At 40.3% G+C, this 72,089-nt stretch overlaps 2 protein-coding genes, 1 non-coding gene and 1 pseudogene across 3 annotated transcripts; all 4 read right to left on the bottom strand.

Annotated features, from left to right (window-relative positions):
* Positions 1-7,793: 7,793 nt before the first annotated feature.
* LOC145104612 (fasciclin-like arabinogalactan protein 10 pseudogene) lies at positions 7,794-15,808 on the bottom strand (annotated as a pseudogene).
* Positions 15,809-17,319: 1,511 nt separating this feature from the next.
* LOC145105339 (fasciclin-like arabinogalactan protein 10) lies at positions 17,320-18,901 on the bottom strand. Its single transcript, XM_079042459.1, has one exon. The coding sequence runs from the start codon at positions 18,797-18,799 to the stop codon at positions 17,528-17,530; it is 1,272 nt and encodes a 423-aa protein (XP_078898585.1). The 5' UTR covers positions 18,800-18,901; the 3' UTR covers positions 17,320-17,527.
* An 8,067-nt stretch (positions 18,902-26,968) lies between these two features.
* Positions 26,969-27,075, bottom strand: LOC145110162 (small nucleolar RNA R71). Its single transcript, XR_013709542.1, has one exon. It is a non-coding gene; the product is annotated as a small nucleolar RNA R71 (small nucleolar RNA).
* A 35,212-nt stretch (positions 27,076-62,287) lies between these two features.
* LOC145104610 (uncharacterized) lies at positions 62,288-64,797 on the bottom strand. Its single transcript, XM_079041828.1, has 6 exons — positions 64,715-64,797; positions 63,840-64,619; positions 63,369-63,498; positions 63,059-63,212; positions 62,857-62,952; positions 62,288-62,391 (listed from the first exon to the last, which is right to left on the bottom strand). Exons 1-6 carry the CDS (start codon positions 64,795-64,797, stop codon positions 62,288-62,290), a joined length of 1,347 nt encoding a protein of 448 aa, XP_078897954.1.
* Positions 64,798-72,089: the final 7,292 nt, after the last annotated feature.

Below are 72,089 nucleotides of genomic sequence, written 5' to 3'. Positions count from 1 at the left end.
GTCCAAGTTGGTGGACAAAGTGGTGCTACAACACTCATGAGTGCTCATAAGTTCTGAGTATTGGATTCAACCCGCGCTCATTTGAATCACTTCATGGATTTTATCACGAGTGATCATGAGACGATAATATCTTATATTCTTCAAACCTAGAGATATGAGTTGTTACTATGAGTTGGTTATACATTGATTGCACGAAAACACATTTGGTAACTCGATGTTATAAAACGTGCATTTGTGTATGATTCAACAAGTAGTAGAACAAGTCATATGAGTCGAAGTTTATCCATTCCTTTTACCTTCGGGATAAAAGCGATATCTGTGGGCCCCTCGATGATTTAGCGATGACACATGTGAGTGCTTGGCCAAGCCAGGACTGATTTGATTTGTTCAATCAGTCAGTCATCACAAATCGAAAATCGGGAAACAACAAATGGATAGAGATAATGATTATAATCCATGTCTCAGTCCATATGATATCTAGAATGGAGGAATATATGATCCCTTATCTAATGGACAAGTCATTGACAAAGGTCAGAGTTCATTGACAAGATCAGAGTTCGACAGCGGCTTTAAGAGCTATGATTGCCAGTTGGTTTTTGAAGTCATACTCAATAATAGTTTTAGACTTATCCAAGTGGGAGACTGTTGGATTAATGTCTAAATCCATAACTATATTTGGTATGTACTTGACCCGACCCGGCATGGTCCATTTGGGTTGCACTTCACCGACACAATTTATATGGATAGTCTTTTGAGAATAGTATATTTATGATTTATATTAATATATTATAAGTTCTAATATATTAATATATAATCATATTATTTAATTAGTATTGATCAAGAATTAATTTATAATTAATTAAGTGATCAAAAAGAACTAATTAAATATGGACTCTTAGATATATATATGTGTAGTGGGCCAAGTTCATTTAGGTTGGGCTAAGTCTTCATGGATAGTCCATGGAGCTTTAACCCATGGATCCTGTGAAATGAAAGGTCATGGGTATTAGGTTTTAACCCTAATCCTCCACACTATATAAAGGGTCTTATGGTTCATGAAATTATGCTAGTGGCTAGTGTGGATACACTAAAGAGGGCAATAACCGATTTCATAGTGTGAGCCAAGTATCCATATTCTCTAAAGGTTTTCCAAGGTGTTTTGGTGATTTGTGATTCCACTTGAGGCTTCCACACTATTGGGGCTAAGCTCTTAAAGCTTGAAGACATCAAGCTACATCAAAAGGTATGTCATCTAACTATAACTTTGTAGTATAGGTGCTTCATAATATGCTAATTATGATGAAACCTTGGAATATTTAATATTTGCATGTATAATAGAGAAAACATATATCCAAGGTTTATAGGGTTGCATGTACACCATAGGGGTGTTAGAATGCTCAAAACCCAACACTTCAGTGGTTCCTTCATTGCTTGTGTAACATCCGGAATCTAGAAGGTCAATTATGGAAATAAAACCTCATTTCTAAAGGCAACTCGTCGAGTTTGGGGGGAAGAAACTCGACGTGTTGGAAGTGTTGGTCGCGCGTGTTTTTGAAGACCAACTTGACGAGTTGGAGAGGACCAACTCGACGAGTTGGACGTGGTTTGGGAAACCCTAATTTCAAGGTTTTTCACCCTATTTAAACAACTTAAACCCCATATGTTGGCCTCATTTCCAGCCACCATTCGAGGAATATGGGATTAGGATAAGACCCATATGGGATTGGGCCCAATTTGGAAAATTGGGTCATTAGTGGGCTTTTATGGATCTTATAGTTTTGGGTTTGGGCCTTGGTTGTGAGTCTTAATGGGCCAGGGGTAAAACGATCATTTTACCCCAAGTTTGGATTATGGATCATGGTTTGGATTTCAGTTGCTAATCGGATGTTGTTTGGGTATTGCTAGTTTGGGAAGTCGTCAGGTCAGCAGCTAGGGTTTTGTACAGTGAGCTTCAGCATTCGAGGTGAGTCTCATCACTGTTCGTATGGGTCGAAGGTACCAATTCTGACCTATTTGGTTTATGTATTATAGGAAGACCCGGGGTTAGCCCTTGGCACACTGTATGAAAGACCAGAGTCTGCACTCTGGTAATTATTAGTTAAGTAGTTGTAGATTGTATGCTAGTTGTCTGTGTGATGCTTGCATGGAAGACCAGGAGGTGGCTCTTGGAACTTGTCTGTAAGACCTAGGGTTGTTGCCCCCGGCCTGGCAAGAAAGACCACGAAGTGGCTCGTGGCATAATGGCAAGACTATGCACGGCACATAGCACCTTTATTGATTATGATATATGAATGGTATGTATGGCTCGCAATTATGTATGTCATGTATGGATCGTTTGATATGTATGGTATGTGGTATTTAGGGAACTCACTAAGCTTTGTACTTACGGTTTTCAGTTTTTGTTTCAGGTACTCCAGTTTTCAAATGAAAGAGTTCGGGACAATCGCAGCGCATACACCCGTGTTTTCCGCAATATGTGATCTTTGGGATTAGACTCTGATATTTGTTTAATTGAAATATATTTCAATGTCTCAAACAAAGTTACAATAGTGTTTTTATTATAACAAAAATGAAATTTTTACCTTGGATTTTTGGGTCGTTATAGCTTGATTCTTGAATTTCTTCAAGGTCAATGGTACTCCCATTGTCCTCTTTGCATATGAGATCTCTCTCGAAAAAGATTCCTCTCCGTGCTACAAAGACCACATTTTTACTAGGTCTGTAAAACAAATATCCAAAGGACTTATGTGGGTAGCCGATGAAAATACATCTCTAACTTCGAGGTTCAAGCTTGTCGTGAGTCTCTCGTCTAACGAAAGCTTCACAAGCTCAAACCTTGACATGTGCCAACAAAGGAACCTTCCAAAAACCTAAAACTCCTAAAACACTCCAAAAAAACCATCCAAGCCATAGGGAGGTTCTAGAAGGCCTTTTGTTCAACTATTGAACAATTACACTTTAGTCCCCGTACTTTCAATTAATTCCAATTAATTTCTGATTAGTTATTAATCAAATATTACTATTTCTAATTAATATATTATTCTCATAATATATTAACAAATTATTTATTCTAATTTATTAATCAAATAATAAATCAAACTCTCTCTCTAAACTCATCATGTCCAATTGCTAGGTTTGAGGGCAACCCAAAAGGATTGTGCTACTATCAATTCAATTTTATACCAATTATAGTTATGGGCTTAGACACCTAATCCAACAGTCTCCCACTCGGATAAGTATGTAACTATGATTTCCAGTATAACTTCTAAACTTATCAGCAAATTGTAGCTTCTAAAATTCGTTGTCAAACTCTGACCCAGCCAGTTACGTGTCCTAAGATAAGTGATCATATAATCCTCCATTCTACAAGATATCATTCGGACATGAGACATGGAACATAATCAATCTCATTACCATCTACTCACCAAATCATGTACAACAATATGTTTTATAACATCAGGTAACTGATGTGTTTACATATTATCAATGCACAACTGATTTGAAAACCACAACTCATATATCTCCGTTTAAAGATTATAAGATATTATCATCTCAGAATTACTCGTGATAAATTGCATGAAGTAATTTTTTGAGTGTGGGTTAATCCAATACTTAAATCTTCATTTCTAAGTACTCATGAATATTGTAGCAACACCATTGCTATGTCTAAAACTCTTTAGACAATCTACAATTCAATTCATGACAGTCTTAATTCACTACTTACTTCCAAAGTATGAGCGACTATGGGCTTTTGAATAATCGAATTATTCTGGAAGTAAAACATGAAAAAATGAAACACAATAATAAACAATTAACAAAAGGTAGTAAACATACTCTTAAATAATTCTCTTTTATTTAATCACCAAAAGTCAATTACATTTACTTTGTTACAAGTTTCACAATAACTATCTAACTACTAAAACTAATATCATCTCTCATACCAATACTCCTGACATGCTGAATGTGTTTAGCCCTACTCAGACCCTTTGTGAGTGGATTTGCATGATTCTCTTCAGATGATATTCTCTTCACAAAGAGGTTACCTTCTTCTACTCTATGTCTGGTGAAATGGTACTTTTTGTCGATATGTCTTGATCTTCCATGATCTCTTGGTTCCTTTGTCAAGGCAACCGCTCCTTCATTCTCACAGAAAAGTTCTATTGACTCATTAATGGTTGGAACAACTCCAAGATCTCCGATGAAGTTCTTCAACCAAATTGCTTCCTTCGATGCTTTGCTTTTCGCTATGTACTCTGATTCACAAGTAGAATTAGCCACTGTCTCTTGCTTGGAACTTTTCCAAGTAACTGCTCCTCCATTTAGGGTAAACACCCATCCAGATTGAGAATGAAAATTGTCCCTATCTGTTTGAAAGTTGGCGTCACTATACCCAGTTAGTCTCAACGTATCACTGCCACAAAGCACTAGGACCCAATTCTTAGTTCTTCGCAGATACTTGAGAATATTCTTAACTGCTATCCAATGAGCTCTACCTGGATTTCCCTGATAACGATTAACTATGCTCAAAGCAAAGGACACATCAGGGTGAGTACATGTCAAAGCAAACATGATAGATCCAAGGGCAAAGCATATGGAACTCTACTCATTTTTGTTATCTCTGCATCTGTACTCGGACACTGAGTCTTACTCAGTTTGGTATTACTCTGAATGGGTAGTTCTTCCTTCTTGGAATTTTCCATACTAAAACGCTTTAGCGCCTTTTCCAAATATGTACTTTGACAAAGTCCACTTAGTCTTTTACTCATGTCTCTCATAATCCTTATCCCCATAATATAGGCAGCCTCTCCTAGATCCTTCATAGCGAAACACTTTCCAATCCAAGACTTCACCTCTTGCAAAGTTGGAATGTCATTTCCTATAAGTAGTATGTCATCAACATACAATACTAGGAAGGTTACTATACTCCCACTAGCTTTGACATATACACAAGACTCATCTTCAATTCTTGAGAAGCCAAATTCCTTGACCTTCTCGTCAAAGCAAAGATTCCATCTGCGAGAAGCTAGCTTCAATCAATAGATTGATTTCTCAAGCTTACACATTCTATTCGGATACTTTGCATCTACAAAACCCTCTGGCTGACTCATGTAAACATCTTCAGCCAACTTTCCATTAAGGAAAGCGGTTTTGACATCCATCTGCCAGATTTCATAGTCATGAAACGCAGTTATGGCTAGCATTACCCTAATAGATTTTATCTTAGCCATTGGTGAGAAGGTCTCATCATAGTCAACCCTTGGGGTTTGAGTAAAACCATTTGCAACCAATCGAGCCTTGAAAGTGTGTACCTTTCCATCCATATTAGTCTTCTTCTTGAATATCCATTTACACCCAACTGTTTTTCGACCTGGTACATTGTCAACCAAATACCAAACCAGGTTGTCATATATGGACTTGATCTCGTTGTCTATTGCCTCTTTCCATTTGGCTGCCTCGGGGCCTGCCATTGCTTCCTTGTAGTTAACAGGATCATCCAAATTTACCAGTGTACTATCACTAATAAATGTATCACCATCTGAAGTTATATGGAAACCATAGAACTCAAGTGGCATGTTAACCCTATTGGAACGCCTAAGAGGCAATGAGTTGTCAACTGGTTCAACTGGAATCTCTTCCTCTGGTTGAACCCTAGCGTCTTCAGAGGTTCCTTCATCGCTTGATTCTTGAATTTCTTCAAGGTCAATGATACTCACATTGTCCTCTTTGTATATGAGCTCTCTCGCGCGAAAGACTCCTCTCCGTGCTATAAAGACCACGTTCTCACTAGGTTTGTCGAACAAATATCCAAAGGAATTTGGGAATCACGAACCGACTCGTCGAGTCCTATGAACGACTCGCCGAGTCTCATGCATGCTAATACTATACAACCGATTTCAGTCGATTTCAGTGCATCCAATCCATAGATCTGGGTCCCTAGGGTTGGTTTTACACGTAAAGTTTCCAACTTTACGTGCATACAAGATCCAATAGAGCTTAAATACCCAAAATAAGTTAAAAGTGGAGTTCTAGGTTTGGAATGGGAACTTGGCTCAATAAAAGTGGCAACCTTGAGCTCATGGAACTCTGAAATGCCTAGATCTGAAGCCCATTCATCTCAACTACTTCTCAAATCGACCTCAAAGTCAAGAAATGGCTCAAATTAACAATAGCAAGCTTTTAAGGAGATCTACATGCTAGGAAGTAAAGATTCGAGTTTCATACCTCAATGGGGACTGAAATATGAACAGAATACCGGATCCTCTTTGCTTTCTTTGAATACCCATTTTCTCTCTTCTTCTTCTAACCCCCAAAATGTACCAAAATCCTTTACAAGGTGAAAAATACTTCAAAAATGCTAAAGGAAATGCTAAGGTTTGACAAGGGACGTTCTGAAGGTGATGGAGGCTGGTTAAGGGCTCATAAGGTTGTTTAAATAGGGTGCAAACCCTTAAAATTAGGGTTTCATCCAGACTGGCAGACTCGCCGTGTCCAAGAATATAGACTCGTCGAGTCGCCGGCTAAACCCGCGTGCCAAACCCGTCTCTACTCGACGAGTCGAGCTTCTGACTTGTCGAGTACAACTTAAGAAAAGGGAAAAATGCTATGTTAGAATACATACCAGAAATGGGGCATTACAAAAAGTCACATAGAATCGATTAGCATCCCTTGTGGATGATTTGAAGGGTCCACACACATCTTTGTGTATGAGATCCAACAAACCTTCACCTCTTTCACAAGATCAAGTGAAAAGTAATTTTGTCATCTTACCCAATAGACAAGATTCGCACGTATCATCTGACCTTAAGTCAAATGATTCCAACACTCCATCCTTTTGGAGTTGGGCGATGCGCTTCTTGTTAACGTGTTCAAAACGACAATACCACAAGCATGTTTTGTCTATACCATCAGACGAAGCAATTTGAAAAACACTATTACCTAAATTGTCTACGCATATCACAATTTCATACACATCATCACAACGTAAAGCTTCAAAATAAAAAACACAATTTTTATAAACAGAAATTGAATTATTCAAATCATTAAAACCATATCTAAAACCTTGTCTGGACAATACATCAAAAGAAATAATGTTTCGTGTTATTTCTGGCGAGTATCAACAATTTATCAAATCTAAACTAAACAATTTATCAAATCTAAACTAAACTCACTACAAAGCACTAGACTATAAACTCCAACATTAGACTATAAACTCCAACATTTGTGACATGTGAAGATTGCCTATTGCCATGATCAAGTTCTCTATCTCTAAATCTGTGGGTTAAGATAACTCACTCTTGTCTCTTCTATACACAACATTCATTAACGGTTATTTGATGAAATATATGTATTTTTGCGAAATTTTAAAAAATGCTTAACAATTTTGCTTGATTTTGATTCTCTTTAAAAAACCTTAGTTTTTTTGGTGAGATTGGTGACATTTTTTTTTCATCTGCAAATGTAATCAAACGAAAGGGAAACTTATATAACTATACAGTAAACTATATTCATTGAATTAACTCGACTTAGAAAAAAACAATAAAATATATTTAGTTTTAATTAATAAATTTATATCAAAAATAAAGATTTCTAACAGTTCAATTACGATTAAATTCAATATGACATCCAACTAGGTTGATTTTACGATTGTCTAATTTTAATCTATTGAACAAGTAGGCATTCCACTCCCAAATAATACGTACAAAAACTTAAATTTATTAATTTATGATGTGTATTTGGCTATTTTCAAATAATAACACCTGGAAACAAAAGAAAAAGATAACAGAAAGAGAACAAAACGAAAGCTTGTATCGAACAATGCATTCCTCGGTAATCAGTATCACTCAAAGACACACACTCGTAGATATCAAGGTAATACCACCACCTGCTGCTAAAATGCGCATCTACGTTTAAACTGAACAAACCCTAATAATAATCTAAACATAAAATCCAAAATTAAATGATAAATTAAACAAAAAAAGCGCAAACAATCGAAAATCAGATTCAAAGCATAACGTATGACATAATCAAGACCAACACGGTAAATGTGGCATGGACAACCGACGGGGCTTTGACGCTGTCAACGGCGTTGCTAGCATTGCTATTTTGGGAGTCGGCGGTGGGGCCATCTGATGGAGCAGGACCGGCGGTGGGAGATGAAGTTGGAGGAGCAGGAGGAGAAAGGAATGGGGAAGGTGTTGCTGCAGGTTCCGGAGATAGAGCAGCAGGTGCAGGAGACGATGCTGGAGAACTTTCCGGTGAAAGAGATGGAGTTGGAGATGGAGATTTACCGAATAATTCAGTTGGGAGAAGTACATTGTCGACGGTGAAAATACAGAGCGGCGTCGAATCGAGAACCGTGCTAGCAACACGCGAAGTGGAAAATCCAGAATCAAGTGTGACGGAGTCTCCGGCGGTCTCAACGGTCAGATCGTACTTTCCGGCGCCGTTCGTCGCCAGTGTGCTAATCGGATCCTTGGTCGTCTTCAACGAGCCTTTCGGAGTGTAAGTAGCTAGAGCATGGTATTGTAACAGCGCAACAAGCTCAGCATTCGACAACTTGCTCAGATTCGGGGTCGTCTTCAACGAGCCTTCCGGTGCTGCCACTGCACCTTTACTAACTGAAACACCTTGTTCCTCAGGGTTTTCGTCCTCCGATCTAAGATCGCAACTGGTCTCTCGATATAATTCAGGCTGCTATCAACCTGAATATCCTCCAATGGTACTACTGCTGACTCATCGACCAAACACTTCCGCAACTGGGAAACGTGGAAAGTGTTGTGGATCTGGCTAAGCTCTGCTCGGAGATCCAAACGGTAAGCAACCCGACCCACCCGGGCCAAAACCCTAAAAGGGCCAATGAACCTGGGGCCCAGCTTGCCCCTCTTCCGGAACCTGATAACACCCTTCCAGGGTGATACCTTCAGGAGGACCATATCGCCCACCTGAAACTCCAAGTCCGAACGCCTCCTGTCGGCGTAACTCTTCTGCCAACTCTGCGCAGTCTGCATTCTGCTACGGACCTGCTGGAGCAACTTTGTGGTCTTGAGTACCACCTTCGTACTCCCGATGACTCTCTGACCGACCTCACCCCAACAAATCGGGGTCCTATACTTCCTTCCGTAAAGCATCTCGAAAGGAGGGCGGTCAATGGTGGCGTGGTAACTGTTGTTATACGAAAATTCCGCTAATGGAAGATACGTATCCCAACTTCCACCAATGTCTAGAACACATGCCCGCAACATGTCCTCGAGAGTCTGAATCGTCCTCTCGCTCTGCCCGTCCGTCTTAGGGTGGAAGGCGGTGCTGAAGTGAAGGTGAGTCCCCATCTCGTCGTGAAACCGCTTCCAGAACCTGGAAGTGAACCGGACGTCTCGATCTGATACTACCGATACAGGCACTCCATGCCGTGCCACTACCTCGCGCACATAAATATCGGCTAGCTTCTCGGCCGATATACTCTCCTGAATCGGTATGAAATGTGCGCTCTTGGTCAGCCGATCCACTATGACCCAAATCGAATCAACTCCACGTGCGGTCCTGGGAAGCTTAGTGATGAAATCCATAGTGATATCTTCCCATTTCCACACAGGAATGTCTAACGGCTGCATCTTGCCATGGGGTCTCTGGTGTTCTGCCTTGACCTTCCTGCAGGTCAGGCACCTCTCCACATACCAAGCTATGTCCCGCTTCATGCAGGGCCACCAATAATCGGGTCGAAGATCTCTGTACATCTTCGTCGCCCCTGGGTGGATGGAGAAACGAGACTTATGAGGGGTCAACAATCCTCGACTGTCATAGTCAAAGGAGGCTACTCGGCCCACAATCCTCTCACACTTCTGCCTCTCCTCCTTCAGGCCCTCAACCTGTGCCTCTCTAATCTGCTCCAACAAGGGAGTAATCATTGTTATCCTCAAACAAATGTCCCTGATCGGGGCTGCTACCGCCTTGCGGCTCAAGGCGTATGCCACAACGTTGGCCTTGCCCGGATGATAAAGGATCTCACAGTCATAATCCTTTACCACGTCTAACCATCGGCGCTGCCTCATGTTCAGATTCAGCTGATCCATGAGGTACATCAAACTCTTGTGATCCGTGTAAATGGTACAATGGACCCCATAGAGGTAATGTCGCCAAATCTTGAGGGCAAACACTACTGCTCCCAACTCTAAGTCATGTGTTGGATAGTTAGCCTCGTGAGGCTTCAACTGTGTAGAGGCATAAGCTATCACATGCCCTCGTTGCATCAGGACTGCTCCCATACATGTGATCGAAGCATCACAGTAGACTACAAAATCCTCTACTCCCTATGGCAGGGTAAGAATCGGCGCCTCGCACAATCTCTGCCTGAGGGTCTCAAATGCTACCTGCTGCTCAGGCCCCCATCGAAACACCACCAACTTCTTGGTCAGTCTGGTGAGCGGAACTGCTATCTTGGAGAAATCCTGGATGAATCTCCTGTAGTACCCTGCCAGTCCTAGGAAGCTCCGAATCTCAGATGGAGATCTCGGGACCTCCCACTGCATCACGGCCTCTATCTTGGCCGGATCGACTAGTATACCCTTCTGGTTGACGAGGTCTCCAAGGAACTGCACCTCGCGCAACCAGAACTCGCACTTGGAGAACTCCGCGAACAGTCTCTCCCTCCTCAGCGTCTCTAGCACCTCTCTCAGGTGCTCCTCATGTTGCTCCTGAGTCTTGGAATAAACCAAGATGTCATCAATGAACACTATCACTGACCGATCCGGCATCGGTCTGCATACGCGGTTCATGAGATCCATGAATGGGGCTGGAGCGTTGGTGAGCCCGAACGGCATCACCACAAACTCATAATGACCATAGCGGGTCCTAAAAGCGGTCTTCTGCACATCCTCATCCCTGACCCGCATCTGGTGATATCCTGACCGTAGATCAATCTTGGAGAACCAAGATGCTCCCTGAAGCTGGTCAAACAAGTCATCTATCCTCGGGAGTGGGTAACGGTTCTTCACCGTTACCTTATTCAGCTCCCGGTAATCTATGCACATACGGTGCGACCCATCCTTCTTCCTTACGAATAGGATCGGGGCTCCCCATGGTGAACTACTTGGCCTGATGAAACCCTTGTCTAGCAGCTCCTACAGCTGTGTAGACAACTCCTGCATCTCTGGAGGAGCCAACCGATACGGTTCCTTGGCTATCGGAGCCGCACCAGAAACCAGGTCAATCCTGAACTCGACCTGTCTCTCCGGAGGTATCCCAGGCAAATCCTCTGGAAATACGTCTGGGTACTCTCGTACCACCGGTACGTCATCAACTGTCGCCTTACCCTTCTCCCGGACATCCATAACATAGGCGATGTACCCTGCGCAACCCTGCTGAACGTAGCGCCTTGCTCTTGCTGCTGAACAAAGAATCGGTCCGCGTTGTGGCCTCTCGCCCTGAATCACTAACTCTCCCCTACCAGGAGTGCGGACCCTCACTAACTGTAGCTCACAATCAATCACTGCCCCATTAGGGCTCAGCCAATCCATACCCACTATAACCTTATTCCCTCGCAGGGGAATGGGGACCAAGTCCACTGAAAATTGCTCATCAAATAACTGCAGCGAACACGCCCTATGTACTCTCATGACCCTGACGGTCCCGTCATCAGCTATCTCAACTTCAAGTGGGCAATCCAGCTCCCCCGGAGCTCTGTTAAACCTCTTGCTAAGTGCAAGCGAAACAAATGATCGGGTAGCCCCCGAATCAAACAATACCGTAGCTGAAATGCCGTTCACTAAGAACGACCCTATATAAAAACATATAATCATGAGAAACAATCAATATCAATACAGAGATAAGATAAAGATACATACCCGCCACCACGTCAGGAGTCGCTCGCGCCTCCTCTGCTGTCATCTGAAAAGCTCTACTCTTCGCCACTGGCGTCTCACTCCGGCCCTGACGGCCGTCTGTAATCCTCAATGTTGCAGGGGCAGGTGCTACCACCTTCCTTGCTGCTGCTAAACTTGGACACTGGGACTTTTTATGTCCCCTCTAATTGCAATGGAAGCAAATCAGATCAGATGCTGTGGTGGTGCTAGTAGCTGTACAATCTCTACTCATATGCCTGGTACGGCCGCACTTGTAGCAACCGGTACTACCTGCCTTGCACGCCCCATCGTGCAATCTTCCACACTCGCCGCACCGACTGTGGCTTTGCTGTCCTCTAGATCTGTGATCTGATACCTTGGGCTTTTTGCCCGAACTCCCTGTGCCAGATGCCGCCTCTGGCTTCCTCTTCTTCTCCATCTCCAAATCTATCTCTCTCTCTCACGAGCCCTTGCAATCATATCATCCAGCGTTTTACAGCTGGACCGGCTCACAAACTGGCGGATATCACTCCGCAACATCTCATGATAACGGGCCTTCTTCATTTCCTCATTAGCTGCGTACTGAGGAACGAGAAGATCCCTCTCCCTGAACTTGGCGGTAATCTCTGCCACTGTCTCTGTAGTCTGGGTGAGATCCTGAAACTCCCTGGCTATCTGCTGCACCTTAATAACCGGTGCAAACTCGGCTCTGAACCTGGTAGTAATATCAGCCCAAGTCATCGCATCAAGCGCTGCGTCATCCCCGATGACATGCCCGATCTCCTCCCACCAATCTCGTGCCTTGTCCTTCAGAAGACAGGATGCTAGTCTGACCTTGTCCCCCTCGGGACATCTGCTGGTGCGGAATGCATTGGCGACATCCGCCAACCACCTGGTACTAGCGATGGGATCCTGTGCCCCATGATAGTCTGGAGCTCCACAAGCCCGGAACTCCCTGAAGGTGAGTGTGCGCGACCCCATCATGGCCGCCACCTCAGCACGGAATGTGCTCAACCTCTCGTCCATCAGCTCTAAAATACCCTCCTTGATCGAACCGAAGATCACATGAGTCTGCTCAAGTATGGTGCGAGTAACCTCTGAAGAGAGGAACTCCCTGGTCTGCTCATCTAGATGCTCTGCCCCCGGGCCTGATCCTGATCCCTCACTGGCTCCTGAACTGCCAACTGCTGGCCTAGGGCGTAAAACCACCATTCTGAAAATACATCATGATAAATGTCAGAAACACTGATACATCTCGAGGGATCGCTATTACTACAAGTTTCCTGGTCTCATTTCAGCCTTCCTTGATTCAAGTACTGATCCTCTGCTTTCAGTAGTACGGGCCCATACTACCTTCCACATCTATCCGTACTTTCCTCAAGAACTGCCTTGACTCCACCAAGTCACTTCTACTGCTACTAATCTCTGCTACTCTCATCATAGGCTTGCCCTAGGGAAATCTCTGACTCCACCCAAACCAGTCCTCAGCTGCTGAAGGCCTCATTGTAATGCCAATTAGCCATCACCTGAATACCATCACATGTGACGAGGCTCAGATAATCCTTCGAGTAAAATACTCGTCCCTACAACGGTTAGACTCAAACGAGAGCTGCGCAATAGGGCCAAATCCAACACTCTGAGATTATTCAACCCTGATCACATGTAACGTGACGTATTCACCTAATGGCTAACTCCCATCACTCAGAGTCCCACAAAGCACAAAGCAAGCAGCATTCAGACACAGGAAACTATTCAAGCAAATCTATCCTCATAACAAGAAATTGTACTAGCATACAATGCTAAGCTCATACTATCAGGCATAACCTAAACAGGCTATCCTACTACTGTCTACTCAATACTAGCATGCAATTCTCATAAAGCTGAAACACATATAGCAGGCACATAAGGCATCCTCGAAGATCCTTAGTCCTATTCTAACATGCTGTTCTACTGAAACTGAAACTGATAATGATAACATAAACTTGTATGGGTAATTTGGGAGTACTTACTTGAGCTCGGCTGATCACATGCACCACACCCTTTTCTCTTTTCAAAGTTCTTTTCTTTCTAAAAAAATTTCTTTTCACTTTTTCTAAAACTCTTTTCTACAAAAATTGATTTTCCCTTTTGAAAATTTCTATACCAATTCCTTAGTTTGAGTTCAGACACACCCGAAAGTGTGCCTGAATCCCTCAAACCAAGGCTCTGATACCAACTTGTAACATCCCAAAATACAACCAATTTTTTTTTTGTTTTAACATTACCAAAAACCCAACATCAAATGTTATATAATAAAACCATATATCGTATGTCTCGAAATGCCATAGTAAATGTATCAAATCAAAACTGAAGTCAATATCATATCAAAATATCTGAACAAAACTCCCAGCATAAAACTGTAACTGTGGTGTGTACCATGCCATCATCCCGAGCTCTTTCCCTTGCTAGCAGAAGTACCTGAAACCAAAACTAAAACTGTAAGCACAAAGCTTAGTGAGCTCCCCCAAACTACCACATACCATACAATAACATATAGAGCACATACTGGGCCTTGCCCACTGCATCGAACCGAAATCCAGAAACTGCATCGGACCGAAGTCTGGAAACTGCATCGGACCGAAGTCCGGAAACTAACCAGGGCCTTGCCCTCTGCATCGGAACGAAGTCCGGAAAATGCATCAGACCGAAGTCCGGAACTAACCAGGGCCTTGCCCTCTGCATCGGACCGAAGTCCGGAAACTGACTGAACATAGCATAGCATAATTATAACTACTAGCATAAACACATATACTGCATACTGCATCGGACCGAAGTCCGGAACACATAACACAAAGACATGCTTGAATCACAAAGACATCAAGCACACTGAACTACTGCATCGGACCGAAGTCCGGAACTACTGCTAACTAAACGGGTCGGCATTGTGGCCGTAGACCCGTTCCTACTGGAAGGAAAACTCACCTCGTAACGCTGGCTGCTGAGATGCTAAATCTGGAACTGTCTGACTGCTGCTCCGGAACTCCCCGACTACAAATCCCATAAACACTAAATCAAATACTAATAACTAATCTCAGGGTAAAATGACTATTTACCCCTGGTCAAAGCCACATCCTGGTCAAAGTCAACTATCAGTTGACCGGACTCGCCGAGTTGGGCCGCCAACTCGCCGAGTCCCTATCATTCTTTCTAATCCTCTACTCGCTTCTACTCGTCGAGTTTGGCAAAGACTCGATGAGTTCTCCTTCGATACTAACATCGAGTCTAACTTCATCCGACTCGCCGAGTTGTATGAACAACTCGTCGAGTGCTCCTTCATCATATGAACACGTCTGACTGTGACTCGCCGAGTTGTATGAACAACTCATCGAGTCTGTTCTTGAGGCAAGAAGATTGTCGTGGACTCGCCGCGTCATGGCGTCGACTCGCCGAGTCCCTCCATTTCTAATTCTGCTTCCTAACTCACCGAGTCTAATCTTTACTCATCCAACTCGCAGCACAAAAAGGGGAAAGTAATTTGGGGATCACGAACCGACTCGTCGAGTCCTATGAACGACTCGCCGAGTCTCATGCATGCTAATACTATACAACCGATTTCAGTCGATTTCAGTGCATCCAATCCATAGATCTGGGTCCCTAGGGTTGGTTTTACACGTAAAGTTTCCAACTTTACGTGCATGCAAGATCCAAAATACCCAAAATAAGCTAAAAGTGGAGTTCTAGGTTTGGAATGGGAACTTGGCTCAATAAATGTGGCAACCTTGAGCTCATGGAACTCTGAAATGCCTAGATCTGAAGCCCATTCATCTCAACTACTTCTCAAATCGACCTCAAAGTCAAGAAATGGCTCAAATTAACAATAGCAAGCTTTTAAGGAGATCTACATGCTAGGAAGTAAAGATTCGAGTTTCATACCTCAATGGGTACTGAAATGTGACCAGAAACTCGGATCCTCTTTGCTTTCTTTGAATACCCATTTTCTCTCTTCTTCTTCTAACCCCCAAAATGCACCAAAATCCTTCACAAGGTGAAAAATACTTCAAAAATGCTAAGGTTTGACAAGGGACGTTCTGAAGGTGATGGAGGCTGGTTAAGGGCTCATAAGGTTGTTTAAATAGGGTGCAAACCCTTGAAATTAGGGTTTCATCCAGACTGGCAGACTCGCCGAGTCCAAGAATATAGACTCGTCGAGTCGCCGGCTAAACCCGCGTGCCAAACCCGTCTCTACTCGACGAGTCGAGCTTCTGACTCGTCGAGTATAGCTTAAGAAAAGGGAAAAATGCTATGTTAGAATACATACCAGAAATGGGGCATTACAAAAAGTCACATAGAATCGATTAGCATCCCTTGTGGATGATTTGAAAGGTCCACACACATCTTTGTGTATGAGATCCAACAAACATTCACCTCTTTCACAAGATCAAGTGAAAGGTAATTTTGTCATCTTACCCAATAGACAAGATTCGCACGTATCATTTGACCTTAAGTCAAATGATTCCAACACTCCATCCTTTTGGAGTTGGGTGATGCGCTTCTTGTTAACGTGTTCAAGACGACAATGTCACAAGCATGTTTTGTCTATACCATCAGACGAAGTAATTTGAAAAACACTATTACCTAAATTGTCTACGCATATCACAGTTTCATACACATCATCACAACGTAAAGCTTCAAAATAAAAAACACAATTTTTATAAACAGAAATTGAATTATTCAAATCATTAAAACCATATCTAAAACCTTGTCTGGACAATACATCAAAAGAAATAATGTTTCGTGTTATTTCTGACGAGTATCAACAATTTATCAAATCTAAACTAAACTCACTAAAAGCACTAGACTATAAGCTCCAACATTAGACTATAAACTCCAACATGTGAAGATTGCCTATTGCCATGATCAAGTTCTCTATCTCTAAATCTGTGGGTTAAGATAACTCACTCTTGTCTCTTCTATACACAACATTCATTAACGTTAAGATAACTCACTCTTGTCTCTTCTATACACAACATTCATTAACGGTTATTTGATGAAATATATGTATTTTTGCGAAATTTTAAATAATGCTTAACAATTTTGCTTGATTTTGATTCTCTTTAAAAAAATCTTAGTTTTTTTGGTGAGATTGGTGACATTTTTATTTCATCTGCAAATGTAATCAAACGAAAGGGAAACTTATATAACTATACAGTAAACTATATTCATTGAATTAACTCGACTTAGAAAAAACAATAAAATATATTTATTTTTAATTAATAAATTTATATCAAAAATAACGATTTCTAACAGTTCAATTACGATTAAATTCAATATGACATCCAACTAGGTTGATTTTACGATTGTCTAATTTTAATCTATTGAACAAGTAGGCATTCCACTCCCAAATAATACGTACAAAAACTTAAATTTATTAATTTATGATGTGTATTTGGCTATTTTCAAATAATAACACCTGGAAACAAAAGAAAAAGATAACAGAAAGAGAACAAAACGAAAGCTTGTATCGAACAATGCATTCCTCGGTAATCAGTATCACTCAAAGACACACACTCGTAGATATCAAGGTAATACCACCACCTGCTGCTAAAATGCGCATCTACGTTTAAACTGAACAAACCCTAATAATAATCTAAACATAAAATCCAAAATTAAATGATAAATTAAACAAAAAAAGCGCAAACAATCGAAAATCAGATTCAAAGCATAACGTATGACATAATCAAGACCAACACCGTAAATGTGGCATGGACAACCAACGGAGCTTTGACGCTGTCAACGGCGTTGCTAGCATTGCTATTTTGGGAGTCGGCGGTGGGGCCATCTGACGGAGCAGGACCGGCGGTGGGAGATGAAGTCGGAGGAGCAGGAGGAGAAAGGAATGGGGAAGGTGCTGCTGCAGGTTCCGGAGATAGAGCAGCAGGTGCAGGAGACGACGCCGGAGAAGTTTCCGGTGAAAGAGATGGAGCTGGAGATGGAGATTTACCGAATAATTCAGTTGGGAGAAGTACATTGTCGACGGTAAAAATACAGAGCGGCGTCGAATCGAGAACCGTGCTAGCAACACGCGAAGTGGAAAATCCAGAATCAAGTGTAACGGAGTCTCCGGCGGTCTCAACGGTAAGATCGTACTTTCCGGCGCCGTTGGTCGCGAGTGTGCTAATCGGATCCTTGGTCGTCTTCAACGAGCCTTTCGGAGTGTAAGTAGCCAGAGCGTGGTATTGTAACAGTGCAACAAGCTCAGCATTCGACAACTTGCTCAGATCCGGTACACCGGCGCCCTTAAACGCTTCATCATTCGGAGCAAACACCGTCAATCCCTTCTCCGCCGCCGTCTGGAAAACCTTCAACACTCCGGTATCAGTAATCAGCTTCACAAACGTCTTGCAACCTGCTTTCTCCAACAACCCAGTAATATTAACATCAGCCGACGGAGCAGGCGCTGTTAGAATCCCCGGTGCGATTATAGGCGCGTTGATCTCCAAAACCGAAATGTTATACGGAATCTGTTTAACAGACTTGGTGTACGACGAATCGAGCTTCGAACCGGAGACGGCGGAGCCGAATCCGACCTTACCACCTTTCAAATCTGTAATATTAACAAATCCGACGTTTCCTGGGGAATTTCCGGTGGTTTGGTACAAGGTGGTGGAGAGCGTGGTGCCGTCGGAGATGGCGTGAAGCTTCTTGTTGTCGTAGTAGTCCAAAAGGATATGGAGGCTCAAGACGCTTTTGACGACGGAGAGTGGATGTTTCGCGGCAAGTGACGAAACGACGCCATTGTTCAACACCAGAACGGTGATCGTTTCACGGCTATTGATCTCGTCGCTGAGCTTTGTCTGTGAGAGGTAGCTGTTGAACTCGCTGTACTCAGGAAACTGCGACAAGATAGCGGTAATGTTGTGGGCGGAGACGACGGTGCCGGCGGCGAGAAGAGAGACAACGAGGAAGATGATGCGTAATGCGCCCATGGTGGCGCACTTTAGCAAAAAGCAGTGGAACCTGAAACTGAGTGTATACTATCGAGTGTATCGAGTGAGTGGGGAGGTTATGAACTTATGGAGTTACAACACCGAGAAGAGAGTTTAATAGGGATTTAACTTAACCATGGTTAATTTGAAATTTCAACTAGGGTTAGTTTTTAAACCTGTGGATGTGGTAGGGAGTGACTAGTGAGCTGGAAATCAAATGCCCATATTTGGTCAAAAAGACAAAAGAGTCCTTATGTTTAAACCATTGTACTGTTTTTTTTTTGGCATTTAATAACGTATACCCCTTTATCCATGTCCAGATTTGACAATTGTCATATCCACATGTATACAGCTTTAAAGACATGTACTCCACCCATTACAAGTTGTGTTATGTTATCATTATGGAAATTATTACTTTTCTCGACAAAAAAGAAACCAACGTTATTGTTTTTTTTTCTTTTGTTTTTATAGAAGATACTATCCAAATTACATAATGACCTTTTTAACTTCGAAAATCGTAAAATAACCACTGTATATGAAAATGTTACCTATCTCAAAGTACAAATTTGAACTACATGACTTTTGCAAGAATTATATAATTGATTTACAAGAACATGCCTATATATGTAGGCAGTGCAATGCACATTTTTACTTCGTGATCATACAATCATAACTTGTATTTTTTCTGGAAAATTGTATTGGCACACTTCAATTACGTCATAGTTCTCCATGGAGAGGTATAATTAATGCATATAGTGTGAGAGTTAATCCTTTACCACACCCTAGAACCCGACGAAGAAACAATCGTTAATACCCCGCTTATGAACAAAAGACAAGCTAGCCGCCCTAAAGAGCACTCCTACATACATTCACAAGACAAGGGTCCAATATTAAAACGACAAACTATATACCAACAATTAGGTCATACTCGCCTAAACTGTCCGGCTCTTATACCGACCAAATCATCAAAGTCGAGGGTTTCAAGCAGTAAGGGTAGGTATAAGGCTAAAGCTAACGCTGCACATATCCATTCACAAACCCTAAGTGACAACACCTATCATCCGATGTTAATTTGAATGAATGCATTAATAATAGCGTACAGTCCCTATGACATCCTTCTACGAAAGATAGCCAAAACTAGTGGGCTGGTATTTGTGCCTTCGACCCACGGGTGCAATGAGGCGAAACTCACCTGAAATGAAGAAACCTGAGAACATTGTGATACGCTCCCTGCTACACTGCTTGCTCCCACGGATCCACTGACATCAGAATCATATAGAATCTTAATCACCAATCAAAACCCTCATGTTTGACCTAAAGTCAAACTTAGTCAAAAAGTCAACGGTCAACGAAGTCAACAAAAGTCAAAGTCCAAGGTTGGTTGAGTACGCCCTGCGTACTCAACTTACCCCCACGTACATGGGATGGCTTAGTACGCCCAACGTACAAAAATTTCGCCCATGATACTCGAGTTGATTCCATCATTTCCATTAAGCACTTAATCCCTTAAGGATTTTTCACCCAAACTCAGATTTAGCCTCAAAACATTGTCTTAATTCATAAAGTTTCCACCTTTATGACTTTCCATGGCTAGGGAAGGTCCAAAAGCTAAATCCCTAACTTATTAATCCATTAAGACATCACAACTCTTGCATGGATGGGGTGGAAGGACCAAGATCACATTTTTATGGTTCCTAATAGCTTCATAATGGATAAAGTTTCCAACTTTATCCATTAGAATGGTTCCAACAAACAAGATCTAGTGTTTAATTCATAAAGGGACCAAAAATGCATCTTTTTCAACTTAATCCATTAAGTCCAAGTCTCCAACCTTCCGATCTGAATTAATATGATGTTTAGATGGATAAAGTTTCCAACTTCATCTATAACAAGGTCACAAACTTTCAAGATCTAAACTTTATGCACTAAAGTGACCAAAAGCTCAAAACATCCTAAATTAGATAGATCTAACAATTTCGTCATCAAGATTCAAACTTTATACCTCCAGAAGAAAGATCGAGGTGAACAAGGTATGGATCTACAAGCTCCAATGCAACCAACGCTTCTTCAATGAGATCCTTTTTCTCCAAGGTGCACCAAAAACACGTAAAAACACCTTCTTTTTTCCCACAAGGCTCAAACTAGGGTTAAGGTTTCAAGAGAGGGTGTTGGAGAGGTCGAGGCTGGGAATGGAATGGGTTTGGGGAAGTTAAAGAGCTTAAATATGTCTCAAACCATGAAAATAGGGTTTGGGCACTAATCGCGTACACCCAACGTACGAGGGATGCCCTAGTACGCCCAGTGTACGCAGCTAACATAAAAATTGTCCTAACTTCATATGGTCGTAACTTCTTCGTTCCGACTCCGTTTTCGACATTCTTTATATCCACGGAAAGGTATTGAAGAGATCTACAATATTATCTAAATATCTTGGACTAAAAATTTATTGAATAAAAATCCATATTTCATGCAAGAACCCAGCCTATGAGTTTTTCCGTTCTACCCTTTGGCCCAAACCACAATTCAAGGTTTAGATCTCATAACCATCGTTGCCTCCTTCCAAAATGTCTAAAAATTACCTCCTTAAGGCCCAAATCCTTTACATGATCGACTTCCGACTCACGACCTTGAATAAGAAATGACGAGGAAATAGGATGTTACAATTCTCCCTCACTTAAATTAGATTTCGTCCTCGAAATTAGCTATCTCTTCCACTTCATGATGCAACCCCTCACATTAAACAAACTAACCAAAAACCCGCATATTTGATCGGCTCTGAACCTCCTCGGCCAAACGCCATCATGATAATCCTGCACATAAGTGCATCATCGCGACGAGAACCAACTGGTCATATACCAAACTAGGACACACTCCTACTTGGCTTCGACAACCCTGCTTAGCTATCTAGTGACAACACTCAGGCTTATCCTTAACTTAACTAATCCTACTAGGTCTTCGGGTCGTGACTCACACCTCTAAGCCCTAATCAAACAAGAACAGACAAGGAAGCCCTCATCACATCCCTCAACCTAGACTCCTAAAACCCTAGAGTCTAAAGCACAAGAACGCCCTACATATGATGCCACAACTAAAACTAATACGAATTGAAGGGAAATCCAACAGTTGGTGATGATCTTGATGCGAAACCGAAAGATTCAACAGTTGCGCGAATGTCTTGAACTTGGAGAAATCTAATTGAGAACCGAACCTTGGCACAAGGTCTTCCTGATACGAGTTCCACTCTCCCCTACTTGAATTATACTGGAATTTGACAACTTCACAGTCCTTTGGTTCCCTACTGCTTGATCCCAACCATTGATATCCATATACACAGGATAATCTAAATCCACACAACATTCACAAATTCCATCACGCATACAATTGAGGATTAGATAATTCAATTCATAATAATAATTCAATTAAAATAGAGCAAACAAGGAAATTTAATCCAATTTATCATCCAAGGTTACAACTGAACTTCCAAACATAAACATGAATTACAGATAAATACCAATATTATAGCAATTGCTAGATAGAAGAACTGCTAACTCAAATCTCGGTCTCTGGGACTTCCACCTCCCATGACGATCGTCGAGTAACTACCAAGCTAGGGGTGAGGGATCCAACACCTCACCAAAAATGAGAAAATGACAACGAGCTTTGATGTGGCCTTCCTGGACACAATGGAAACAAACTCACACACTTCGCCTGCAATATCTACCAAAATGGCCCTCCTCGCCATACCTGTGGCATACAAAAGATTTTTCACCTCCCTTCAGTTGATCCCGAACTCCGACTGGCGGACTGGAACCGCTTTGTTTTAGGCTGCAACTGAACTAAAGCCTATCGTTGCTCCCTTTCCTGGGTCTCTATCTCAATTTTCTCCTCCTCGCGGCATCCTGAAGCTCAGCGAGGGTACTGTATCGTTGGGTAGACACAAATTTCTAAATATCCGTCTTGAGCATACTCAAGTACCGAGTCATTTGAGCATGCTCAGAGGCAGCAAACTCAGGGTAGAAGAGAGCCCTTTCCATAAACATCTTGGTAACCTCCATCACCGTCTCAGTAGTCTGCCTCAAATCCAAATACTCGTGAGCCAACCTCTCCTTCTCCACCATGGGAACATACCTTGCACGGAACATCTCCGAGAACTACTCCTAGGTAACAGCAGCTCTCTGTTCAGAAGTGTAAGCACTAGTCACCAATCTCTACTAACCCTTCGCCCCCAACCTGAGAAGGTTTAGGGCGTACTTGACCTTCTACTCAGCAGGGCAAGAGCATTTGAAGAAACAACCCTCCACATCAGACATCCATCTTATTGTTACAATCGGGTCCCCGACCCCTTCAAACTCCTGGGGCTTCGTATTGTCGAAGTCATGCTACTGGAAAGATCTCTCCCCTCGAATCCCTGTCGCAGAAACTGCCACGGTGGCTACAGCAACAACATCATCCGAAAGAAAAGCATACCGATCATCAAAAAGCTCAATCATGGCAGTCATGATAGACCCAAACATCTTCGTCGTAGACATCTGAACCGCAGCAGCCACCTTAGTGGCGATGACCTCCCGAATCTGATCATCAGTCAACCCTACCCTATCATGGCCACTCGCTCTAGACCCAGAACCAGATCCTCTCGTAAACACCATACTAAAAATAAACTAGAATATATCAGAATGTCACATTACACATTGCTACAATCACGATACTAGACTCGATTCCTCGGGGCTTATGACTTCCTTGCTTCGCGTACGGGTCCTATGCTTTTAGTAGTACGGGCCCACACTACTTTCCACACCTACCCGTATTTTTCTCAAGGATCATCACAATCGCCCAACACAAATACCACAAGGAGGATACGCATACACCCTATCCTCATTATCTCATGAGTGGCTAAACACTCCGCATCTGGCCGGCTATTCATGCGCATAGTCAACCATGAAACTTCCACCAACCGTACAACACTCGTGTATGCTAATCATACATAACAATGGATCCTATAGATAATTGAATACTTGATTCTACCCTAAGAAAACAACCAAAAAAAGAACAAGAAATAAGGTAAAACCAAACATTCTCAGGCTATAAAATCTTAGCTATGCATGACTATGATGCATACACTATGAAAATACAGTAATGATGTCAATTTCATATAAGAGGCACTCCTAGGCTTTCAGGCATCCTACATCAGGAAATTCTATCATGCAATTCTTGAATATCCTTAGAATATCACTAGCATGTTGTTCTATTGGTATTGCCATATATATACATATTTTTAGGCAATATTTATTTACATTTTTATTAATATTTTGGTTATTTGCATAGAATAATGGTACTTATAAGGATAAATTGTTATTTGCAGCAAAAATAGAGGCATTCTCGAAGATAGGGACTGAAACTGACAACATTTGGAACTTTGGAGGCTTGAAGGGAAGAAGGATGAAAAACTCAAAAAAAAAAAAACGTACTCACGACGTGAATAGTCCATAATTCACGAAGTGAGCAGAGTATTCCAGAAGATATGCATCCGGGTGAAAGAGTCCTTGTCGAATACGAAAAGATCACATTCACGACGTGAATCCTTATGGTTCACGACGTGAACTAGGGAAATCAGAAAACTATAAATTCCCTTGCCAATTACGACTTGGGAAGTTTTTGGCTGATTGGAAGGTTACCTGAAGACGATTTTGAGCAGAAGAAGAGTTCTGGAAAAGGCTTCCAACACCAAAAGGAGTAAAGGTTCACAATTAATTAATTAGTTTGATAGTTATGAACATGTTTGATAATTTGATTTGTTTTTGCTTACTTGTTATCATGAGTAGCTAAATCTAGCAGCTCTTGTCTAGCTAGATGAAGCTTCTGAATTATGTTTTAGCTCAATGACTATTGAATTTGATTAGTTGGTAAATTGCTTGTGTTTGATTATCATTACCTAGAATGTTATTTAGTTTCTTAGTTGCTTAAATTCATGTTCTGTGTAGTTAGTGAACATTAAATTACATGAACTTGAAACCTAGTCATTTAGTGAACATTTAATTGCTAGAGCTAGGATCGACCAAAATCTTAGATAAGTGATAAAAGTAACTAATTTAACTGTGCTAGAGGACATAATTTATGACCATAATTTTGTTTGCTTAGATAAATCTTACATAGCTCACTTATAATCAATAACTAATTTTGTGTTTTGCTTATGTATGACCATACAAGGTAGTTCATGAATTGGTAAAAAGATTAGTAAATTTGGATTTGAATTGCTAATTACATAATAATTGGTAACCAACTTTGATAATCCATAATTATTAGCTAAACATAAATAAAGAAGTGGATTCAAACTAGACAGGAGTGTTTTTAATTAATTGATTGAATTATGTGAATTAAGTTCGCCTGGTCTTGCAAAATCAGAGAAAACCCTTTTAACTGTTAATAACTAGGTTAATTTAGTAGTAAGTAGATTAATTAGTTAACACTCTTCCCTGTGATCGACACCCAACTTACCCAACTATTCTATAATCCGACTAGGTACACTGCCTAGGTGCATTTTAGTTAGTTAAGTTAGTTAGGTTATAAATATAAAATTAGTGGGTACTTTTGTGCACATCATCTATCATAAACATTATATCAACAAAATCAAGAACTCAATGCATATAACAAGTATGAGTATTTTGGGAACCACTATCCTGTTCAGGCTCTAGCTGACTGTACACATAACATCTTCCTGTAAAACCAAAGTTAGATCAAGGTCCATGTTCCCAATCCCAAGCCAAAAATCAAAGAAGAATATGACAAGAGACCGATCCCATGTCCTTAATCCAACCCTCTTATTATTAATTATTTATCAAAAACGTTCTGCAAAAACTCTCGGATCCTAGTTTGAGACTGGATTCACACAAGTGTTCCTCCAATTCGCTCAAACCAGGGCTCCGATACCAACTTGTAACTTCCCATTTTCACAACCAAAAATTTTCATTTTACTTAAGTAAATCTTCCCATTTATAAATCCATTTTGAAGAAAATCGTTTATTCCAAATACATTTATTGAAAATCAGAGTAATATTAAATCCGCGAAATCTTCATTGTTGCTGATGAATGTGTGCAGTCACGCCTTCGCCATCTCATGATGATTGATGATACATGAAACAATAAACAACTGGTTAAGCACAAACCTTAGTGAGTTTCTCCCAAAATACCCCATATGATAAAACATACAAGCATGCATAACGACCACTCTTCGGGCCTTCGGCATGAACGGCTTAGTAATTTCTAATTTATTTGCTTTAAATTAATCAATCCTTTTTGTGGGGTAAAACCTGCAAAGAGTTATTTTTAGTTTATTTTTAGTTTTGTTTTTTTGTATTATAGAACTCACGACGTGAGCCTTAAATACTCACGACATGAATCCTGTGATCCTAGTTTTCTTTGTTTTTAGTTTGCTTTTCTATTTTAGTTCAGTTTTACATTTTTATTTTGTTTATTTTTCAGGAGTACATGACCAGAGGGTCCAATACACCTTTGGTGCCACCACTTGAAGATCCAGAGTCAGCCCTTCACAAAAAGAAAGATAAGAACGTAAGGGAAGATCAAACACCAAAGAAGACACCCTTGCAAGAACTCAAGTCAGTGTTCTCAAAGAAGTCAGGGAAGAAAACGGGAGAGTCAAGTTCATCTTCAAAGGACAAGAGCAAAGTTGAGAGCATCGATCAAATACCAATCCCAAACGAATCCGAATACGAATCTGAAATCGAGTTCAGATTGTATACGAGTGAACCCGAGAACGAGCCAAGAAACGAGATGGAAAACATTGAAGAAATGTTCATGGGAGCTTATAAGAAGCGAATCCGAGAAGATGTTGGTCCAGGTTTAGTGCAACCAGCGATACCTGCCACTGCCACATTTGAGCTGAAGGGACATATCCTCACTGCGCTAAAGGATATCCCATTTTATGGGAAGGATCATGAGGATGCATTTAAGCATGTAGATGAAGTCAACGACATTGCTGACTATTTCAATGTCCCGAATGTTAACTGAGACACCATCTTACTAAGGATGCTACCAGTCACTTTTAAGGGAGCTGCAAAAGACTGGCTGAAAGCACTTCCTCCTGGTACAATCACTACTTGGGCTCAAATGCGTGAGCAATTCCTAGATCAGTTTTTCCCACCTTCCAAGATAGCTAAACTCAAGAAGGCAATAGCCAACTTTGAGCAACAACCGGGGGAGTCATTATACGAAGCTTGGGAGCGCTACAAGGGGTTGTTAAGGAATTGTCCTCAACATGACCTAAACATCCAACAAGAGATGTCTATTTTCTATGATGGAGTCAATGTTATGACAAGGCAACTCCTTGACTCTCAAGGGCCATTGACAAAGAAGAATCCAAGGGAGGTCAAGGAGTTAATTGAAGAATTCGCAAGACACTCTCGAGAGTACCACAACCCAAGACAAGATGGAGTAAAAGGCAGTGGAGGTGCACAATCTGAAGAGATAGCTGCTACGATGGCGATGTTGAATACTATGGACCGGAGATTGACCCAAATGGAGCAATCAATTCATGCAATAAGGGTTGGATGTGAAAGGTGTAGTGGGCCACACTTAACTAAGGATTGTCATTTGGATGAACATGGGAACAAGAAGGCTCAAGTATGCTACTCAAGTGGGGACAAGTATAATGAAGACTGGAGAAAACCAAAGAAATAGTGGCTGCCTTATGATGAGTACAAGAGGCAAAAAGAAGAAAAATATAAGCAGACAGGGCGAGGCTTCTACCAAAAAGAGCAACCACCAGCCGACAAGAAAGTAGATTTGGAAAACATGTTGACCCGATTTATGGAAGCATCCGAGAGAAGACATGATGATACTGATGCAGTGCTAAAGGAGCACATGAATATGATGAAAGAACAACACAAAATGATGATTGACCAGCAAGCTTCATTAAACAATCATCAAGCATCAATCAATAATCTAGAAGTCCAAGTCGGTCAACTCACTACTTTGGTGACTAATAAATTATTTTCACAACTTCCCGAACAGAAGGCTCAACCTCATGTTATGGCTATTGATACTGAAGAAGAGGCAATCTCTGAATTTTTGGAGGCATTAGAAGTGGAACCAACACAGCCCGATCCAAAGCCGAAGAAGCCAAAACTCGAAAGTGAAGACATTGCTGAAACACCAGACTCACGTCGTGAGTTCTCTTTGCTCACGTCGTGGGCCCGGTCTGAACAGAAGAAGTCAGAATCCGTTACAGCTTATGAACCACCTTTGCCATTCCCATCTCGAGCACATCTTAGTCCACTAGAAAGGGAACATCTGGAGTTTATTCAACAAATAAAGGGTATTCCTATTAACACTCCTTTAATTGATTCACTTTCAAAAATTCCAGAATACGAGAAGTTCCTACAAGATTTAATAGACACTCGACATGAATTAAAGAAGAATTCTCAGGTGATTCTTAGTGAACAAAGCTCAAGAGCGGTATTGGGAGAGTTACCTAAGAAGATGGGAGATCCCGGACGCCTCACTCTTCCATGTGAGTTTGGTAACAATTTGAAGACTTATGCTTTAGCCGATTCCGGGGCTAGCATAAATTTGATGCCTTTTCGTTTTACCAAAAACTAAATATTCAGAAAATGAAGGCAACAAAAATGACCATCCACATGGCCAATCGTTCGGTGACGCATCCAAGAGGAATTATAGAAGACATCCTTGTTAAAATTGGAAAGTTTGTTTTTCCAGTTGATTTTGTAATTATGGATATGAAAGAGGATGCAAATATCCCAATCATTCTTGGTCACCCGTTGCTAAATACTGCTAGAGCTCTAGTTGATGTTCGTGAATCTAAGCTTACACTAAGGGTTGGTGATGATAAGGAAGATTTTGGAATACAAGATGGATTTCAAGGATATGATGTTAAAGGTGAAATGTTCAATATTGATGAAGATGATGATGAGCTTGCAGAATTAGAGAAGCTTATGGAAGAAGAAATCAAGACAATTCAACAAGACAAGCGCACTAAACCAAGAGCATCCGTTCCGTTTTTCGTTGAAGTCATTGCCTATACAAAACCAACATCTTTGATAAGTGAGGAAAGTGATGAAATGTCGAGTGATGAAGAAGAAGTTACACCAAGGGTGACTAGTCCAGTAGTGAAGAAAGAGAAGGATACTATGGAACTTAAGTGTGGAGACAAATTAGAGACTAAAGGGACAAAACGCAAGCTCGAGGGAGACGAATCCAAGGCTAAAAAGGAGAATTCTAAAAAGGCGTACATTCTTCGAGTACAAGCTTACAATAGGCGTTTCAAGGAGCAAAAGATCCAGTTGGTGGACTCTTCTGATGATTCAACGTAGGAGGCACGGAGTCCAGCTCACGACTCCTCAAAAAGAAGCGCTTCTCGGGAGGCAACCCGAGTTTGGTTTGTGTTTTCTTTCTTTTTCTTTTTGCATTTTTAGTTTTTAGGAAATCGATCATATCGTCTGAATCACTATATTCATAAATAAACGTTGAGTGGGAGGTCCCTAAAAATTAAGTGGCAATAATTCAGAATCTAGCTAATAGACAAATTTGGAATTAATAACAATTTTACAGTATTCACGACGTGAATTATTACGATTCACGACGTGAGTTCAGGATGTAACGGACAATATATCATTAATCCATAATTAGCCCATTTTCTATTAAATTAATGGCCCATTATTTTTAGTCCAGTCCAATTTTGGTATAGATTGAATGGCCCAATTTTTAAGCCCAGACTGAATTCACGACGTGAACCTTTTAGGATTCACGACGTGAATCATGAAACACACAGGACCACAGATTTAAGAACACAGAATCCTTTTTGACCAAAACACTTCTTTATTTCCACGAAGTGAAAGAGGCGACTGGTCCCCCCTTGTTCGATTTCGGCCGACACCCGTTCTTTAATCCTCTTTTGCTTACGTAATCCTCCAAAATAGAAATGGCTCCTAGAAGGGAAGTACCGATTGGAGTGGCGAGTTTACACCCGTTCTACAATTTCCCAACAACGATGTCCCGAGAAGTCTTGACCCGATGGAACAATCGGTTGGGGTGGATTTACAACCGGGAGATTGCATTCGCACCCACCATCAATTGGACACGGTTGAGGGAAGTTGGACTCATGGATAGGTTGTCCCCGTTCTTGACCAAAATATTTATTGGAGATGGTTATTCGTTTACATGCTCGGGATGGCTCAACCTTTTTCGCATCCAAGAGTGGGTATATAAGGAGTTTTGTGTTGAGTTTTTCTCAACAGTTACATTCCACGAGAATGTCCAAGACCCCCATTATGAACAAGCTTTGGTATTCCGTCTCGGGGATGAGTATCGGGAATGCATCCTCGTGGAATTTTCTTGGAGGATGGGGATATATAATCCCCAAGAGGGTATATATCACTCCCGAATTTGGCATGTTTTTGAGGGATGCAACTAGAGGGTATGCGGATGATGTCACTGGGTTTGGTTTCTGGCACAATATTGCATCCGGGATATTCAACTCCGGGGTATCACCGGAGAGCAGCATTCGATCTCCTATCCACCGATTACTCCACCGATTTATCACGTTTTCCATCAACCACAGGAGGCATGGGGATAAAGTAACAAAACAGAATCTGTTTTTCTTATGGTGTATCTTACAACCGTGAGTGTGTTGCAACATTCCTTACTTTTTGGCACGCTTCCTGGGTGATTCTGCTGCTAGTTCTCGTCCTGGGAGCCCTATCTGTGGAGGGCAATTCATTACACGTTTGGCCCGAACGTATGGGTTGCTTGTTCCCGGCATTACCCGTTCCATGACTTGCATGGATGGCCATGAGTTTAGCATGGGTTATTTGGAGACGATGCGGGTTGTTTAGAACTTTGGATCTCACTGGGGTATTTTGGCATCCGATGATGAGGGTGGTGACCAGTCGGGTGAACAACCCGAGCAGCAGCCACAACCACGACCAAGACGAAGGAATGTGAGAGGGAGAGGTGAACGAGGGCAACCGGTGCACCAACAAGCACCCATTGGAGGACCATATTTTGGGGGTGATATGACAGGTTATTTTGATCAACTTTCGTTAAGCGTGAATTGGATTGGGGGTACGATGGAGCATTTGGTGCGGCATTTACATGTGGAGCAGCCTCCTCATTTAGGGTATCATTACCCAATTTGCCCTAGGATGAGCGAGTATCGAGGCCAAGGAAGAGATGGGGCAGACACTAGTGGAGCTCGGGATGAAGAGGAAGATGATTGATCGCTAGTTTGGTTTTATTTATTTTAGTTTTTTGAGTTTTTAGTTTATTTGGTTTTAGTTGTTTGGTTCGAACACTTTGTACGGATTGTTGAACAATTGTTGGTTTATTATTATGTTACTTTTATTTTCTTTTGGTTGTTTGATTACAGCTTGCTAAGGAGTGTTGGGAAGGGAGTAAGGTCGAGTCAAGAGTCGTGATCGTCTAGTTAAGGGTCGTTACAAGTCTAGAGTTAAGCATCGAGACCCACAATTAAACATAAGTGTAGGGTGAGTCGAGAGAGAGGATGACATTAGCAAGGAAGCATAGAAATTTTGCATTTAGAAGTGTCTTTATCAATTTTGAAAGTGGAATGGGATGCCAAAAGTAATAAGAAGAATGGGCAGTTTCATTTTTCAGTCGCCCAGTTTTCACGACGTTAGCATACACTATTCACGTCGTGAGTTGAGTTATTATAGATTTCAGACTCTGCATTCCTGCGACCTTACGTTGTGAGTTCCCATTTTCACTATATTTGTTTTTTTTATGACGAGCATGCTGGCTGTTTCCTCTACTATACAAAGTGGCCTCACTTACATCTTTCGCGAGTTCAAGTCCAAGTTTCCATTTAGATGAAGTTCCATATTCAAGATGCACATGTCAACTACACGTTTGGAGTTCGATCTTGCCACTTCTATCCCAGAGGAGTCTGTTCCTTTTTCCTCCCTTTTCATTGCTTTTAATTTAGTTTATGCATACAATGAGGGCATTGTATGTAATAAATGTAGGGTAGGAGGTCGAGAACAGTAAATTAGTAAATTTGCTAGAAATCCTAAGGTATTTAAAAATTTTCATGGGTTTGCAATAATAATCTAATAAAATTTCTAGTAATAATAATAATTTAAACTTAAGTTGCTAGTGTTGCATTGGGATGATCTGATAAGAGCTCAAATGTTTAGTTGAGCCGATACACGTTATAGTGCATTTGTGGCCTCCTTTATTCTAGTGAAATCATGGGACAAAAACATAACCTCGCTTAGTTTGAGGGATGCAATATGTTTAGAAGCCTAAACCTGAAATGTATCCAGGAGAATTAATATCCTTAACCAATAAGGGTTGAGGTAAAGCGCCCCTGCTTAAGCATGTAGGTTTTTGAGTAATATAAAAGAGTGAGTACATGTAAAAAAAAGAGAGAAATTACCAAAAAGTGAAAAGTTGAAGAATTTTTGGAGCTATAGAAGTATTAAAGTTTGAAGATCAAAGATCAAAAATTCTGAAGTATCAAAAGTTGAAGATACCAAAAATTACACAAAGATGGTGAATTCAAAGAAATTGAAGATCAAATATCAAAGAAGTGAAGAATTCAAGAGCTTCATATTGTGGTATCTAAAAAAGTTGTAATTCTCTAGTTTATGTATGCTTGGGTAGCTTTACAAAAATACCTTGAAGTTAGAAAGTTTTTTGCGGATGAATTCGGAGGGTTACATAAAATGAGCATTGTTCGAAAGAAGTGGGCGAGTGTTTATGAGGATTGTGAGTATTTAGAATTGAGGGGGGTTACTTAGAAAAAAATTTAGACACAAATGCATTCGTTGAGGTCTTGGCATAATGGCTGAGTTTGAGTTGGATCGTTCTATGTGATATTGGTGATGAAGGTTTAAGTTTAAAGATAATTAGATTTGCTTGAGGGCAAGCAAAGAACACGTGTGGGGTATTTTGATATTGCCATATTTATACATATTTTTAGGCAATATTTATTTACATTTTTATTAATATTTTGGTTATTTGCATAGAATAATGGTACTTATAAGGATAAATTGTTATTTGCAGCCAAAATAGAAGCATTCTCGAAGTTTGGAACTTTGGAGGCTTGAAGGGAAGAAGGATGAAAAACTCAAAAAAAAAACGTACTCACGACGTGAATAGTCCATAATTCACGAAGTGAGCAGAGTATTCCAGAAGATATGCATCCGGGTGAAAGAGTCCTTGTCGAATACGAAAAGATCACATTCACGACGTGAATCCTTATGGTTCACGACGTGAACTAGGGAAATCAGAAAACTATAAATTCCCTTGCCCATTACGACTTGGGAAGTTTTTGGCTGATTGGAAGGTTACCTGAAGACGATTTTGAGCAGAAGAAGAGTTCTGGAAAAGGCTTCCAACACCAAAAGGAGTAAAGGTTCACAATTAATTAATTAGTTTGATAGTTATGAACATGTTTGATAATTTGATTTGTTTTTGCTTACTTGTTATCATGAGTAGCTAAATCTAGCAGCTCTTGTCTAGCTAGATGAAGCTTCTGAATTATGTTTTAGCTCAATGACTATTGAATTTGATTAGTTGGTAAATTGCTTGTGTTTGATTATCATTACCTAGAATGTTATTTAGTTTCTTAGTTGCTTAAATTCATGTTCTGTGTAGTTAGTGAACATTAAATTACATGAACTTGAAACCTAGTCATTTAGTGAACATTTAATTGCTAGAGCTAGGATCGACCAAAATCTTAGATAAGTGATAAAAGTAACTAATTTAACTGTGCTAGAGGACATAATTTATGACCATAATTTTGTTTGCTTAGATAAATCTTACATAGCTCACTTATAATCAATAACTAATTTTGTGTTTTGCTTATGTATGACCATACAAGGTAGTTCAAGAATCGGTAAAAAGATTAGTAAATTTGGATTTGAATTGCTAATTACATAATAATTGGTAACCAACTTTGATAATCCATAATTATTAGCTAAACATAAATAAAGAAGTGGATTCAAACTAGACAGGAGTGTTTTTAATTAATTGATTGAATTCTGTGAATTAAGTTCGCCTGGTCTTGCAAAATCAGAGAAAACCCTTTTAACTGTTAATAACTAGGTTAATTTAGTAGTAAGTAGATTAATTAGTTAACACTCTTCCCTGTGATCGACACCCAACTTACCCAACTATTCTATAATCCGACTAGGTACACTGCCTAGGTGCATTTTAGTTAGTTAAGTTAGTTAGGTTATAAATATAAAATTAGTGGGTACTTTTGTGCACATCATCTATCATAAACATTATATCAACAAAATCAAGAACTCAATGCATATAACAAGTATGAGTATTTTGGGAACCACTATCCTGTTCAGGCTCTAGCTGACTGTACACATAGCATCTTCCTGTAAAACCAAAGTTAGATCAAGGTCCATGTTCCCAATCCCAAGCCAAAAATCAAAGAAGAATATGACAAGAGACCGATCCCATGTCCTTAATCCAACCCTCTTATTATTAATTATTTATCAAAAACGTTCTGCAAAAACTCTCGGATCCTAGTTTGAGACTGGATTCACACAAGTGTTCCTCCAATTCGCTCAAACCAGGGCTCCGATACCAACTTGTAACTTCCCATTTTCACAACCAAAAATTTTCATTTTACTTAAGTAAATCTTCCCATTTATAAATCCATTTTGAAGAAAATCGTTTATTCCAAATACATTTATTGAAAATCAGAGTAATATTAAAGCGCGAAATCTTCATTATTGCTGATGAATGTGTACAGTCACGCTTTCGCCATCCCATGATGATTGATGATACATGAAACAATAAACAACTGGGTAAGCACAAACCTTAGTGAGTTTCTCCCAAAATACCCCATAGGATAAAACATACAAGCATGCATAACGACCACTCTTTGGGCCTTCGGCCTGAATGGACCGCGTCGCAGGCCTTCATTCTATCTAGGCCGGAATACTAGGATTTTTTGGCCTACCACTTCAACCCAACCTCTCCTCCTAAGCCTCCATGCATTCGGCTTATAGCCGGCCCGCACCGGGTATTTTAGCCTACAATACAAAGCAGGACTGCCTCAACCCACTACTACCATATGTCGACATATAATCAAGTAGGCACATACTACAGGAAAATATCAATCATACAGCTCATTACCGCCTACTAGTCCTCTCACATCGTATAGTCCCACTACCAGCTAACCTCCATGAAATGCGTAACCATAAGTAACTAGAGGTGAGATAGCCATTCGAACAGATGATCCTACTCTAGAGCCACAACCAAACAAGGAACATGCAAGAAAGCCTAGATCAAGAGTTCTCAGGCTATCCTACATGACCACAGACAGTCTCTAACGCACCTCACTAAATGATAACCAACAAGTACAAGTAGATATACAGATCTACAGAGCACTACCGCATAGCAATATCCTAAATACTAGGATATAGATCTAACAGATCACTATAGCGTAACAACATACCAACTACCAGGATACAGATCTAACATATCACTACAACATAACAACACACCAACTACCAGGATATAGATCTAACAAGTCACTACAGCATAGCACCATACTAAATATCACCAATCCAAGGAATGCATAACTGTATATACTCACTGTAACATCCTTAAAAATACCGTCCGAAAATTTCATTTTAAATCATTAATAAAAGGCATAATTATCAACCATTTCATTCATAAACAAAAGTGTTATATCCAGTCAGAGTATAATCCCAAAACATATTCTTTTTATATTAAAGTAAAACATCCCAGGCTAAACAAATAATGGTGTGTGCCATACGATCACCCCGAGCTCCTCCCTCCGCTACCGGAAGTACCTGAAACCAAAACTGAAAACCGTAAGCACAAAGCTTAGTAAGTTCCCCAACCTACCACATACCACATACGCATAACCACATACTGGGCCTCGCTCACTGCATCGGGACTTGCCCGACATCGGACTAACTCCCGCATCGGGCCCCGCCCGGCATCAGGCCCCGCCTGGCATCGAGCCCCGCTCGGTATACAGAGCTGTTTCTCTTAGGCCCCGCCTGTCTCTAGGCCTCGCCCGCTAAACACACATAACCAATAGTTAAACATACTCTACTAAAATCTTGTTCCAAGGCCTCGCCTAACTTGGGCTTCGCCCCTATCCTGTTACTGATGAGTCATGGAACCCCGTCCACGCTCCTGCTGATAGTGAGATATAGGCCCCTTCCCACACTCACCTCCCTCCTAACTCGGGCCTCGCCCCTGCTCTGCTACTAATGAGATACGGAACCCCGTCCATACTCGGATAGTGATGAGATACGGGACCTCTCCCACACTCACCTCCCTACCAGGCACATACAAGTATCACATAGACAACAAGTAAAACTAGCATACTAACATTCCTCGGGCCTCGCCTGGCATCAGATCATAATCCGGAACATATATCATAATAATGCCTAGGGCTAACCCCTGGCTCTTCCTACTATACACAAACATAAAGGGCCGGCATTATGGCCGTAGACCCATACACACAGTGAGGAGACTCACCTTGCACTGCTGTAGTCCTGCTAAAATTCCTTGGCTGCTAGCTGGCAAACCCCCGGCCTGTTGATCCTTCGGCTCCCCGAGCTACCAATACCACAATACACTTAGTCCAATACAATAACCCTTCTGGGGGTAATATGACCATTCTACCCCTAAACCAACTTGGTCCATATCTAAGGCCCAAAACTAAGGCCCAACACTATGTAAGCTTCCCAAGCCCACTAGTGGCCCACTAATGGCCCAATTTGCTAAATTGGGCCCAATCCCTCTATTGGGCCTTACTCTAAGCCCAACTAATTCCTTGGCCCATATTATTTGACTACTAATGGCCCACTAAGGCCCAAGAACCCAAAGCATGGCCCAAACCGAGGCCCAATAACACATGGCCATACAGACAGATTATGCAGGGCATACATCCGCGCACGCTAAGTGTACACGCACAATGGTGAGTACGATGGGCGTACCTGCACGTACGCTCATCGTAATCCTCCTGTTAAGTTCTTTTTCCATTAAGTGCTTATTCCTCCACTCCAGAGGCTACAAACTCAGATCCAGGTCCTTTTCCATGTCTTAATCCATAAAGTCATTGACTTGATAACTTTACTTGGTCCAAACCAACCCAAACTCCAAAAATGATATTCTACTTCCATAAGAGAGCTAGATCTCATGAATGAACACAAATGGACCATCAAGATGACAACTTTACTACTTATGAGACACTTTTAACTCTAAGGGTGGCAATCCCAAGCTCAAGGACGAAGTTTTACTATAAAGGCCCAATCTTTGGACCTAAAAAGGTCCAAAGCTCCATAAACCTAGATCTAAGCTTCTATGAGGAAAGTTGGAAGATTTTTACCTTCAGAGTGTCTCAAATGATGATGCTATCCCAGATCTATAAGCTCCAGCCACCCAGATCCTTCCTTACCAACTTCTTCTTTCTTCTTCCAAGCTCATCTTTGCCAAAATAAGCTTCACAAGGTCAAACACCCATAACAATGGAGGAAGGACGGCTATCTAGGGTTTCTTTGGGGTTGAGGGACACATAAGGAGGCTAGGGTTTGGGCCATTATGTTCCTTATATAGTGGCATGCCCTAAAATTAGGGTTTTGAGACTCTGAGCGTACGTTGGGCGTAAATCTCGTACACTGGGCGTACACCTCTCCGCATCCGCGACCAATCCTCCTTATACGCTGGGCATACCCAGCCAAACACGTGCATGCATCCCTTGCATGCATGGGACTTACTTGCCAAATATTTCCTTTAGGGACCATTTATGTCAATAACTTCAAAGTGCTATAACTCCTTCATTCTAAGTCCATTTCCGACGAACTTTATATCCACAAAAAGGTGGCGATAAGACCTACGCTTCTACCAACACATCTCGGCCCGAAACCTTCTCGCCTAAAACTCAAAGCCCATAAAAGACCGAAGCGCCCCTAACCTCAGGCTCTGAAATCCATAAACGAATACTTTCAGAACAGGGCGTTACAACTCGCCCCCACTTAAACTAGACTTCGTCCTCGAAGTCCGCTACGGCCAACTATCCTGCACTCTACTCACCAATTCCTTCTCGAAGCATGCATCACTTGCTGGGTCCGATCCCCGAAGGACAACTTCCATTGACCTTCCACCCGGTCATCCTGACAGAACTAATCCTTGCCGATAACACCTCGAGAGCACTCTAATCACCAACCATCCTGAGAACATGGCTCTTATCCAACTGACCTTCCTTTCGGTACTCCCCGAGTACCCATGCTGGACATCGTAGGGGTTCACCCCTTTTCCTTGCGCGTCTACTGGCCTTCCCAAGGCAACTTTCCCTAACAACTACCTTCTCTATCTCTGTGAAGAACATACCTTTGTTGTAACTACACCTCCAGCCACTCCCAGTGCTCGTTACTTCACTGACACCCACTGAATGCTTCCTCTTACTATGTCCTGGTGCTGACATCCTATCCCAACGAATGGATCAGATAATCCTTCGAGTAAAAGATTCATCCCTGCAACGGTTAGAATCATACGAGATCTACGCAACAGGGTCAAACCCTTCCCTCTGAGATTATTTAACCCTGTTGTGAGAGGCGTAGCACTTCTCGATCAACTAGCTGTCCCACAACAATTTCTCTTATCATTATTGCCCCTGACTGAAGGTTCTGTTGTCTCTTATCCGCCTTCCGGATGAACCGAGACCACCCTGGTCCCCAACTATTCAGCCATTAACTGTGTTACCGGACTCCCACCGGTTATTGCACCCAAGCTCAATCGCTCAGTCGCTCTCAGCGACTTCCGAAGAAAACTTCGGCTAACTAAAACTCCTTTATATACCTTACCACTCTGGCTTCATAAGTCCTGGGATCCTTGATCCCCTATCTTGACTCTAAGGTCTCTACCAGGTCCCACCTGCGCGACTCAAATCTCACGGGCCTCGCCCACGGGTCTCACCCAAACTATATCTTAAAGCGGTCTCTCCTTCAAGTCTCACTTTTCTTGCTACTATTGCAAGGGCCTCGCCCACGGGTCCCACCCAAACCATACTACTGAGCAACCCTGCCCCCGGTCTCACCTATCTAGGGCTATACGGGTCCTAAACCATCCTAAATCCTCAACGTACTATCCTTTCTCGATCTCTATTAGGTTGACTAGGAGATACGTGCCTCGCCTGCACTCCGCTAACTAGGAGATACGACCCTCGCCCACACTCCTCTAACTGGCTACTAACAAATGATGCGACTATCCCGCAGCCTTACCACACTCTCCATGCTGTCTCGGCCACTAACTATTAATCCGAAAGCATCCCATGCTGGTCATTCTCACAATCTACATCCCGAATTACTCGAGTCCTGCTGGCGATCCTCCGACCTGGTTTCCCAAACCAACCATCAGCTAACATGAATATACAAACTCAACGTTAGGAAGTTTCCAAAACTCCCAACTCATGCACTCCTCTACCTACACAACCCCTCAGACTATTTTCCCTTCCTTCTCGAAGGTCACTAACTCCTCCAGATTTAGCATACTACTGCTCTTGAATACTTGGAGGGTTATCCCCCATTTTGATCCTGCTAAATCCTTACAGCTCACAGCTTGGAAAGGATTCCCGATCCTTCCTATTTTCCCATGACAAAACTTCTAATAATCCAACGCTTACTTCTACTAGTGATCCAAAACTCACTAGTATCAAATCCAAACCGCTCTTGAAGACTAACAGAACACTTCCCGAACCCCACTCACACATGCTACAGTGACTGCATCCTGAGAACTGGTTCAAAAGGGGTACCACTATGAACTACCGCCCGAAAATCCATGGTATGCAGATGGAATATGATCCGAACACGGACATAAATAAAATTCTAACATACATTCACTAACATAGATGCAATACCATAACGATATAATCATGAATAAAAATTGACAGGAAGGAAAAAGGTACACACCTGCAACGTCCGGTGCTACACGCGTCTCCACTGTAGACAGCTGAAAAGCCCTGCTCCCCACCGCAGGCGCCTCTTCTCGGCCCTGACGGCCGTCGGTGATCCTCATGGTTGCAGTGGCAGGTGTCATCACCTGTCATGCTGGAAGCAAACTTGGACACTGGGCCTTCTTGCGGCCCCTCTGACTGCAATGGAAACATATCAGATCTGATCCCTGAGTGGTGGTAGCAGTACAATCCCTGCTGAAATGACCAGTCCGGCCGCACTTGAAGCAGCCCGAATCACCACCACTACCACTCTTGCATGCACCCTCGTGCGTCCTGCCATACTTGCCACAACGACTGCAGCCCTGATAATCTCTCGATCTCACATCCGACCCATTGGGTCTCTTGCCTGAACCTGCAGCTACCTGAACCTCCTTCGGCTTCCTCTTCCTGAGGTGCTCCAGATCGATCTCCCTCTCCCTGGCCCGAGTAATCATATCCTCCAACGTCTTGCAGCTGGACCTGCTCACAAACTCCCTGATGTCACTCCTCAACATCTTGTGCTATCGGGCCTTCTTCATCTCCTCGTCCGCGACATACTACGGAACAACAAGAGCCCTCTCCATGAACTTGGCGGTGATTTCCGCCACTGTCTCTATAGTCTGCCGCAAATCCTGAAACTCTCGAGCTAACTGTTGCACCTCAATCACTGGTGCAAACTCGGCCCTGAACCTGGTCGAGAAATCACTCCATGACATCGCATCCAACGTGGCATCATCCTCAATGGCATGACCAACCTCCTCCCACCAATCTCGTTCTCTGTCCTTCAGAAGACAGGAGGCAAGTCGGACCTTGTCACCCTCGGGACATCGGTTCGTATGGAAAGCGTTGGCAACATCGGCCAACCACCTGCCGCTAGCGATGGGGTCCTTGGCCCCATGGTAATCCGGAGCTCCACAAGCTCTAAACTCTCGGAAAGTCAGCGAACGCGCCCCCATCATGACCATTATCTTAGTACGAAAAGCTCCTAGCTTCTCATTCAGAAGCTCCAAAACACCCTCCTTGACCGAACCAAAGATCACAGGAGTCTGGTCTAGAATACTGCACGAAGCCTCAGCTGAAATAAACTCTCTCATCCGCTCCTCGAGCTGCTCGGCTCCTGAACCTGAGCCTGATCCCTCTCCGGCGCCTGATCTGCCCACTGGTCTCTCACGCAACGTCACCATTCTGAAAACATGCCATAACAACCATCAAAAACCATACATCACTATCGAGGGACCACACATGCACTACAAGTTCCCTGGTTTTATCTCGGCCCTTCTTGAATCGAGTACGGATCCTCTGCTTTCAGTAGTATGGGCCCCTACTACCTTCCACATCTATCTATACTTTCCTCAAGGATTGCCTCGACTCCACCAAGTTTCTTACTAATACTACCGCTCCCAACACTATTCTCATCCTAGGCTTGCCCTAGGATAACCTCCAACCCGAACTCGGTCCTCAGCTACTGAAGGTATCCTTGTAATGCCAATTAGCCACTCCCTAAATACCATCACATGTGACGAGGCTCAGATAATCCTTTGAGTAAAGGACTCGTACCTACAACGGTTAGACTCAAACGAGAGCTGCGCAATAGGGCCAAATCCAGCACTCTGAGATTATTTAACCCTGATCACATGTAACTTGGCGTATTCACCTAATGGCTAACTCCCATCACTCAGAGTCCCACAAATCACAAAGCAAGTAGCATTCAGACAAAAAGGAAAATCTAACCACATAATCCAATCATATTGTTCTATCCCCTACTCAGGAATCTGTACTAGCATGCAACTCATAAAGCTCATACACATAAAAGGCACATAAGGCATCCTCCTAGATCCTTAGTCCTAATCTAGCATGTAGTTCTCATAAGCTTATCATATCTAAACAAACATGTATGGGTAATTTGGGAGAACTTACTTGAGCTCGGCTGATTGCATGCACCACACACTTTTCTTCTTTTTCAAAGTTCCTTTTCTCTTTTCAAAACTCTTTTCCTCTTTTCTCAAATCTTGTTTTTATAAATAAAAATTCTTGTGAAAATTTTCATACCAAGTCCTCAGTTTGAGTTCGGACACAATCGAGAGTATGCCCGAATCCATCAAACTAAGGCTCTGATACCAACTTGTAACATCCTTAAAAATACGGTCCGAAAATTTCATTTTAAATCATTAATAAAAGGCATAATTACCAACCATTTCATTCATAAACAAAAGTGTTTTATCCAGTCAAAGTATAATCCCAAAACATATTCTTTTTATATCAGAGTAAAACATCCCAGGCTAAACAAATAATGATGTGTGCCATGTGATCACCCCGAGCTCCTCCCTCCGCTACTGGAAGTACCTGAAACCAAAATTGAAAACCGTAAGCACGAAGCTTAGTGAGTTCCCCAACCTACCACATACCACATACGCATAACCACATACTGGGCCTCGCCCACTGCATCGGGACTTGCCCGGCATCGGGCCCCGCTCAACATCAGGCCCCGCCTGGCATCGAGCCCCGCTTGGTATACAAATCTGTTTCTCTTAGGCCCCGCCCGCTAAACACACATAACCAATAGCTAAACATACTCTACTATAATCCTATTCCAAGGCCTCGCCTAACTTGGGCCTCGCCCCTGTCCTGTTACTGATGAGTCATGGAACCCCGTCCACGCTCCTGCTGATAGTGAGATACAATGTCACACCCTCAAAACCAAATGAACGGCGGAAACGTTCTGGGGTGGAGGACGTCATGTACAGTATCACAACAATGCAAGTAGTAAACAAGCAACAACATCATCCATTGCATTAATAATATAATTTCATACAAGTGTGTTCCGTTAAGTTTTAAAGACACCATAACAATATACATCAAAATATAAAATGAGTCTTGAACGAGCTCCATCTTCTCAAAACCTGGCTCCGATACCTGTCTACTGGTGACCTGAGAATACAAGTTATTTTGAAAGAGTTTATCAGCTTTAGAGCTGGTGAGTTCATAAGTATATTAGTGTCTGTGTTTGTATGAAAGCATTTGTAAGATGTTTTGTAAGATGTATTGTGTGTTTGTAAAAGTTTTGTATTTGTTTGAACTATCCTAGAAAACCCTATGTTTCCTACTAAAAGTAGCCTTCTACCAAGGCATCTAGTGTCTGTGTGTGTATCCTTTGTAAAAGTGAGTATTTTCCCAAATCCGACTATCATTAACCAAAAATATAGTTTTTACATTATTGTTTATTGTGTGAAATCACAAAGTAAAATGTAAAGGGAAAATGTTATAGTACTTTAATGTAGTATTATGAAACTACTGTTGTACTAACTACCTTAAGTTAATTGTATATTTTAAGGTAACATGTGATCGGCCTGTATCTTGCTACCGACTCAATAGTAAAGTGACAATGTAAGATGCCACAAAAATGACGTTTGGCACCCGTAGACTTGCAAGTCCCACTGTAGCGAGCAGAAAGGTGTAGGATAGTCAATCCAGTATAGATCTATACACAAACTCATACGCTCCCCAATTAAGGAGATTCTGATACAAAAACAGTCATGGCAGGTAGTGCCATGCCCTGTTTAATGGCTCACATAAATGTATTTATGTAAATGTTATGTGAATTGTGTGCTAGCTGTATTGTGTGTTCTTTCTCTGTCTAGCCTGTATGTTTGTTTCTCATCACTCTGTTTCATGTTTGTTTCTCATTATAGTATGTATTGACTCATGTATGAACTGACTCATTGTATGTTTCATCGTTCTAGTAATAGTATCTTCCTAAACTACCCCTATGGTAGCTTACTAGCAATGTATGAACATGTTTGTATACCCTTGCTACCCAAGGGTATGGAATTGAATGAAGGAAAACCTTTTGTATCTATATACATATACATAATATATAACTAGGATTCAAACGACCCTCGGACAACTAACCTTGATACCCCAAGACCACAATCAAACGAGAACAGGAAGTAGGGTAGACTAGCAGTCCTAAGTCCTTCTTAATCCTACTTATATAACTATATTTATATAGATACACATAATATAAGTTAAAAGAGGTTGATAACAAACCTTTTATATCTATATACATATACATAATATATAACTAGGATTCAAACGACCCTCGGACAACTAACCTTGATACCCCAAGACCACAATCAAACAAGAACAGGAAGTAGGGTAGACTAGCAGTCCTAAGTCCTTCTTAATCCTACTTATATAACTATATTTATATAGATACACATAATATAAGTTAAAAGAGTTTGATAAATGTATTTGACAATAAAAGAGTTTGTAAAACAGTTTAAGGTAAAACAGTTTGGTAAATAGTTTGAAAAGTAAGAAAACCATTTGCTTGGTAGTTATTAATCACATGTGATTGATATAATAACTACAATTGTTCAACTTGTATCCCCCCCCATAAAAGCATTTAAAAACATTTAAAAGGTTAATTAAGGGGTATGAACTCACCTGTAGTTGGTGGTTTGGATGAACTGTAGAAATAGGATTGCTAGGTGTCAAGTGAAGACTTGTACACACACAATGATCCTATTTAACATATAAATACCACATATATGTATCTAATTAGACTTTAAACAACTAATTAGCAAAGTTAAGACATCCTAAGACAAGTTAAACACCTTATATAAGTGTTTTTAGTCTCAAGGAATGCATCTAAGTGTTGTAGAACAATGCTATAGGGTTTAGGGTTCAAAAGAAACCCTAACTTGAGTTTACGGTTTTGTGACCTCAACCCAATGGGTTTACGGCCGTAAACTCCCCCTCTTTTGACCATTTGTTGATTTGAAGGTTTCTAAGTCCGTTTAAGTGTTTCCTCTTGAAGTATAAGCCTAAGGAAGAAGCTAGGGCACCATTTCACTCCTATTTGGAGTTTACGGCCCAAAGACCACATCCCTTTGGGTTTACGGCCGTAAACCCTTATGGATGTTGGTATTTTGTTGATTTCAAGTCCTTAACACATCAAGGTAAGGATCTAAGTTAGTTACCTAGGCTTAGGAAGGGACTAGGGACTTTTCGGTCCCTTAAAATGGGTTTACGGTTCAAGAATGTTCTTGGACCGTAAACACCATTTTATTGGTGTTTCTTGGATGATTTCATGTTATAATGAAGTATAGCAAGCTTAAACACACTCTAGGATAGATGTACTTACTATATGGAAGCTTGAAATGAGCCAAAATGCCAAGAACACTAGTGTGTGTTCTTGGTGAAAATGGAAGAATCAACCTTTTGGAATGATTTCATGGTTAGAAAGGTGTTAAAACACTAGATTAAGTGATCTACTAACTTGAAATGGTTGAAAACACTTACTAGATCGAGATCTGGAATAAATCCCATGATGATACTTGAGAGGATTTGCTTTTGTTCTTGAGAAATTTGGAAAAATGATAATAAATGACAAGTGTCATATATATACTCCAAATTTCTGGGTTTTTGGCTGAAAATATTTTATTCCCGGTAGTAACTCCAATTTCTTGAAGTTTAGGAATAACAGTGATGCACTATAACCCTAGGGCATCCTCTCTCCTGGTATCTCCTAAAGTGTAATTCCTAAAATAATCAAACTTAATCCAAAAAGTCTGAAAATTTAACTGTAACTGATTTGACTTCTATTGAATTGACATGTTGTACAGAATAGAAATTTCGGGTTGTCACATCATCCCCTCCTTAGAAGGAATTTCGTCCCGAAATTAGAATTTAAGCAATTAAGTAGTCACAAGGAACTAATTAAAAAGACGAGGATATTTCAGTTTCATCTGATCCTCTCGCTCCCAAGTGAATTCAGGTCCTCGCTTGGCGTTCCAGCAAACCTTCACTATCGGGATGCGGCTTTGTTTCGTTTGCTTGACCTCCCGGTCCATGATCTCTACCGGTTCTTCCACGAAGTTGAGGCTCTCGTTGATCTCGATCTCGTCGAGTGGGATTACAAGAGTCTCGTCGGACAGACACTTTTTCAAGTTCGAGACGTGGAAGGTAGGATGTACGTTACTGAGTTCGCTCGGTAAGTTAAGTTTGTAAGCTATAGGGCCGATTCTGGCAAGAATCTCGAAAGGCCCAATGTACCTTGGATTTAGCTTTCCACGCTTTCCGAAGCGTATCAAGCCCTTCTAGGGTGAGACCTTCAATAGAACATGGTCGCCCACCTGGAATTCCAACGGTTTCCTTCGTTTATCAGCGTAGCTTTTCTGTCGGTCTCTGGAGGCTTTCAGTCGTTCACGGATCTGAACGATCTTCTCCGTCGTTTCCCGTATGATCTCCGGACCTGTGAGAGTGCTTTCAGGAACTCGTCCCTTAGCTAACTAGGTATCACCCACCTCAACCCAGCACAGAGGGGATCTGCACTTTCGGCCGTAGAGGGCCTCGAATGGAGCAGCCTTTATGCTTGTGTGATAACTGTTGTTGTAGGAAAATTCTACAAGGGGTAAATGAGTATCCCATGTTTTCCCAAAGTCAATCACACAGGCTCGCAACATGTCCTCTAGGGTTTGGATAGTCCTCTCACTTTGCCCGTCTGTCTGCGGATGGTAGGCTGTACTCATGTCCAGCCTAGTTCCTAAGGAACCTTGTAGTGATTGCCAGAACCTAGAAGTGAACCTACTATCTCTGTCCGAGATAATGGATATAGGGACACCGTGCAATCGTACAATTTCCCTTATATAAGTTCTTGTAAGTTTCTCCATCTTGTCTGTCTCTTTGATAGGCAGGAAGTGCGCGGACTTGATCAATCTGTCGACGATGACCCATATGGTATCAAGTCCACCCGTTGTCTTGGGCAACTTGGTTATGAAATCCATAGTGATCCGCTCCCACTTCCATTCTGGGATCTCAGGCTGTTGAAGAAGACCTGAGGGTTTCTGGTACTCGACCTTGACCTTTGCGCAAGTAAGGCATTTACTTACGAAGGTAGCAATCTCTGCTCTCATGTTAGGCCACCAGTATAACTTTTTAAGATCCAGATACATCTTATCTGAACCTGGGTGAACGGAATAACGAGTGTTATGCGCCTCCTTCATGACCAACTCTCTGAAACCACCGAATTTCGGGGTCCAGATCCGGTTCATGAGATAATAAGCTCCGCCACCTCTGACTTCCAAGTTCTTATCCATTCCTCGCAGGGATTCATTGGTCACATTTTCAGGCTTCAAAGCGTCGAGCTGAGCCGCCTGTATTTGTGTGGATAAGTGTGAATGGATAGTCATAGTCAATGACTTGACTTTACGACCAGAATATTCTTTCCGACTTAGGGCGTCAGCTACTACATTGGCCTTGCCGGGATGATAACGAATTTCGCATTTGTAGTCACTGAGTAGCTCGACCCACCGTCGTTGTCTCATGTTGAGCTCCTTCTGATCGAATATGTGTTGTAAGCTCTTGTGGTCTGTAAAGATTGTGCTCTTCGTACCGTACAGGTAGTGTCTCCAGATCTTTAGAGCAAATACAACTGCTCCTAGTTCAAGATCGTGCGTCGTATAGTTGACCTCATGTGTTTTCAGCTGCCTCGAGGCATAGGCGATGACCTTACCTCGCTGCATCAGAACACATCCGAGACCTTGGTTCGATGCATCGCAATAGACAACGAAGTCTTCTATTCCTTCGGGAAGGGATAGTATTGGTGCATTGCATAAGGCTCGTTTGAGCGTTTGAAGCGCTCTCTCCTGCTTTTCTTCCCAGTCAAAGGATACGCCCTTCTGGGTAAGTGTTGTAAGAGGCTTCGCAATGCGGGAGAAGTTCTGAATGAATCGGCGATAGTAGCCAGCGAGGCCTAGAAATTGACGAATTTCTGTAGGCGTCTTCGGTGCTGACCAGCTTTCAATGGCTTTGATTTTGGATGGGTCTACGTGGATTCCCTCTTCGCTAACCACGTGCCCTAAGAATTCGACTCGTCGGATCCAAAATTCGCATTTCGAGAATTTCGCATAAAGCTTCTCCGCGCGCATGGTTTCTAAGACTTGTCGCAGATGTTGACTATGTTCTTCCTTACTAAGAGAGTAGATAAGTATGTCATCGATGAAGACGATGACGAACTGATCCAAGTAAGGACGACACACCCTATTCATTAAGTCCATGAATACTGCGGGCGCGTTTGTTAATCCGAACGGCATCACTACGAATTCGTAGTGTCCATAACGAGTTCGGAAGGCTGTCTTTGGAACATCCTCCCCTAGCACTCGTAACTGGTGATATCCGGATCTTAAGTCGATTTTAGAAAAGAAATTCGCCCCTTGAAGTTGATCGAATAAATCGTCTATCCGAGGCAAAGGATAACGATTTTTGACGGTCAGTTTGTTGAGCTCCCTGTAGTCGATGCACATACGAAAAGATCCGTCTTTCTTCTTGACGAACAAGACTGGAGCTCCCCAAGGTGAGAAGCTTGGTCTTATAAAGCCCTTGCTGAGCAGTTCGTTAAGTTGACAGGATAGTTCTTGCATCTCTGCAGGTGCTAGACGATAAGGCGATTTGGCTACGGGGGTAGCCCCTGGAATTAAGTCGATTCTGAACTCGACTTGTCATTGCAGAGGTAATCCTAGTAGCTCTTCTGGAAAGATGTCGGGAAAGTCGTGTACTACTGGAATGTTTTTGATGTCTTTCGCTTCTTGGCTCACATCGACCACATGAGCAAGGAATGCGCGACATTCCTTTCGCAAGAATTTCTGAGCTTGAATGCTCGAGATGATACGAAGGTTTGTGCCGGGTTTGTCGCCATAAACTACTAGGGTTTCGCCAGACGAAAGATTAAGGCGAACTGCCTTTTCGTAACACATGATGTCGGCACGCTGAAGACTCAACCAATCCATGCCAATGATGACGTCGAAACTTTTAATTGAGACTGGCATGAGATCGATCGAGAATGAATGGCTATCTAAAGTTAAGGTACACCCTATGTAAATGCAGCTAGTGCTCTCGGTCTTCCCATTAGCCATTTCTACTGTGAACGGTTCTTTGAGTGCTCGTGATTTTTGCTTAAGTAAATGAGCAAATTTTTGATTCACGAAGCTCCTCTCCGCTCCACTATCAAATAGTATACAAGCATAAGAGTTGTCGAGGAGAAACGTACCAGTGACCACTGTGGGGTCGGCAACCGCCTCCTCATGGCCTATAGCCAAAACTCTTCCTACTCCACCGGCATTCCCTGCCTTGGGGCAGTTCCTCTTGTAGTGGCCCACATCGCCACAGTTGTAGCAAGATTGGCCCACTCCAGCGCCGGGGACTTGGGTGATTGGCCTTGCCGGAGATTTACAGAAACGGGCTGTATGCCCCTTCCTGTTGCAGTTTACACACTGCATGTCCCGACAGGCTCCCATATGATGGTAGTTGCACTTGTTGCATAAAGGCAAACTTCCAGAATACTGCTTTATTGGAATAGCAGCAGTGGCAGGTGCTGTCGCACTATGAATTGCCACCGTCTGCTGTTTCTTCGCAGCCTTCTTCTTTTTCTTGTCCTCCCAGAATTTCCGCTTGGACTCTGCAGTTCTGGCGGTTTCTGAGATGGCCAGGGTGGTTGTTGCAGCCGGGGTACGGGCCCCGTGGTCAACTAGCTGCTGTGCCAGTCGCTTGGCACTATCAAATGTAGTAGGGCGTGATGACAATACATTTCCCTGGTATGGTGGCACCAGCCCCCATATATACCTCTCGATCTTCTTTCCCTCCGTATGAATCATGTTGGGACAGAGGGCCACCAGTTCACAGAACCTGGCGGTATATGCTACGATGTCGGTGCCTTTCATGGTTAGGCGCCAAAGTTCTTCCTCTAGCTTTTGGATCTCGCCCCTCGGGCAGTACTCCTCCATCATGAGGTCTTTTAAAGTATCCCAGCCCATATCATTTGCCACTGTAAGAGATAGTGACTTAACATGGCTATTCCACCATGTTAGGGCTCTGGTTTCAAAGGTGCAAGCAGCGAACTTCACCTTGCTCCCTTCTGGACAGGAGCAGATTGCGAAAACCGATTCGGTTTTCTCAAACCATTGCGAGAGTACAATGACTCCGCCAGTTCCTCTGAAGGATAATGGCTTGCAGTTTGAAAAATCTTTGTAGGAGCACTCTCTCGAGCGCACAGGGGTTTCAACCTGTATTGTTGGAATAGGAGTCCCTCCTCCAGTGGAACTTGAAGAATGATATTCAGCCATGGCTGTTGCCACAGCCGCAGCTACAGCAGCATTGAGGGCTGCTGTATCAAATTGAGGAATAGGTGGTGTAGGATTACGTCTTGTTGACTTACGTGGAGGCATCTTTTAGCTGAAAGTTTAGAATGAACAAGATATTGATAAGAATTTGACATGAAAATTGATGAGAATGACTCATGGACTAACTCTCCATAGTCCAACAGCATAATTAAATGGAATACTTGAATGAAGATGAAAGCATTTGGATAATAATTTCCCTTAGATTTTTATATCTGTCAAAGATATTGGAATTACAGATGTAATGAGTTTGGGGAAAAATGACCTAGAAGTAGGTCTTACATCATCCAAGATGGGAAAATTTTGACAGCATACTACCAAATCAAAACCTAGCAGGTCTAAGATTTATAAGGATAGGAAATTAGACTTAAGTTTTTACATAACTAAGTTATATCCAAAAGAGAAGTTGGTAAAATTTTAACGACGACGAGAAGTGCTTGAGTGAGTCCTTGAATCCGATAGGAGACGCTCTATGTCCCTCACATGCCTATCAGACCTTGCTTGCTGAGCGCGAAGTTCCCTGACTTCGGCTCGGGTTTCAGCAAGTTCCCTCTGAAGCATTGCATTGCTAACCTGAGCCCTTTCGTGAGCGGACTCCAGCTGGCGAATGCGAACAATGTTAATACCAGAATTGGCATCCACTTCTACTACCCGGTCGATAGATGCTCGACCCTGCTCGGTGTTCCGAGCAATCCTACGAACCATGATAGGTAGGACCCTATCAGCTGAACCTCCCTCAGTAAGGTTGTAGAAACTCCTGTCTCCATTGTAAGGAAAAGGTTGACCTTGTTCCTGACTCCACCTATTCAAGTTTGTGGCCCACATAGGTGTGGGACCTTGAAATGCGGGACGAGGGTTTGGGTTTTGAACAGCTGGGAGTTGGTTGTTGACTTCTGGCTCCGAGTCGGAACCATCAGAAAAACCTTCAGCTTCATAATCATCTAAAGGAATTGGGTGATTATCTTCTGGTTCGTCTTCCAGCCATTCTGCGTTGCCGTGGTTGGGAAAGTACGGGTCTCCGGGAAGATGAAATCCAGCCATTAAATCTACGTGAGAAGAGGGATATAAGAAATAACTAAATTAAACTAACTAACTAAATAATTATAAGATGATCTTTATCAGTTGCCCCAATACTTGTTTAAAGCATACCAGTTATATGTCATGCAGACGGGATAGACCTTCGAATAAGTAACCCTAACCCTAAGCCCACAACCAAACAAGGAACAGGAAGTAAGGCAAAGATCACAGATTCTAAGTCTATGGCATCCTAGTACATATAACTTTAGTGTATCCACTAAACAACCATTGTTATACTAATAAAGACCTTTAATTCTCGAATAAGTAATTATAGTAACACAAAATACTCCTATAGTATTTTAAGTTTAATGTTTTGTTCTACTGTTCTTGTTGTAGAAGTGTTGGTAAGTTTTTAGACTTGTTGCAACCTCACAACCACACTTAGGCACACGCTAATCACTCCTCGGATAATGTAGTTGATCAGGCTACATCTTCCCAGGGTTGACCATATGTCTCTAAGTCTACTTGTGTTGTCCAACAATCGTAATACTTTTGTTCTGTCCTAGTGACACTGATTTTAGTATGAATGCAGGTATGTATACTTTATTAAATATTTTATTATTTAAAGTATAAACTCTTCATCAGAGTATTTTAAATCCCGCTTGTGTTTATAGTTCGTATATCTTTTATGGGTTGATACACTCGATTCACTATAAACAATGCTCTGATACCAATCTGTCACACCCTCAAAACCAAATGAACGGCGGAAACGTTCTGGGGTGGAGGACGTCATGTACAGTATCACAACAATGCAAGTAGTAAACAAGCAACAACATCATCCATTGCATTAATAATATAATTTCATACAAGTGTGTTCCGTTAAGTTTTAAAGACACCATAACAATATACATCAAAATATAAAATGAGTCTTGAACGAGCTCCATCTTCTCAAAACCTGGCTCCGGTACCTGTCTACTGGTGACCTGAGAATACAAGTTATTTTGAAAGATTTTATCAGCTTTAGAGCTGGTGAGTTCATAAGTATATTAGTGTCTGTGTTTGTATGAAAGCATTTGTAAGATGTTTTGTAAGATGTACTGTGTGTTTGTAAAAGTTTTGTATTTGTTTGAACTATCCTAGAAAACCCTATGTTTCCTACTAAAAGTAGCCTTCTACCAAGGCATCTAGTGTCTGTGTGTGTATCCTTTGTAAAAGTGAGTATTTTCCCAAATCCGACTATCATTAACCAAAAATATAGTTTTTACATTATTGTTTATTGTGTGAAATCACAAAGTAAAATGTAAAGGGAAAATGTTATAGTACTTTAATGTAGTATTATGAAACTACTGCTGTACTAACTACCTTAAGTTAATTGTATATTTTAAGGTAACATGTGATCGGCCTGTATCTTGCTACCGACTCAATAGTAAAGTGACAATGTAAGATGCCACAAAAATGACGTTTGGCACCCGTAGACTTGCAAGTCCCACTGTAGCGAGCAGAAAGGTGTAGGATAGTCAATCCAGTATAGATCTATACACAAACTCATACGCTCCCCAATTAAGGAGATTCTGATACAAAAACAGTCATGGCAGGTAGTGCCATGCCCTATTTAATGGCTCACATAAATGTATTTATGTAAATGTTATGTGAATTGTGTGCTAGCTGTATTGTGTGTTCTTTCTCTGTCTAGCCTGTATGTTTGTTTCTCATCACTTTGTTTCATGTTTGTTTCTCATTATAGTATGTATTGACTCATGTATGAACTGACTCATTGTATGTTTCATCGTTCTAGTAATAGTATCTTCCTAAACTACCCCTATGGTAGCTTACTAGCAATGTATGAACATGTTTGTATACCCTTGCTACCCAAGGGTATGGAATTGAATGAAGGAAAACCTTTTGTATCTATATACATATACATAATATATAACTAGGATTCAAACGACCCTCGGACAACTAACCTTGATACCCCAAGACCACAATCAAACGAGAACAGGAAGTAGGGTAGACTAGCAGTCCTAAGTCCTTCTTAATCCTACTTATATAACTATATTTATATAGATACACATAATATAAGTTAAAAGAGGTTGATAACAAACCTTTTATATCTATATACATATACATAATATATAACTAGGATTCAAACGACCCTCGGACAACTAACCTTGATACCCCAAGACCACAATCAAACAAGAACAGGAAGTAGGGTAGACTAGCAGTCCTAAGTCCTTCTTAATCCTACTTATATAACTATATTTATATAGATACACATAATATAAGTTAAAAGAGTTTGATAAATGTATTTGACAATAAAAGAGTTTGTAAAACAGTTTAAGGTAAAACAGTTTGGTAAATAGTTTGAAAAGTAAGAAAACCATTTGCTTGGTAGTTATTAATCACATGTGATTGATATAATAACTACAATTGTTCAACTTGTATCCCCCCCATAAAAGCATTTAAAAACATTTAAAAGGTTAATTAAGGGGTATGAACTCACCTGTAGTTGGTGGTTTGGATGAACTGAAGAAATAGGATTGCTAGGTGTCAAGTGAAGACTTGTACACACACAATGATCCTATTTAACATATAAATACCACATATATGTATCTAATTAGACTTTAAACAACTAATTAGCAAAGTTAAGACATCCTAAGACAAGTTAAACACCTTATATAAGTGTTTTTAGTCTCAAGGAATGCATCTAAGTGTTGTAGAACAATGTTATAGGGTTTAGGGTTCAAAAGAAACCCTAACTTGAGTTTACGGTTTTGTGACCTCAACCCAATGGGTTTACGGCCGTAAACTCCCCCTCTTTTGACCATTTGTTGATTTGAAGGTTTCTAAGTCCGTTTAAGTGTTTCCTCTTGAAGTATAAGCCTAAGGAAGAAGCTAGGGCACCATTTCACTCCTATTTGGAGTTTACGGCCCAAAGACCACATCCCTTTGGGTTTACGGCCGTAAACCCTTATGGATGTTGGTATTTTGTTGATTTCAAGTCCTTAATACATCAAGGTAAGGATCTAAGTTAGTTACCTAGGCTTAGGAAGGGACTAGGGACATTTCGGTCCCTTAAAATGGGTTTACGGTTCAAGAATGTTCTTGGACCGTAAACACCATTTTCTTGGTGTTTCTTGGATGATTTCATGTTATAATGAAGTATAGCAAGTTTAAACACACTCTAGGATAGATGTACTTACTATATGGAAGCTTGAAATGAGCCAAAATGCCAAGAACACTAGTGTGTGTTCTTGGTGTTCTTGGTGAAAATGGAAGAATCAACCTTTTGGAATGATTTCACGGTTAGAAAGGTGTTAAAACACTAGATTAAGTGATCTACTAACTTGAAATGGTTGAAAACACTTACTAGATCGAGATCTGGAATAAATCCCGTGATGATACTTGAGAGGATTTGCTTTTGTTCTTGAGAAATTTGGAAAAATGATAATAAATGACAAGTGTCATATATATACTCCAAATTTCTGGGTTTTTGGCTGAAAATATTTTATTCCCGGTAGTAACTCCAATTTCTTGAAGTTTAGGAATAACAGTGATGCACTATAACCCTAGGGCATCCTCTCTCCTGGTATCTCCTAAAGTGTAATTCCTAAAATAATCAAACTTAATCCAAAAAGTCTGAAAATTTAACTGTAACTGATTTGACTTCTATTGAATTGACATGTTGTACAGAATAGAAATTTCGGGTTGTCACATACAAGCCCCCTCCCACACTCACCTCCCTCCTAACTCAGGTCTCGCACCTGCTCTACTACTAATGAGATACGAAACCCCGTCCATACTCGGATAGTGATGAGATACGGGACTTCGCCCACACTCACTTCCCTACCAGGCACATACAAGTATCACACAGACAACAAGTATAGCTAGCATACTAACATTCCTCGGGCCTCGCCCGACATCGGATCGTAATCCGAAACATATATCATAATAATGCCTAGGGCTAACCCCCGGGTCTTCCTACTATACACAAACATAATGGGCCGACATTGTGGCCGTAGACCCATGCACACAGTGAGGAGACTCACCTTGCACTGTTGTAGTCCTGCTAAAATCCCTTGGCTGCTAGCTGGAAAATCCACGGCCTGCTGATCCTTCGGCTCCCCGAGCTACCAATACCACAATACACTTAGTCCAATACAATAACCCTTCTGGGGGTAAAATGACCATTCTACCCCTAAACCAACTTGGTCCATATCTAAGGCCCAAAACTAAGGCCCAACACTATGTAAGCTTCCCAAGCCCACTAGTGGCCCACTAATGGCCCAATTTGCTAAATTGTGCCCAATCCCTCTATTGGGCCTTACTCTAAGCCCAACTAATTCCTTGGCCCATGTTATCTGACTACTTATGGCCCAAGAACCCAAAGCATGGCCCAAACCGAGGCCCAATAACACATGGCCCAATGAGACAGATTACGTGTGGCGTACATCTGCATACGCTAAGCGTACATGCACAATGGTGAGTACGCTGGGCGTACCTGAACGTACGCTCAACGTAATCCTCCTGTTAAGTCCTTTTTCCATTAAGTGCTTATTCCTCCACTCCAGAGGCTACAAACTCAGATCCATGTCCTTTTCCACGTCTTAATCCATAAAGTCATTGACTTGATAACTTTACTTGGTCCAAACCAACCCAAACTCCAAAAATGATATTATACTTCCATAAGAGAGCTAGATCTCATGCATGAACACAAATGGACCATCAAGATGACAACTTTACTACATATGGGATACTTTTAGCTCTGAGGGTGGCAATCCCAAGCTCAAGGACGAAGTTTTACCATAAATGCCCAATCTTTGGACCTAAAAAGGTCCAAAGCTCCATAAACCTAGATCTAAGCTTCTATGAGGAAAGTTAGAGGATTTTTACCTTCAGAGTGTCTCAAATGATGATGCTATCCCAGATCTATAAGCTCCAGCCACCCAGATCCTTCCTTGCCAACTTCTTCTTTCTTCTTCAAAGCTCTTCTTTGCCAAACTAAGCTTCACAAGGTCAAACACCCACAACAATGGAGGAAGGACGGCTATCTAGGGTTTCTATGGGGTTGTGGGACAGATAAGGATGCTAGGGTTTGGGCCATTATGTTCCTTATAGAGTGGCATGCCCTAAAATTAGGGTTTTGAGACTCTGAGCTTACGCTGGGCGTACATCTCATACGTTAGGCGTACGCCTCTCTGCATCCGCGACCAATCCTCCTTATACGTTGGGCGTAACCCAGCTTACGTTGGGCGTACCCAGCCAAACACGTGCATGCATCCCTTGCATGCATGGGACTTACTTGCCAAATATTTCCTTTAGGGACCATTTATGTCAATAACTTCAAAGTGCTATAGCTCCTTTATTCTAAGTCCGTTTCCGACAAACTTTATATCCACGAAAAGGTGACGAGAAGCCCTACGCTTCTAGCAACACATCTCGGCCCGAAACCTTCTCGCCTAAAACTCAAAGCCCATATAAGACCGAAGCGCCCCTAACCTCGGGCTCTGAAATCCATAAACGAATACTTTCAGAACAGGGCGTTACACTTAGAGGCAAGATAGACACCCGGACATGTGATCCTACTTTGGAACCACAACCAAATAAGGAACAAGTAAAAGAGCCTAGATCATGAGTCTTCAGTCTATCCTACATGACTATATACAATCCATATGACATCCTTCTACTAAAGATAACCAAAACTAGTGGGCTGGCATTGGTGCCTTCGACCCACAGGTGCAATGAGGCGAAACTCACCTGAAATGAAGAAACCCGAGAACACTGTGATATGCTCCCTGCTACACTGCTTGCTCCCACGGATCCACTAACATCAGAACAATATAGAATCTTAATCACTAATCAAAACCCTAATGTTTGACTTAAAGTCAAACTTGATCAAAAAGTCAACGGTGAACGGAGTCAACAAAAGTCAAAGTCCAAGACTGTTTCCCTACGTACTCAACTTACGCCCCGCGTGCACGGGATGACTTAGTACGCCCATCGTATGAAAATTTCGCCCAACGTACTCGAGCTAATTTCATCATTTCCATTAAGCACTTAATCCCTTAAGGACCTTTCACCCAAACTCAAATCTAGCCTCAAAACATTGTCTTAAGTTATAAAGTTTCCACCTTTGTGACTTTCAATGGCTAGGGAAGGTCCAAAAGCTAAAACCCTAACTTATTAATCAATTGAGACATCACAACTCTTGCATGGATGGGGTAGAAGGACCAAAATAACATTTTTATGGTTCCTAATAGCTCCATAATGGATAAAGTTTCCAACTTTATCCATTAGAGTGGTTCCAACAAACAAGAACTAGTCTTTAAGTCATAAAGGGACCAAAAATGCATCTTTTTCAACTTAATCCATTAAGTCCAAGTCTCCAACCTTCCGATCCGAATCAATATGATGTTTAGATGGATAAAGTTTCCAACTTCATCCATAAAAAGGTCACAAACTTTCAAGATCTAAACTTTATGCACTAAAGTGACCAAAAGATCAAAACACCCGAAACTAACTAGATCTAACAATTTTATCATCAATATTCAAACTTTATACCTCCAGAAGAAAGATCAAGGTGAACAAGGTCTCGATCTACAAGCTCCAATGCAACCAACGCTTATTCAATGAATTCCTTCTTCTCCAAGGTGCACCAAGAACACTCCAAAGCACTTAAAACACCTTATTTTTGCTCACAAGGCTCAAACTAGGGTTAGGGTTTCAAGAGAGGGTGTTGGAGAGGTGGAGGCTGAAATGGAATGGGTTTGGGGAAGTTAAAGAGCTTAAATAGGGCTCAAACCATGATTTAGGGTTTGTGCACTGATCGCGTATACCCAACGTACTCAATTTACGCCCAGCATACTAGGGATGCCCTAGTACGCCCAACGTACTCCCCGTACGCCAAGCGTACGCGGGTAACCCAAAAATCGTCCTAACTTCAAACGGTCGTAACTTCTTCGTTCCAACTCCGTTTTCGACGTTCTTTATATACACGGAAAGGTATTGAAGAGCTCTACAATATTATCTAAATATCTTGGACTAAAAACTTCTAGAATAAAAATCCATATTTCATGCCAGAACTCAACCTATGAGTTTTCTCATTCTACCCTTTGGCCCAAAACATAATTCAAAGGTTTAGATCTCATAACCATCATTGTCTCCTTCCAAAAGGTCTAAAAATTAACTCCTTAAGGCCGAAAGCCTTTACAGAATCGAATTCCGGCCACGACCCTGAAATAAGAAATGACGAGGAAACATGATGTTACACAACAACTATGTCTGGTTCAATCTCAATTAGATACCAAAACTTCCTAATGAATTCAAAAGTAAATCCATATTGACTCGAAGACTTATCAATACCACAATCTCATAGTGCTCTTTTAATCTCTTCACATGCAATTAGGGATGTCAAAAAGTCTTGTAGGACCCTAATATCGTATGGATGTATTTGTTTAAAAAAAATCGAGGGCAGGGGTTGGCAGTCCCATCTCGAAACCCCTATGGGGGCCTCATTAAGTATATATATATATATATATATATATATATATATATATATATATATATATATATAATAAATAATAGCATGATTTTGAGCTACCAAATTTCAAACTAAAATAATGTTTTTAAGATGTTAATATAATGTTTTTGAGATACCACAACAATTTTGTTTTTAACATGTAAAAGTTTGCTAGAAATAATTATTTTTATCCTAAAAATAGGCTTTTTTTAGCCTAAAAATAACTACTTTTAGCCCAAAATCAATTGGGGGTGTGAGAACGGAGGCGGAGAAGGGTAATACAGAAATTGGGGGGCGGGGACAGAGTTGGGGTGGGAAGGTTGGAAATTTTAAGGGCGGGGGAACGGGTGGAATTCGGGGATGGGGGCGGGGGATGCAACCCTCATCCTGTTTGATCCCATTGACATCCATACATGTAACCTCACATTCCAAAGTTGCAGATTGATCGATGGTCAAGTGATTTAGGAATTCATGAATGCTGGCCGGTTGACCGATCACCATCAACTAATACATTTTTTTTTCTAACATATAATTTAGTATTTCGAAACTAAAATAATATTTCCAAAAAAACCTTTTTTCTCGAACTAGTGGCTATTTTAATGAAATTCCATTATGTCGTTGGGTAACAGGTATTTAGTTTGTAAGGTCATTATCGAGGTCAATATTTTTTTAACTACGTGTTCAAAAAATATATAATTTATATAGTCTTTAACTAAGTTGTACTTTTTTTGCAATCTAACACTTCCATATAATTATAATTATCTCATGTGATGTGGACAAATAAATTGAATAATAGTTCTAATCTCGTTTACCTTTATATGAAAAATTAGGGGTCCAAACCAATAAATATATATATATATATATATGATATATGTTGTTTAATATCAATTCTGTTTATTTTGTAAACATGTATATGACGTAATGTTGTTTAATAACAATTTTGTTTATTTTTGTATTATGATCATTTAATAACTATTGAATTCATTTGTATATGTTAGGCTCGACGGTATACTCGGAACCGCAAGTAACGATTTGTTGATTTGGACTGAACCGCACCAAGGAACACTACACTTTGTGTGCGGTTTCCGTGCGGTGAAATTCCGAGCAGGGTCCCCCCCCCCCCCCCCACCACACACACACACGCCACCCTCCCCGTAACTTCTCTCCTCTTGTGATGGGCAACAGCCAAATTTTATTTATTTATTTATTTTCTTTTGATTCAAATGGTAATAAAAAAAATGGACTATTTCATATTTATGCTTTTTGGTAGTAATATTTTTTTAAAATTCAAACAGTAATATAAAAAAATGAATTTTGTTTATTTTCTCTCAAACTAGTTCATGTCGTTTGACTCATACATTAATAGTTGAAATATAAGAGTTTTTTTTATAGACATATATGTATCATATTAACTATCTAATATCTCATAGTTATGATTTTTGGTAGTAAATTAATTATGCCACTTATAAAGTTTGTATTGCAACCTTCATGAAGCTTTTATCTGTACGACATATTTGGTTTTCATCTAAGACTTCTTTTATTAAACTACATATAACATATGTATAAAAAGTAGATCTGACTTTAAAATGAATTTACACAAACAGTTTTAATTCAATTGTACAATTAATAAATGAAATAAAACGAATTTATTAAAACCAGTTACTCTAAATTAACATATGTAACTGCAAAAAAAATTATTACGTTATATTGTTTTTATTAGTTTGTATGTTTTTGTTGTTTTAAAAGAAATAATTTATCTATTTTAAATGTAAATATTAAACTTGTTTTTAACAAAATAATATTTGTTAATCACCTTTTAGTAGTTTAACATTGATGGTGATTGTATATTGTTTTTAACGTAATTATTGTTTTTCTATTTTTCTATCTGGGAATTGGATTCTGTTGTTATTATAGTCTTTTTGATGTAATTACCAATTTTTTTAAAAAACTTTGGTATATTCATGTTGACCTTGAACGTAAAATTAAATTATTGGATCTAAACTCAAAATGAGGTAACCAATAAAGAATGAAGACAATGCATTTTAGTGTAATGTCAGATCATTGCATATTATTAGAGTGGTCACACACCTTAAAGTATAAGAAACATTGAGGTCTACATATTAAGTATCGACCGTTTACATGGGTTATCATGTTTTTACTATATGGATGACATTTACCATGTACTTGACTTGGATATGTTAAGTTGTGGGGCTAGTCGGTCAGGGGTAACGGCTCACGAAGAAATTTTATGTTGATTAGTTCATATATCATATACAACATCAAAACAAGTCCATGGATCAGTTTCGTAAGTGTTTTTTGAGTTTGACCTTATTGAAATTTTTTAGGTCATTATGCCCCTATATATCCATTGAATTCATGTAACCTTATGTAAGTCATTCCACATAAATCAACAAAAATATCTATTTCGTGTTAGCCATGGATGTAACCGATCATTCTGATTGGGTGAACCACGTTAAATATTGTGTTCTTGTTTTTCGTTTTGCATTAATACTCTGGTTGAAATCGTTCTGTTATTTGTCGAAGCACTTAAATCCTAACATGATATTCACCCAAACATAGCATTTCAAAATATATATATATATATATATATATATATATATATATATATATATATATATATATATATATATATATATATAAACCGTTGCAGTTCATAATAATATAAAATATCAATAATATAAAAAATTAATAAGTTATTATATGCTTTACCATTTATAATGGTTGCTTTCGTATATATTTTTAGTTATGTCATACAAGGTGGAAATGATGGATGGTTTATCCAAAGTGGTAAAGTTTTGGGATGAACTGTATGGTGACTTGTCATTCCATGCTTAATGATGGCTATAAATGGGTGGCATAATTTGGAGCACTTCACATGGCCTAAAGGACCAAGGGTCCCTATGGGGATATAAGGATATTGTCTAGTTGGAAAACACAAATGACAAAACAAAGAGATTATTTTGAAAACAAAAAATTTACTTTTCAAGACAAATTTTGTTTATTTATGATATATATTGCAAAACACAAGTTACTTGAAACTTTATGAGCATGAAGACGGTTAAATGATAGATATTATAAAGAGTTAAAGACTCTCTTTATTGAGTTAAAAAAATGGATACGAAATATCTATTAATAAAATGTGAACTTTGAATAGAGTGCTAGTTGGAAATGCAAGCTTTTTAACGTATCTGTCTTTTTTTATGCATTACTATAAGAAGTTTTATAAATTTAAAATTTAAGCTTCAAAAAGCTACAATTTCTTTTAGCATGTGCATGCATGTCAAATAAAAAAATAACATGTCCACCTTGGGTACTGATGTACCTTAAAACATTATATTTGTCAAATACATATAGGCATTGTTAGGAAAAATCCAATTTCGTTTTTAATCTCAATTAATCTAGTGATCTTCGTTTTAATGACCGACAAATCGATTCTTTTTGTAACAATGAGCTTACATGTTAAGTGATTGTGATTTAATGTAAAAGAAGGTCAATGTTTTAAAACCCGGTTTTTTAGTTGACCCGGTGTGATGACCGGTTCACGGGTCAACCGGTCCAACCGCCGGGTCAACCGGTTTAGGGTATTTTAATAAATAAAAAAATTATGCATATATATAGAAAAATCATGACTTTGATGTCCTAATTTCAAATACTAAAAAACATACCAACATGTCTACATTACATCAATCCAAATACATTTAAAAGTCGCAAAGTATAATATCAAAACAAAATATAATTTTAGACGAATCCAAATGTGTTTCAATCAAATCAAATCATTGATCTTGAGACATTGGAGTGTTAAAAGCATCGATCTCACGATCACTTAGTAGTTGAAATTCAGTGTCATCATCATCACCAACACCAACACCTGTACCATCTGTTTTTACAATATAAAAATGTTATATACAATGTTACATAACAGAGTAATAATATATATATATATATATATATATATATATATATATATATATATATATATAGAAATGAAAATGCCACCTTCTGTTTGAGAAGTCGGTTCATGCTCTAGCATATTTTCTAACTTATTGTAATCAAGTTCTCCTTCCGGCTCTTCTTCCACCACCTAAAAATCCGTCTTGTCAATATTTTCATAGTCAAGAGGATCGTAAACCCTCTTATCAATCTTGAATCTACAAATACATTCACAAAATCCAAAATATAACTTGTAAAATGATAAACTAAAATATAACTTGTAAAATCTAAAATATACCGTACCTATTTTCCAAACGCAAGTTGTAATGCACAAATACAAGATCGTTTAGTCTTTGATGTTCCAACCTATTCCTTCGTTTCGTGTGAATCCTTTCAAAAACACTCCAATTACGTTCACAACCGGAAGAAGATGCTGTTTGACTTAAGATTCTAATAGCAAGTTTTTGCAATACTGGAAGATCTCCTCCAAACAACTTCCACCACTCATCTACAAAAGAAATTGTTAGAATATTTTTTAATATTTAATAACACATTATGTTGTTTTTAACTTAATAATTAACTAAATATTATGCTGTGAAGTTGTTAAATCTTACTTGGACGTGAAATGGAACGAGAAGCAACAGCACTAGGTCTACCGAATGTACCAGCAGCATCACGAAAGTGACCTAAACTCATTGTAAGATCTACAAGTTCATCACCATTAAAATTCTTCTCAGCCATATCAAGAACTCCTTGAAACACCTCATTCTTTTTACAAAGATTTTCACGATCATATTAAATTGCTGGATTCAACCAATAAGCCGCACAATGAATGCTTTTTCTTAACATCCTATCCCGCCGACTATCAATGATGTTAGTATACGGCTTGTACAATTCCTTCTTCTATTTAAACAATTCCTTAACCCCTTTCCTTGCTCGACGCATTCCCTCATAAACATAACTGATTGCCGGTTTTTCATCTGAATCACATAACCGCAAAAGCTTCAACAAAGGAGTCATCACTTTCACAATATCAAACAGTTCTTCCAAAACTCTTTATTCATCACAATGTCTCTACAATCAACTGTATTTCCCACATTTAGCATCTTCTTAAACTCGTTAGATGTAACCATGGCTTGTAAATCTGATTTATGGTCAAATAAACTCTGCAATGCAATGAACGCAGTACCAAACCGAGTAGCACCTGGACGGATGATCTCTTTCCAGCCGGGTCTTTTTCTCAACCAATTCAAGGGTCACTTATGATTATAAATGAAAACAGTAACTCTAGATGCAAGAGTGGCCAGACTTTTCACATTATCTAATTCTTAAACATCTTTCAAGATAAGATTGAGGCAATGTGCTGCACATAGCGACCAAGTAATAGTGGGATACCTTTCTCTTAACTTAGTACCAGCAAGTTTGTAATTGGCAGCATTGTCAGTAACCAATTGAACCACATTATTTTTTCCCACCATTTCAACTATTTCAGCAAATAGATTACACAGATTTGTAGCATTGCTTTGTATATCAGATGCATCCACAGATTTAAGAAATGATATACCTTTTGGACAATAAACCAAGAAATTGATCAAGTGGCGTTGCCTAATGTCCCTCCACCCGTCACTCATTATTGTGCATCCGATATCAACCCATTGTTCTCTAAAAGAATCAATTAACAAGGAAACCGACTTCTTTGTATCTCTTAATAAGTTGACCCTCAAAGCGTGAGAATTAGGTGCTTTGTACCCATGACCAATACTTGCTATCTTATCTACCATATGTTGAAAATATGGCGAGTTGCACGCATTCATAGGTACACACGCATCATAAAACCACATTGCAATAGCTAAATCAACATCGTGTAACTTTGCCTTGCTTTGCATAACGGATTTGATAGTGGGTTGGGAAGAATCATTTATGTTTTTTGAAAAGAAAGGATGAACAGGTGGTGTAGCTTTCCTTTTTCCCTGTTTAGTAGATCGTGCCTTGACATTCCGTATTTGTGCTTCTTCCATATCTTCATCATCATCATCTGATATAGTAAGAGTATTTGTGTGTTTATCTTTTTGGGCATGTTCTATCAAGTTCCCTTTAATCGTAAAACGCACTTCAGGAGGCACTTTTAGACATGATACTACTTCACCCTTAATACCAGCAAGATGCTTCTTGAATCTGTTTATTCCACCACCACCGATCAGTTTTTGACAAAATTACATATGCATGCTTTTTTCCCCCTCTCATCAGTTACCACTGTTGCATAATCCCACCCTATATCTGTCTTTGTCTGTACATTTGTATTAGCCGAAGAATTGGATGGAGTTTGTGATTGTTGTTGTGATCCAGAAGCCATATTTAACTGTTTGAAAATGAAAAAAGTCTGATGTCAATTTTTCCAATACTCAAGTTCAAACATAATCAAGTTCAACTTCAAACAGAAGTTACAGATAGTCTGATGTCAAAAGTTTTCTAATGTCAACATTCATTTTTTCCAATATTCAAGTTCAAACATAATCAAGTTCAAACTTCAAACATAATTTCTTACCTTAAATTGAAATCAAGTTCAAAGTTGAAACTGTTTTTTCAAAAAAAAAAAAAAACAGAGCACAAACTATCAAATTTCTAGAGTTCAAAAAGAATTGAAATCAAAACATCTTAAAATTGGTGGTAATTTGTTTCAACTGTATTGGAATATACAAAAGGAATTGTAATATGTAAAACCCCTGTTTTTACATAATTTCTTACGTTAAATTGAAATCAAGTTCAAACATAATCAAGTTCAAACTTCAAACATAATTTCTTACCTTAAATTGAAATCAAGTTCAAACATCTCCGAAAACCTTAAATTGTACAGTGAAAATTTCGAAATAAGCAAAGTCGAAATTTGTATTGTGAAGATTTATTACCTTAAATTGAAACCAACAAAGTCGACTACCACATGATACCGTCACTGGAAACCCATCAAGCCGGAGCAGCAGCTACGTCGACAAAGTTACAGGGACATTGGCGTCGGTTTATGAGAAAATGGTGGATGTTGGGAGCATCTCTGGAACAGAGCAACCAGGCAACCACAAGTTCAGGTACAACGACAATGGAAAAAGGGATGGAAGCCGATAAGGGGGTGTCGAATATTTCGTAGAGATTAGAGAATAGAGACTCTAAAGGAAAGAATTAGGTTTCTCGTCAATGGGCTAAAAGAAAAGAAGGCATTTGGGCTAAAATAAAAGAAACATTTGGGCTTACCGGTTCAACAACGTTTTTTCCGTTTTATTATGACCGGTTCGACCGCGTATTGGTGAAAACCAGCCGGTTTGCTCAGGGTCAAAAAGTGGCAAAAACCCGGTGTATATTGACCCCGTTCTAGTGTCCGGTTCCCGGTTCAACCGGTTGGACCGGCCGGGTTGACCCAGGTTTTAAAACGTTGAAGAAGGTAGTGGAAACTGATGGGTTTTTTTATGCATCTTTATATTAGATTTAGGCAACGAAAGCATTCAAAAATAATCCTAAGTGTACCTGCACCCTAGATTTAGGTTTGACTATTATAACAGCCTACTTTTAAAATTATGCATTTTAACTATCAAAAGGGAGAGGATTACTAAACTTTTAAGTATAGTCTTATATACTTGTGATTCCTTTGAAGATCTTGAATTCCTTGTAATTACTTGGAAGGACTAGCACCCAAAATAGAATATCTCAAATGGGTCACACCCAAAAAACTAAAACTATATAATATTTAGGAGAGAGGAGAGAAGCTATCAAAACCGAATTTTGAAGTCTTTCAGGAGGTTGGATCGATTTTCTCAAAGGCCAAAGGGTTCTATTTATAGTTGAGGTAGCTTGCAGACAAAGCGGATTTGAATCAATTAAATAATTAGATTTAATCCAGATTCAAATCATAACATTATCAACTACCAGAGATAGTTCCAGAAGCCTTCTGGAACTTCTCAAAACCGTCCACCCTCATAGGGTTCCAAAATGTTCCTGTTAGGGGTGTCAAACTCAACAAATAATATGGGTACAATAGACTCCAAATACAGTACTTTAATGCACTAAAAAGTAGTACAAGACAAGCAGGGTTGATCCTTAGAGACACCAGACAAAAGTCTATAGCTTTTTGCACAAGGTACTTTAGTCACAAAAAAAGAGGGGTTTATATGCAAAATCTGAAATAATGTAAATAACAATCTACTTTAAAAACATGTAGAAAACTAAACAAATTTCTAAACAATTTGTTGGAATGGTTCTAGTTCTAGTTCTCAAAGTTGTTGTTTAACTTGATTATGACTTTATGTAATTCATGATTGTTATTCTAAGTTGGTACTAAAAGATATTAACACGCTCTAATACCTCTCGCTTGCCAAATTATCTAACCAAAACATGCTCTTTGACTGGACCTAGCTTTACTAATTCATCATAAACACGCTCTTAGATTGTATTGAAAACTTGCATTAAGTTTTGTACAAGCTTCTCAACAATGTTCATTTCTTCTCATATGCTCAGAAGTGTGAAAACATATGATATATGTTCTACAATAAGAAAACCTATTGTTTGTTACCAATCATTAACTTTATAGAACGATTAGGTGCCCTAAAATTTAATTAACTACACAAGAATTCAATTCACATAAGTGGTCAATCAAACATAAATCAAATTCAAGGATTCTAGTTTAAACAAGAACATAATCACTATAACAAAATCATAAATCAAATATCAATCCATATGTGTAACATTCGAAAAATTCTTGAAAAATTTAAACTTTTAAAATAAACAACAAACCATCATTGTTTCCAACTTGTTTTCAAAGTAAGTTTCACATCATAGAAATCCCAAAATTGTAAAAACAAAATATGAGGAGGTGCACGATCACGCCTTCGCCTTCCCGCGATCCTCTGAGGTACCTGAAACATAATCCAAAACTGCAAGCCCAAAGCTTAGTGAGTTCCCCCAAAATACCGATACATAACAATTAGCACAAAATAGAATAACAACATACAATGGGTCCACAACTTAACAGACTGGATTACCCCTAAGCCCACAGTATAAGTCTGGCTTGCCCTCGGCCCACGGCTTATGTCTGGCTTGCTCCCCAGCTTGATCAGTCCTTGGACTGAATATTGCTAAGCCCTCAAAACGAGTCTGACATGCCCTTCCCGACCCTCAGCTCGTATCTGGAATGCTCATGAGTCCTCAGTATGAGTTTGGCATGCCCTCCCTGGCCCTCAGCTCATATTTGGCATACTCCATGGTTTGTTCTACAGCACGGAGCAGTACAACCTCAACCCAACCCACACAATATGTCGACATATAACAGATAATTTCATATACATATAAACAAACAGTATCACAGGTAGTCCTACAGATCTACTAGACTAGCATATCAATTCTAGCATGAAATATACATCATACTCAGCATGTCAACAATATCAGGTTATCAAACCAATGGGCAGACCTTGGTGTCTTCGACCCGAAAGTATAGTGAGGAAGAATCACCTCATAAGTAGTTAAACTGATAAGATCTAACTCCGAATCTCGGCTCCCGACTCAAATGCCTATAACCATCATGTGACCAATTCCATCAAAATCTCAAAATACCCAAAATGCCCTCAAAAGTCCAACTTGGTCAACCATGGTCAAAGTCAATGTCAACGGTCAAGGTCAACAGTCCATGTTGACCCAACTCGTTGAGTGCACCTCTTGGACTCGTCGAGTTCTACAGAACTCAGAAAGTCGGGGAAAACCCTAGCTAACTCGCCGAGTTGGCCGGACAACTCGCTGAGTTTTCCCAGCTTAACACATACAACTGATTTTTCGATTCCAGAAACTCTAAGGCTCAGATCTAAACTCCAAATGTGTCTAAAAGGATAAAGTTTCCAACTTTATCCTTTGGGACTACTCCAAAAGCACAAAAATCCTTCCACAAGGCTTGAAAACTCAAAGGCTTAACCATTAAGCACAAAATCCATGAGATATGTGTTGGATTAGATGTCTAAGCCCATAACTATTAATGGTATGTATTCGACCCGACTTGGCATGGTTCATTTGGGTTGCATGGCATCGGAACGATTTGGATAGACTTTTGTGAGAAACTGATATTTATGATTTATTAATATATTATAAGTTCTAATATATTAATATTAAATCATATTATTTAATTAGTATTGATCAAGAATTAATTTGGAATTAATTTTGTAATCAAAAGACACTAATTAAATATATGGGGATTGATTGTGTAAATCATTCATTCTTATATATGTGAGCTTATGATCCATAGTTCTTCGTGTTGGGCTAAACCCATGGAGTAACCCATGAATACTCCATGGAGGTTTTAAACCATGGAGCATGAATAATATGGAAAGACATGAGTTACATAGTGTAACCCTAATAGCCACAATATATAAGGACTCCATGGCTCAAGAAATCAGCCCTAAGGTTTCATATGAGAGGGCTAGCCGATTTGAGCATAAGGACTTTTCTCTTAAGTTATTCCAAGTTGTTTTTGGTGTTGTGTGAACCATTTGAGGTGTCACACTTGGGGCACTCGGCTCTTAATCTCCATGGAATCAAGCTACAACACAAAATGTATGTTACTCTAACTAGTATCTTATTTGGTATATGAGAATGCATGCTACTTATAAGTTTAATGCCTTGGAAACCATTTGCATGTATAATTAGTGAAAACATAGATCCAATGTATTTAGGGTTGTATGTGCACCATAGGATGTTGCAGTATACAAAACCCATCAGTGGTATCAGAGCCTAGGCTTGTTTTCAATTATACTTGATGCAAATTGCTGAAAAATCAATTTTTTTGTTGTCTGGACAGCTGACTCGCCGATTCCATTAAGGGACTCAACGAGTCCATGTGTAAAATCATCCAACTCGTCGAGTTGGTTCATGCACTCGACGAGTTGGACCCCCTGACATCATATATTCGAGTTTTTTGGCTGGAATTGGACTAGAAACATTACCCTAAGCTTTTTTTGAACTTATAAACCTGTTTTTGATGTGGTAATGTTTATGCTAATCCAATTCAGAAGATAATTGTCAATAGATTCATGTTTTGTATTAGTTTAATGGTTAGGCTAATTACATGAAAATTGTTTGATTTGAATTATCTTGTTCTTATGAGTTAGTTTAGATTAATAGAAAAATTATGTGATAATGTGTTTTTGATCCAAATTAATCTAAAAGTTGTTCATAAAATGTGTTTTTGTAACTTGTCCTCAAGTTATATGAAAAGTCACATTTATGATTTTTAAAACTCATAAGATTTCCATAAGTTATAAAAATGAAGAGTCTCATTTTTAAATGTTTTAAAGTCTTTTATAACTTGTCCTCAAGTTATGGAACTTAAAGAGTTTTTCATTAAAACTACTTTAAACTCATAAGTTATGGAATTGAAAAGTTTTTTGAATTGTTCAAAACTTGCCCTCAAGTTTTGGAATTTGTAAAGTTTCCCCATGAATACTTCAATTCCAAGTTAAACCCTTAGAATTTTAAGAGTTAAAATTCAACCCTTATACTATTATAATATTAATAGTTAATAGGTATACGTATATATATATATATATATATATATATATATATATATATATATATATATGTATAAAAACAAAGTCATTCTTACCGTTAGTAGGCCTCATTCACGAAGTCGGTCTATAAGGGGGTATAAGGTTACTGCCTATAAAATGATAGTTTAATGGGTGTCCACTCTCACCCACCGCTTCCTTGACTGGTGGAGGGTCGTTAGCCGAACGGGTTTGACAGGACTATAATTCTCCCTTCATTAAAAGTATAATGATAAATACTAAGTAACTAAACACTTATAATGTAACATCCTGAAATTCATGTGCATCTCTTATACCCCTCTTCTTTTCCAAGTTGTCAAGTTTGGCCCCTTAAAGGAAATATTAAAGCAAATGAGTACGCTGGGCGTACTGAAGAGTACGCTGCGTGTACTCATGCGCTTAATTTGGACGCGGACTCGCCTAGGTACGGTGGGCGTACCCAAGGTTACGCCGGGCGTAACCGGCCCAGAGGCAAACCCTAAATTGTGGCTTGTGCACTATAAAAGGAATGTTAAGGCCTTATCCTCAGCCACCATTTCAGAGAGTGAAACCCTAATAGAAAGCTACCCTTCGTTCCTAGCTTTTGTGTGTGTGTTCTAAGCTTCAAAGTGCCATTTCAAGGTGGTGAAAGAGAAGAGGAGGCCATTTTAGGAGCTAGAAGTTGGTGGACAAGAGTAGATCTGAGTTCTACAGAGGTTGGAGCTTCTTCCTGAGGTAAAAAGCTCAAAGCTTTCCTTGTCATTTGTGATTTGTGCTTCTTGGACCAATTTTTAGGGGTCCCAAGGTGGAGACTTTATGAGCAAATGGTCTCCATTGGCCTAGATCTGCCATATTTCAGGGTAATATGAGTTGTATGTTCATAAAAATCCAATCTTGGACGTGAATATCGAGCCATGCATGAGATCTAGACTTTATGAGGAAGAAGGAAAGGTGTTAGAGTGATTAGGGACCTTTACAGCCATGCAAAGGCTTAAAGGTCTCGACTTTATGGATTAAGTGATCTTAGAGAAGTCAGATCTAGAGTTTGAGCTTATGTCTTAACCGTTTAAGACCAGAACCCAAGAAAGGCTGAAACTGAGACTTACGCTGGGCGTAAATCTTAGTACGCGCAGCGTAAGGGTCCGAGACCCCGATTCTGGATCGCCGGAGTATGCCCCGCGTACAAGAGATGGTACGCGCTGCGTACTGCCCCTGTTGACTTTCGTTGACTTTTAGGGTTTTGGTCAACATTTGGACTTTTGGGTCAAGGAGGGGTGAAATGGTCTTTTACCCTTCTGTGGGATTGTAGAAAGGGATTTAATCTAGCCTTTGAGAGCCATTATTTATTTGAGGATATTGTTATGTGATTAGGCGGGGGCTAGATCCGTATATCCGTGTGCGAGATTATCCGAGTTACCCGAGGTGAGTCTTCTCACTATACATTACCTAGAGTGGTATCTATGTGTAGACCGGAGGGTCTTGTGTGCTATGTGTATGTATGAGATTATGTGCATTGTGATATATGTATGCTATGTGTTGTATAGACCGGACCGGAGGGTCCAACGATACAGACCGGACCGAAGGGTCCAACGATACAGACCGGACCGAAGGGTCCAACGAGCTATGACCGGACCAGAGGGTCCAACGAGCTACGGGACTGGAGGGTCCCGCTGAGACACATCGACCGGAGGGTCGTACTGTAGCCTCGAGTGGCGTATGTGTTGTACGTGGTATTTTGGGGAACTCACTAAGCATTTATGCTTACAGTTGTTATGATATGTGTTTCAGGTACTATCGAGGATCGCGGGAAGGTGCCGGCATGATTCGTACACACTTACAGAGTTTATGTTATTGAGATTCTGGGACATGTTTTGTTATGACATAGTGAATACATTATGTTTTATGATTATCGTGTGATTGAAAGTATGGTTTAAAAATGAAAAATTGTTTTGAAAAATTACGTCGTTACATATAAATTCCCAATCTTAGTTACTTAGGAAAATGTGAATTTGGTGCTAACCCATGAAATTACACTTTGTACCTTGCTTAAGTCGTTAGTGGAGCGTGTGTGGTTAACCGACACATTAACTTGGATTTA

Source organism: Lactuca virosa, chromosome 4, assembly GCF_052849685.1.
Source record: "Lactuca virosa cultivar CGN04683 chromosome 4, Lactuca_virosa_CGN04683_v6, whole genome shotgun sequence".
Classification (NCBI taxonomy): Eukaryota; Viridiplantae; Streptophyta; class Magnoliopsida; order Asterales; family Asteraceae; genus Lactuca; species Lactuca virosa.
This window is presented reverse-complemented; position numbering and strand designations above follow the sequence as displayed.

Bases quoted from the DNA above. Each gene is read 5' to 3' on its own strand.
- LOC145105339 (XM_079042459.1), bottom strand. From the start codon at position 18,799: ATGGGCGCATTACGCATCATCTTCCTCGTTGTCTCTCTTCTCGCCGCC.
- LOC145104610 (XM_079041828.1), bottom strand. From the start codon at position 64,797: ATGGCTTCTGGATCACAACAACAATCACAAACTCCATCCAATTCTTCG. The intron at 64,620-64,714 runs GTGGGATTATGC...TGGAATAAACAG, and splicing joins CAGACAAAGACAGATATAGG to ATTCAAGAAGCATCTTGCTG. The intron at 62,392-62,856 runs GTAATTGGAGTG...TTGTAAAAACAG, and splicing joins ATCTTCTTCCGGTTGTGAAC to ATGGTACAGGTGTTGGTGTT.